The 72089-nt window shown below is 40.4% G+C and overlaps 4 protein-coding genes across 5 annotated transcripts; 2 read left to right on the top strand and 2 right to left on the bottom strand.

The window, feature by feature from the left end:
* Nucleotides 1-10913: 10913 nt before the first annotated feature.
* Nucleotides 10914-18254, bottom strand: LOC310927801 (mitochondrial import inner membrane translocase subunit TIM44-like). Its single transcript, XM_083890199.1, has 13 exons — nt 18211-18254; nt 16804-16908; nt 16068-16232; nt 15884-15964; nt 15539-15688; nt 15032-15165; nt 14851-14936; nt 14519-14611; nt 14186-14310; nt 13502-13552; nt 13181-13270; nt 12864-12974; nt 10914-12119 (listed from the first exon to the last, which is right to left on the bottom strand). Exons 1-13 carry the CDS (start codon nt 18238-18240, stop codon nt 12000-12002), a joined length of 1341 nt encoding a protein of 446 aa, XP_083746325.1. The 5' UTR covers nt 18241-18254; the 3' UTR covers nt 10914-11999.
* Nucleotides 18255-19540: 1286 nt separating this feature from the next.
* On the top strand, nt 19541-25501 carry LOC310928108 (ras-related protein Rab-11B). Its single transcript, XM_083890593.1, has 5 exons — nt 19541-19669; nt 22705-22900; nt 23592-23785; nt 24080-24160; nt 24840-25501. The coding sequence occupies exons 1-5, from the start codon at nt 19630-19632 to the stop codon at nt 24983-24985; spliced, it is 657 nt and encodes a 218-aa protein (XP_083746719.1). The 5' UTR covers nt 19541-19629; the 3' UTR covers nt 24986-25501.
* Nucleotides 25502-25905: 404 nt separating this feature from the next.
* On the bottom strand, nt 25906-30423 carry LOC310928064 (E3 ubiquitin-protein ligase MARCHF2-like). Its single transcript, XM_083890532.1, has 5 exons — nt 30162-30423; nt 28835-29140; nt 28537-28732; nt 28065-28274; nt 25906-27496 (listed from the first exon to the last, which is right to left on the bottom strand). Exons 2-5 carry the CDS (start codon nt 29017-29019, stop codon nt 27341-27343), a joined length of 747 nt encoding a protein of 248 aa, XP_083746658.1. The 5' UTR covers nt 29020-29140; nt 30162-30423; the 3' UTR covers nt 25906-27340.
* A 6159-nt stretch (nt 30424-36582) lies between these two features.
* LOC310926972 (solute carrier family 25 member 36-A) lies at nt 36583-53853 on the top strand. Of its 2 annotated transcripts, XM_083889194.1 has the most exons (7): nt 36583-37023; nt 39188-39352; nt 43105-43182; nt 45325-45425; nt 50551-50617; nt 50710-50999; nt 51103-53853. In XM_083889194.1, the coding sequence occupies exons 1-7, from the start codon at nt 36983-36985 to the stop codon at nt 51294-51296; spliced, it is 936 nt and encodes a 311-aa protein (XP_083745320.1). In that variant the 5' UTR covers nt 36583-36982; the 3' UTR covers nt 51297-53853. The 2 variants fall into 2 exon arrangements, with proteins under 2 accessions (XP_083745320.1, XP_083745321.1); XM_083889195.1 differs by lacking the exons at nt 39188-39352; nt 43105-43182.
* The last annotated feature ends 18236 nt before the right edge of the window (nt 53854-72089 follow it).

Below are 72089 nucleotides of genomic sequence, written 5' to 3' on the forward strand. Positions count from 1 at the left end.
ACTTCCTCAACACAGAGGACTGTATGTATGTATGGTACAGTATGTGAGCATGTAATTCTGCAAGTGTTCAGAAGAGGTCACCTCTAACCACATGGCTGATATAATCATTCATTGGAACTAGAGGGAAACTCACCAGGAAGGAGGAAGCTGATTATTAAGTTTAACTTGGGGGAAAAATCTCAAAAGTCAAACACAGTACATGCAGGAATCGTCATTTAAGACTGTCCAACTGTCCAGTTAACAGAGTCTTTAATAAACTAACAAGGACACCACACTCTTCTTATCACTTATAACACCTTGTATAGTACTTTAGTGAATGTACTCTTATTGTGATCATTGATGTGAGTCTTTGAAGAGAGTACAATATGTCCGTCTGCAGGGATGTATTTTGTGTGTGTGTGTGCGTGTGTGTATCTAGTAGGCTGTGTGTGGATCAATTATCAAACAAACCTATCTTTGTGAGGACTTTTTTGGCTGGCAAGTGTAACAGGCCTTCTTAGGCTTAAAACCTGGTTTTAGGTTAAAATTAGGTTTAGGTTAGGTTTAGGCATTTAGTTGTTAAGAACACAGTATGTGTGTGTTCTTGTATGGATGTCTTTTTGAGGACCAAACACTTATAAGAGTGAGCACATTTTGGCTGCTTCTTCACGTTCTGTCACCACCTTAATTGGCCTTTTCAGGGTTAAGACCTGGTTTTGGGGTTAGAATTAGGTTTAGGTCAGGGTTAGGCATTTAGTTGTGATGGTGAAGGTTAAGGTAAAGGGGCTAGGGAATGCATTATGTCTATGAGTGTCCTTGCTGTGCACACGTGTGTGGTGGGGGTTGTTGATCTGGTGAATTAACTGGCTGTCTCTCTTTACGAGCCTCCGATTGATCATTCTCCCGATTTCATTTGCTCTAAATCTTCCTCATATTGATCTGATGGGCAGCGGTGAGTTTAGTGTAATTATAAGTTTGCACACACACACATATAGGACTTGAAGGTGCAGTGTGAAATAAATTTAACTACATAAAACCATGACCAGACGAAAACTTTTATTTCATTAAAAACTGAATGTCATTTTTTAAATAAATATTGGGGGAGGGGAACTAAAAAAAGATAATAATATCCAGATGAGAGTCTACATTCAGGAGCAGTATTGACTGGTCATCACAGAGGAAACAAACAACTTTTCATCACATCAATAAAAATATCAATACTGCACTTATTCTACAGTGAAATTACAAAATAAATGACATTCAAACACATCATTGGTATGAAATAGATAGTAACTCTTATCGCTACAGGCACTGTTGGACAGAGTCGGCTGGTGCACTGGTCAGGACTTAAAGGCAGAGAAGGTCAGGGGAAGGAAACTGGTGTACATGCATTTCATAATCACACGTTAAGCCTTATAGCCTCTTAAAGGGACGGCAAATTGAAAAAGCAATGCCCCAAATAAAATGTGCTGCTTCCACTGTTAGGAGTTTTAAACGTTAAGTGAAAAAGCTCAAAATGTAGGACACAAAAACTGCAAGAGCAGGAGACAGACGAGTGATTATTTAGCAAATTATAGATGCTTGGGTTCATTTTACCTGAGGATCAGCATAGAGGTGCTTCTACGGCCACACAATAAACAGCATGAGTCACAATAAAGTCAACAAAAACATTGTCACATATAATTATGCTTTGGTTGGGGTTTACCTTCAAAAATGAACATTCCACATCTCAGCAGTAAATCAGGACAGAAAGTCTTGGCTGTGTCTGCTTTAATAAACGTCTGCCCTAAACTCATTTCATTTCTCTTTATTCAATCAGGATGTCTGCTGCTGCAGCTCTGCCCTCTGTTTATAATCCAGTCCTGGGACTTGTAAAAACATTATAGAAATACAAAATGACATGATAAACAGGAGACATATTATAATGCTGCCAAACAGACTGCAGTTTGTCACTCTGAAAGCTGCAGTGGAACAATGTCACTCACTCTATTTACGCCGCTCATTATACAATAATTGCTGTAAACGGAGCTGGAAGCGGTGCTTGTGTTGTTGTCGTTCCTTCTCCATGAACTTGATAGTGTTTTTCTCATAGAAGACAACAGTTTCCATGACGTCTAACAAAATCATTTTTGATATTCAGCTTTGAAACACCGTCACACAAACAAAACTCCCTCTGCAGAACCATCAACACGTTTTTAGATTCCTTCCTTTACACCACCGCATAATCAAACTGTCCTCTGTCCAGTCCCTCCTTATGGTCCGTCCACGAGGAAGCCGGCATGCTGCTGTAAGGGTCTAACAAGATACGGACGCAGCGTACGACGAGAAAGAGCAGCAGAAGCACGAGGAGGCCCACGAAACACAGGGCCGTTCCCTGCTCCGGGTGCTCCGCCGTGGGCTGCAGCACCGTCGGGCCCCTGGGGAACCCAGGCGGAGCGGCAGAGGAGAGCTCGTAGTCCACCACCCAGTAGTTAGTGTCACTCATTTTGGAGAAGATGCACAGTGTTTGAGGTTGAAACTGTCAGAACATAATCTGCACTGGCATAACTATGCAGGGCCGGCTTTTGTGAAATCACTCAAGCTTTGAAGCGTGGAAACAACACGGGGTAAAAAAAAAAACAGTCGTACAAATGCATGTTCAGTGAGGTTTGAAGATGCTGATGTGGCCTGTATTCATGTAGCCCTCCCTCCCTCCCTCTCACTCCTTTTTCCTCTAACTTTTACACATAAACTTCTAGGAAAAACCAATGTCACCAATCCAACTTAAAATCAACAGCACAGTCCTCTGTCAATATTCAAAGTGTCATCCAATCGCAGCCTAGATGGGGCTTTACTGTGATTATAAAGTGAGGTATAAATCTCAGTCGAGTAGCTCCATAGATCAATCAGAGAGCTTGCTGTGTGTGTGTGTGTGTGTGTGTGTGTGTGTGTGTGTGTGTGTGTGTGTGTGTGTGTGTGTGTGTGTGTGTGTGTGTGTGTGTGTGTGTGTGTGTGTGTGTGTGTGTGTGTGTGTGTGTGTGTGTGTGTGCCTCACAGCACTGTTTGTTCACACATCACCAGAGTGGTTTGCTCATGTCGCCCACAGTTGATTTACTGGGGGGGGAAAAAAACAAAACTGAATTTAATGTCTTTATCTTAAAAGACACCGGGAGAGTCTTTGTCTGCAGGAATCTCTCACTGGAGGAACCTAAGAAAAAGAAGAAGAGAAAGCAACGATGAGTGAGGGAGTTTCTGAGGTGCTGAATGGAGGAAAAAGTGATTGCGTCAGGGGGTTAGGAGCTGGACAGGGTCACTGCAACACGTCATGGATTATAAATTTTGACTGTTTCAGGGTCTCGAGTGAGGTGTTTTTCAGGGTCTCCACGTGCAGGATACGCCCGAGCACACACAGACACACACACAAACACACAAACACACACACACACACACACACACACACACACACACACACACACACACACACACACTGCACGTGAAAAACCTGGTATGAATCTATTATTTTCCTTTTTTGCATTTTACAAAAATTCTTCTTACACCAATGAATACAGATTTACACAACCTAAAGCTGCAGTAGATAACTTTTGGTGTTTTTTTTGTAGAGCTGCAACTAACTATTATTTTTCGTAATCGATTAATCTGTCGATTATTTTCTCGATTAATCGTTTGGTCCATCAACACGTTGATCAGTGTTTGTCAAACCTGGAAATGACGATGTTCTCGAATGTCTTGTCTTTTTTTTATCCACAAACAAAAGTGATTCAGTTTTAATGATTATTTTGTTATGTGGAGCAAAGAAACAAAGAAAATATTCACATTTAAGAAGCTAAAACAATCATGAAAAAAAACTTCAAACCGATTAACCGATTATCAAAGTTGACGATTAATTTAGTAGTCGATTAATAACCGATGAATTGTTTCAGCTCTAATTATTTTGTTATCATGTCATCATCATTATTTTTCTGCTTCAAGCAATACTATCAGACCTGACTGAGGGAGCGTTTGTGTGTATACACCAGCAGTGCAGGACAAGAAAAATGTATCTCATCAAATTACTAAATAACAGTGTTTTTTTTTTTAGCAGTAGAATTCACTTCAGTCATATTACAACCCTGGTTGCAGCCGTCTCACTTTACTAGCGCCATGTTGTTGTTGCCCTGTCTCCCTTGAAATAAAACGAATCACTTCCTGTGTGCAGCGCAGGAATGTCACCAGGCTACATGAGATCTAAATACTGCGAGAGAGAGTTGTGTGAAGCTGACAGCGGGCTGAATGTAGCAGACATTTGTTTGTGTTTAAAAGTAAACCTTATTTAAATTAATAATTTAAAGATTAAATGGTATGGTTGTCAATTTGTAATTGCACAGCCTTTTCTGATCTTCCCTGAGACGAGACAGGAGCAGCTCTCTCTCTTCATCTCAGGTGCAGCACAGAACAAGATAAATAAATCAGACACTGATGATGGAGGAGGAAAATGTGGAGGGAACCCTCAGAGAGAGAGAGAGAGAGAGAGACGCTGCTGCACTCTTGCACCGAAACACTCTCTGTAGCCTCTTTAATGGGCCGTGGCGTGGAGAGACATTTCCTGCGGTAGGTGCACTCCCAAGTCAGCAGATTCTATTCCAGGATGTCTCATCTCCCTCACAGTCACCGTGCACGTCTCTGCCTGCAGAGACACGTTGATAGCTCCGCTGCTCTCCAGATGATGGGACTACAGGGCCAAGTGAAGCTTTAATAGAGGCCTTAAAGACCTAATGAAAGAAACTGCCTTCCTCAGTATCAATTATCAAATGGCCTGTGGTTACATCAGGCCGGACAGATCGGGCAGCTGCATGTGTACAGCAGAGGGGAAGCTGAATAAACGAGACGGACTCTTAGTCGATAGAGAGCTGTGAAGTATAGGCATGAAGTTTATGCAACAGAATAAAACACAGAAGCACAAGTTAGTAAATATAAACCATTTACAGCCACATACAAAGACAACACTGTTTATTAACTAAAAATATTACTGATTATGCTTCAACCCTCACTCATTGTCTAGCACTTTATCCTCCACATGGAGGAGGAGCCAGGTGCATCCTGGACAGGTCACAAAACAACCATTCACAACCAGTCAGTGTCCCTCAGTCCAACCAGTGAACTATTTGCTGTGAGGCAACAATGCTAGACACCGAACCACCGTATGAACCCTATGCTACATCATGCACTTTGTATTCCTACACTGTTTGGAGTCAAGTGAAGCGTAGAAACTGTCGTCTTTCAGGTTGGTTAGAGAAGTTACTAGGGATGTCACGATACCACTTTGCCGTTTCCCATACCGAGATCAAAAACTCAAGTATCTACTGATACCGATATCAGCCCGATACAGTCGTTTTAGACCTTTTGCAACACATTTGTGCCGTTTCAAGCTTTTTCAAAAACATAATTCTCCAACTGTGTAACAAATATTCATACATGACATGATTTTTACAGCCTGTGCATAGTTAGGTATGTCATATATAGGACTTCTGGGTTGTAACGGATTTTACATGGACCGATGACAATACTCAGTTTCAGCTCATCCCTAACAAAAAATAATCAAACCAACAAAAAGATGTTTTATTATTGACATGGCCTTTCTTTATATAATATGCGTAATAATGCTCCAAAATAGCATTTGTTTGTTCATTTCTTTGAGATATGAGCAATGTTTACGCACAAGTGTACGAAGTGTGTGTATTGAAGTACATAAATGAGTGCAGTGAGTGCAGGGGTGCAGTTTTTTATTTGAGCCTCCTGAGATGATTACTGTCCAAGTGAAGCTCTTCTTCATACAGGTCAGACGTGGGCTTGAAATGTCACCTGGTCACTGATTAAGAGTTTTCTCTTTTTTGGGGGGGACAGCTGTTTGTTTCCAGGCCGTTAAATCTCTCAAAGGTTACCCAAGGTCATAAGGATGTTCAGAGCAAAGCACTGAGGTACGGTTACATTTTCGAGGCAATCAGCATCGATCTTCAGTGAGAGAGCTGCTGTGGTTCCTGAGCAGCAGATGAATCATGTTACCACATCTCTAAACGGAGAATCAGTTTTCAATTTTCAAACAGCAAAATAGATTTACAGAAGAAAGTGTGGATGAAAACAGACGGCAGAGCATACATATATGCTCTGTATATACATTTAAATAACCTTAAATGAACAATAAACTCCTGCACCATAAGATGAAAAATGCAGTGACAGCAATGAAGAGAAGGACCTTTATCTTGTAAAAGCTGGCACTAAATGTATTTAAATGAGTTTGTGAGTTTAATGTGTAGTGGCCGTTAAACTTGCAAAATCAGACTAAACTTAATCAAAATATGACTAATGCACTGTGGACATGTAACCTGCAAGCAGAACAAACATAATGCACATTATTGTCCAGAAAGTAAGCAAAGAAAAAAGAAGAAAGAAACATAAACTCACCCACGTCCATTCTGGTCCCTTGTGTCCATGCTGTGGACAAACCAAAACATATTAAATAACAAAACTTCTTCTAAGTTAAATAAAAACAAAAATATGGATAACAACAAACAACAAATAACAACACTAACAAAAAGCTCATAATGTTTAGAGTGTGAAACAATGAAGTGCCTTTGTACACATATTATATTATTATATAAAGGTTTTTATTTAACTTTATATATTTTCCTTTTTGAAACAGTGTTGATATATTTTGTTTTTTGGAAAAGTGCATGAACACAGACGCACAAAGTTACGCACAGCAACAGGAGAACTCGTGAACGTGCCACACAACTGCACACATGCAGGGCAACAATCATCATCATCATCATCTTCACATCAGCCCAGCAATGAACACAGAAGTAGAAGAAGAACTTACCTCAGAGGACATGTGGCCACAAACACAGAGTAATGATGATGATGATGATGATGATGGTCTGGCAGCAGCAGCTGCAGGTGTTCAGCACCATGGACAGCTCCTCTGTCTCAGCAGCATCAGCAGCTCTTCTCCTCTGCTCTGCTCTGACAGGAGCTTTAAACTCTGCTGCTTTTGAAGGATCCGCCCCACTCTTCACTCCTCCCTCCCTCCCCGTCTGTCTATCTGTCTGTCTCTGTCTGTCTGTCCACACTCACGACAGGCCCTGCGTGGACTGCACATACAGTACAGTACAATCTTTTTGTTTGGATGAGTGAAGCGCTGAGAGCAGGAAGAAGAAAAGTGAATGATCCGTGTAATGTTTTGGCCAAAGTTTTTGTGGACTATGTGAACTTTGCATATTCTCCCACAATAAGAGTCAATTGCTGTTTGTTGTTCACTGTCTTTTTTAAATAAAAATGTTTCTTAAAACCCATTTTTACTCTTTGGCTTTCGACCCAGTATTCAACCCATTTTTCTTGTTTTTTTATTTTATTTAGTTTTCGGTTTGTTTTGTTGTCTTTATCTCTCTGATAAACAGATATTGTTTTGTTTTTTAAAGTGCGTTATAAATAAAGTTTGATTAGATTAAGTAGTATATTGGTCCCTGTGAAGGACTGGCAGCCTATCCAGTGTGTTTCCTGCCTTTCGCCCCTCTTTAGCTGTGTAATTTATCTTTAACACGTGTTTTTATAATGTTGTGAGTTTGCATTTTCCTGTTAGAATGACAGGTTTGTAAGAGTGAGTGTACGTACGTCTGAACGGCAAGTGATGACATAATCAAGATGTAAAAACTAGACAGCGTGACTGCACACTGCGAGGAGTAATTAACAGACACAAATAAAGCTGTGCAAACACTGCAAACAGATTGCAGTCCACGCTCACACTCACACCTCCCCTGCCTGAAGCTGGCCTCTCCCTCCATAGCTTTAATTAATCACAGGTGGATTGTAACACTGTACCGATGGGGATCCTGATCACGTCACTGTGATGGAGCACACCTCCCACTGTGCTCATAACTGATATAAGGTTATGAAATTCAACATTTCCGCGACTTTTCTCAGTGGAACAGATGATTCGCCGGGAGGCCGAGCTGTTGTCAGGTCAGCAGAAATACAGCAGGTGAACACTGCAGGACACATGGCAGCAGGTGAATCCGGTAGGAATAACAGTTCTCGTGCTTTCTTAAATCTGTGTGTTAAATAAACAGCAGGAGCCATAAGGAGGGAAACGGGAAACATGAGGCTGTCACTTCATCAGAAAAATAACAATAATGATAAATAAAATGATATCTTTTTAGCAAATAAGAAACATTCACTTTAGTCAAATCACTCACAGAGTTCTTACGTATGATTCTTCTTTTCAAAACATTCTGAAAGACAGTCACAGCCACAAAGACAGAATCCAAACAAGTAATGAGCTTCAGGGCAGACACTACAGTCTATAATGTACTGCTGTTGCTGCATGCGCTACACAAAAGACTTTCCATGTGTAGCCTGAAGCACAGCTTGGTGCTTATTGCTGTCATATACTGTGTACAGTGGTATGATGTGCCACCAAGAACACGCTGTAAGCAGATAAATCACTCAGACGCGAGAAAACCTGTAACAAGGCTGCTCAGTGTTCCTTGGTGTCAATCATACACTCGCCTATCTTAGGATAATCATTAAATGATTATCCTAAGATAGATAAAATATTATCTAAAAAAATAACTGAATCAGGATCTAAATCACAAGCAAACTCATATCCCTGCAAGTCTCCTTTAAATTTTGACAAACACAACATTTTTTTATGGATTTTTTATGGATTTTATGCTGCAACAAAACGACATTATATTCAGCTGCATAAAGACAATAAACACAGCTGTTCTATTTTTTTTCCTTGGGCCGCAAAAAAATTATTTTATATTTTTAGTTATGACATTCATAACCTTAATCTGGTGAAAGTAATCTAGAGTACAGGATAAAGCAAAGACCAGCACAGCCTCTAAGGCTTTTTTTTCCTGCTCTCAGACTTCTGTAGGTGCATTCAACCAAGTCACTGATGTCCAGCAGTACACTCTGTCCACAATCTGGGATGTAAAGTGCTGTTCATGTTCTACACACTGAATACACTGTTGATGTTGTTAAAAAGCTACAGAACGTTGGTAACAAACGACTGAGAGATCAACAAAGACGTACATGAGTTTACAGTCGTGTTCTCTCAGGAGGCTTCAGTGAGACTTAAAGAGGATGGAGTAGACTTTGAAGGAGGTTAGTTAGTGCGAGCATGTCCCCAGTCATTTATCACACGAGACAGCTGTGAGATGAGGTCCCACATATATATATCGGCAGTGTGTGTGTGTGTGTGAATCTACAGACGTGTTATTGAAAGCCTGATCTATCATCCCTATACTGCTAAATCCATAGGATTATCAACCAAAGTCTACGGCCAGATCCATGGACATCTATCAGAGCATGTCAATTTTCAAGTTAGGAAACAAAGCGCGCGTGCACATACACACACACACACACACACACACTGGGTGGAGAGTTTAATTATTCTCTTGCGAGCACAACACAAATCTGCCGACTCCTGAAGTAAAACATAAAGCAGCGCATTTTATTTTGCAGATGCATAAATAGAACACTTGTGAACATATTTTTGAACTCAAAGAGAAAAGTATGAATGTTGACCCCCCCCCCCCCACACACACACACCAGGGGGCCACGGTGGGCTGTGAGAAGGCATACAATCAAAATGTAATTCATTTTTGCAAATTGTTACATTTATTTTATCATGATGATTTACAGGAGACGTATATAAATTTAAACTCAAAATTGTTTATAGCATCTTTAAGTTTAAACTTAAACGTCTCCTTGTCTGCACTTCAGAACAGATGTGTCAGTCACAGTGATATGATGTTGTGATGGTTGTGCTACATACACTTTTTTAGAGTTTATGTCTGCGTTAAACACTATTATTGATTTCTCTTAACCATGAGAAAGAGGAAATTTGTTTTCCACTCATTGTCATGTTAAGAAATTATGAAACTGAATCTGCTGAATACCAATCTAGCCATGATAATCATAGTCATGATAATTATTGATAACTATTGATAATTATTGGCATCAGCATCAACTCCAGTAAACTAAGTCTTAGTTTTGTGACAGGAGTCTATTTTTTGTCTTATTCTAATATAACAATTGACGCTGTAATGGTCACAGTCATCCAGTGATGTGCCTTGAAGATTAGACCCAAGAAAGTTGCCAGATGATACATCTGTAAAGAAAACACCATGAAATGAACCGTTTGATGACCAAAAATATCTATACTGCAACATTTACAGCGTATTTGTCTAGATTTCATGAAATAACACAACCATGACGATGAGACCATCAAAGATGCTGATTAATAGAAGATTTTCTGGACGTAAACAAAGACAGATTAATCACAATGAGGTCAAACTATGAGTAAAAACCCAGAGAAAACAGTCGACAACAGTGAAGTCAAGTTCTAATTCACTAATGTTCAGGAGAAGTCACACACACACACACACAATGACAGTAAACCAAACAGCTGAAATGTGCACCATAAGATGGCAAATTCATTCACAAACAATGACGTGGTCCCAACCCGAGCTCACAAAGAAGCTCGTCTGACTTCATATACAGTACGTACAAAATGGCAAGAGCTCATTAATATGTGGAGAAAGGACATTTCTTCTTCATGTGTTCCAATATGTATCTCTGCTCACACACACCAAGGCTGTGTTTTCTGCAGTTACTTCAGATTGAAACGCCTGGAGCTGTATTACATGTGAGGGGATTGACCCAGACTATCATTACATCCTACATCGTCTTCATTTTGGAATGTTGTTGTTTTTTTGGGTTCATTTCTGATGTACACGCTGGAGGAAACCAGCGCTGGGCAATATAGACAAAATTATTACCACAATAAAATATGTCAAATTAGACGATAGTTATCATGACAAATATTGGATGGATTTCAACAGTTCAATTTAGTTTCATTAACGTCACGTGATAATTTTCTTTATTGCCCAGCGTTTGCAGGAACCACGCAGCAGTCATCACAGCATCTTATCTTTATATATAAAAAAAGGAAAAGTAAATTATTTTCTCCACATCAGCCTCTAAATAGTTCATATACCGTTTACTTCTCAGTGTTTGTAGGCGCTTTAGACAAACATAAACCAGGAATTATTTGAAATATTCACTGACTGTGCTATGGTTGTTTAATATTACCATGAAGTTAAAAACAGAAATGTTTAAATGAAAGCTTATATTACGGGGTCAAACTCTGGGTGCTTTCCTTTCAAGTGTCATGCCTCAAGCATATAAAACAGCCTTTTCAGTCTCACGTTCAAACCAAGGTAACTCTATTAACAAGATATGGATGATTTTATCTCATTTAGGAAGATTCCTTTAGATCCACATCCATTATGCAAACGTTTTCCAATGCTGGGTCCACTCCTTGCGGCAAGTAAACTAGTCTACGTTAATACAATTAGTGAAGCGCCCGTTTAACTTGAAGCATGGGACGTGGTTTGTCTTGATGAATGAGGTATTTCATGCCGTCTCCCTCAGGAAAGCTGTTGAAACGAGGCTCTGCACCAGCAGACCGTATTGTGATGTTCTGCCGACAAACACCTGGTTTTGGCATCAAACGTGTGAAGATGTCGCAGAAACAAAGCCAGCAGCCCGTTATGAATGCACTGTACCACCAGGTGACACGACAGCTGAGGCTCCTCCAGATGACGGAATTGGTTCCAGCCACTCAAATATGAATGTAGAATTGTTTTTAAATAGTGTGCAACTCAAACACTGAGCTAACTCGTGCAAGAGATGACACAAACATGTTGGTGAACGTGCACTTTCTATTGATGTGTCTTATATCGGTAGTTTTATCTCCGTGTTCGGGAATATTTTTGCACCTTACAGTGAGTAACGACATACACTGGGTGCAGCAATAGTCTCTGACACAACGCAGCAGCATTTTCTGCCCTCAGGTCTTAAATGTACAAATATACGAGTCAGTGTGTCTAGGGTAGTCCAGGCACATCCTTGTATCCTCTGCCCTTGTTCTCAGTCCATGTGTCCCAGAAGGACCTTTTCACCTGCGTTCCTCCTTCCTAGAGGACCTGCTCAGTGCTAGAGGCCGAGATGTCCAGGAGTCTCCAGGCTGCGTTGGGGTTCAGCTCCTCTTGGTCACGACACAATGCCCAAACATGCATCATCCTCATCACCTTATCCTGTGGAGGAAGGAAGGAAGGAGAACAGAGGGTCAAAGCAGAGGAGGGTGGAGGGTTACTCTGGTGTTAAAGGTTCAGACAGGTGTGTGACATTTAGGAGGGGTTTTATTGGAAGAAACTGAATATACTCCCCATATATACTGTCCATGTGAGAAGTGCATATCATTCGAGTCAACAGCGCGGTTCCTTATGGAAATAGACCACGCACCAATGTTTCTAATGATCTTTCTTCAGTTTTTGTGAAGGTATCTGTAGCATATGTCGGTAACAAAGCACCTCTTATTCCAGTTTCAAAATAAGAGCACCCACAGAGTATTCAGATTCTGAAAGTACTGAAAGCATTGTTTTATGATTTTTAAAGGCAAACTAGGCAAAACATACTGAAGCTGCACAGCAAAAACACTTCCTGTGTGAACCACAGAGCATGTTCAAAGTCTGATTTGAGTCAGACTAAGACAATAATTTAGTTTTCTCAATATCATATAAGCACGTTAATCCAACTAAAATCAAGCCAGTCTTAGTCAGACTAACGTACCGATTATGCTACCATAATTGATTTTCTCCTCCGCATTTACACTCCAAAAGTTGTCCGATTGCCTGTCTTAGTCGGACTACGGCCTAAGCTACTTCTAAAACCTGTGAAATTTGGAGTAATACAGGTGGACATTTAATAATTGTATGTAACCCATGCTGATCTCATTTCAGCCTTCAATATCTGTAGCAACAACTGATAAGATGACTGACCGGATCTCCCTCCACGACGTCTCCTTTGGGGCTGCGGATCACCATGACGACCTGAGCCTGGAAGGTGATGATCAGCACCGGACCCTGGTCCATTATCTTACCCATCGCTAACTATTAAACAAGAAGAGATGAGGGACAAATACAATGAGAAGAACACACACACACACACACACACACACACACACACACACACAACAAGGGTTATCATTAGTGCAATGACAGCATGTGAACAGTTATGTCAGCGAGACAGCAGGAGAATAAGTCAATAGTAAAAAATGAAGGGACAAAACAGGCGTTATTTTAATAAAAACACTTACATCTATGTTGTCAATATCCAGGATTTTGGAATGGAAGAGCAGCCCCAGTGCTCGGGCCTGTTGGATGGGGTGAGCCAGCTGACTGTATGTCTGAGCAAAAAAAAGACCTGGCATGAAAAATTACTCATACACACAGTTTTATACAATCTGACAGAGAAGGACCAACATATTAGCTCTTTGTGAATTGCCATTCATAAAAAAAATATGTGATTATCCCCATTTGTAAAGACAATAAAACTTTGAAAAACAGAGGCATCATTCACCCTCTATTTAGTCTGATGTATTTAGACACAACTACAAGAGAAGATATTGATCACTTACAGCTTCATAGCACCAGTCTTTTAGGACATCCAGCTCCCCACGGATCATGGCCTGCAGAAGGGACAATGACAAAGCATTATGACATGAAGTATAAATCAATTCTGGGGGGTTTGTATTTCATTTAAATTCATTTCTTTTGATTAGGACAAAGCACATTGATCAACATATCAGCAATCTAATATGTATCAATGTAAATATGCCAGTTAGCACATTTGCTACTTTTCAGCCATTGTCAGTATGAGGTATCATAAAAAATATATTCATATACAGACAATACACCATGACAACTGTGTAGAAACGCACAAGACAGAAAAAACAAAGAGGAAAACACAAACTGTCATGTTTTTAACCGAGTAACATTAATCATTTGGTTAGAGCAGATAAGGAGACATTTTCAACAGTGGCAGAACTAATTTGAATTCCATTAAATCACATTTTCTTCACTTTTAAAGACATGGACCACTGGCCTTGTGGAGTTTTCTTGATCCATCATTATTTTGTCTTTTTTTGTTCTGTGACTCTGAGGCACAACACACTTTGTTCAAAGAGGGTTTCCGTCCTCTGACAAGTTGAAATATCTTTAGCGGTTTTCCTTTTAATGTTTACTACAGATCTCCTGACTGAAATGAAAAAGCAGGTGATACACAGAGAGGGAGAGCAACAACTGTGACGGAGTCTGTTTACCTCCAGGATGTTAGGGATGATGTCTTTCTCACACTGTTTCAGAAATGAGTCTTTGTCGAAGCTGGGGTCTGCTTTCACGATCTCTGTCAGCACCTCAGACATTTCTGTCTTGGAGAACAGACCACCTGGAAAAACAAAGGAACTTTTCTTATTTTTTTCAATTCTGTAGCCTATTCCAATTCCTGTCACTGAGAGTGCTTCCCATTTCAACTCTGGCTGACATAAAATATGTTATTAAATACAGTTTAGTTTTATGTCCACTTTTATCTAAAAGTATTCTGGAATAGTCACATCTCATATTATGACAATGTCAAGCTGACGGAGGAGCATTACCGAGGAAACCAGTGACACTGTCGGTTACAGCTCTGGAGGCTCTAATAAGAGCGTTGTCACTTTCATCATATTTCATCTTCATCTCAAAGAATCCTGCAGAAAACAGAGAGCGAACAATAAAGTAAGGACACACACAATAGCATTTATTAAATACCATATACCACATTCTTTGTAGCATAATTGATTAGACTACGTTATGTGTTATGGTAAATTAGTAGACATCTACGGCAAATAATATACTGCCACCTGCTGTTTCTAAAGGAAATTACACAAAGTGATTCATTATGAAACACTAATTCCACTAAACAAATAAATCTGAGGGATTTTCTTACTGTTAAAAACAACATTATTGTCCTTGAAGTCCCTCCACTGCTGGTACCACTTTGAATCTTTGTGGAGAACCACGCCCATAGCCTCCCTGTATCACACAAACACACATTATAAGAGTTGTTTCTGACAATGTGGTGTTATTATGTATTGTTGCATCATGATATACAGTAAGTTTGGACTCACTCATTGGCCTCAAACACTCTGGAGTCACTTTCTCCTGCTTTAGAGGAGAAATCACTTCTTTTTCTGAGTTGAGGGGGAGCTCTGTACAGTCCTGCATCGCCAACGTCTATCTCCTTCTTCATGGTTTCCACGCCCTTCAGAGAGGACATCCACACACATGTAATCACTGTATTCAGTTATTCAGAGTGTACAGATCTGGGCTTTGCACTACGTATTCAGTTTAGTTCGTAAAATTCAGCAGTTAAAAATTGGATTGATAAAGATTTTCTGATGTTGCCATCAGAGACCTCCTACATTTTGACTATCCTACAAAAAGATTATTGCAAATTGCAGTACATAACAAAAATACGAAAGAGGATTTGGGCAACGTAAAAAAATATTTATGCAATAATTCAGGCTGTTTTATTATATTTCTTACATGTGGCGCTAATACTCTTCCTTACAAAACACAGGACTGAATGAGGATGTTGACATAAGAGGCTTTAGCATTAATGCTTCATATCTAACCTGTGAGATGGCCCTGAATGCAGAGGTCTTGCCCAGTTTCTCTCCACCTTTGGAGACACTCTCAGCAGAGTGCATGGCCGTCTTGGCTGCCTCCTCCACACCTTCCTTGATCTTCTTCCCAATGTCCGTGCGAGTCACCTCCTCGAGACCCTGCGCTCACAAAGAAAAGAGTTCTTCCAATGACAAAAAAGTCATCGATGGCACAACCACCACAGGAAAAGCAGAGCAATTTCCTCCACTTAAATAATAAACACAGTATATAATGATTTTGTACCATGCATTGTAGATGTTTACACATTCATGGTGTAAGTGTATTTATTGTTAAAGAGGAGGTGATGTTCTTACTTCTTTGACAGTTTCTGACAGCGAGCCAAACGTCTTCTTAAAAACCTCTGAAGTCTTCACTGTCTCAGCTTCAATAGATTTCTTATGAAACAAAGAAAATGTAAAGCAAATCTAGTTACTTACAATCTCAATATTAAACACAATATTAAACATATTGACACATGATAAAAAACTATGTGCATACAAATTTCCTGCGGGCCTGCTGCAGAGCATCGGACTCTTCGAGCCTCTTGGCTTCTTCTCTGAACTTCTTGATGTTCTCCTTCATCTCCTGATTCTTACCGAACTCCTGACGAAGGTTGTCCACAAACTCCCCCAGAAAACCTTTCCGCCCTGAAGCATGTCGCACCTGACGGGACAAGCACAAAGTTTCATTTGAAAATGATTAAAATAAATAATAAAGTCACAGAAAGGACTGATCTTTTCTTATAAATCAGGGGCCTCAAACTCAAAATGACCTGGGGGCCAGTGAACTTCTAGTCTGGTGAGGAGAGGCCGGGTCAAGTGAAAAAAGCGCAACAATTGGGGAGAAATGAACGGTTTTGTGCTGAGAAACTAAGATTATATCTTGATAATGCATCAGACTGCAATCATAAATATTGAGGATGACATTGCACACCATGTCAAAGTAAAAGTGTTTGTTTTGATATACTGTATAAGCTCACAACAACAACAAACATATTTACGACACAAAATGAATCTGTAAATAGCAAAAACAGACAGAAATAAAACAGAATTAAAACATGAAACCAACATAGATTGACAATTGTAATTAAAACACTAGACAAGCTTATATATAATTAAATGTTGAATTGAATCATTTCAAAATAAGTCTAGGGCCGCAGGACAACGACTGGCGGGAGACCGCTGTTATAAATGTACAATAGTGTTACAGGTAAATGGGAGTTGTTGGTGTGTACCTGCACTGCTGCTGCAGGACTCTGATGTAACCTGTACACATCTTCTCTCCAACGCGTGGACACCAGAGAGCGGGAGCAGAAGGTCAGGGCACGTCTGCCGACCAGCTGCAATGAAGACAAAGTCACTGTGTCAAATATCAGCACAGCAGGACGCGGACAATCAATGAAAAGTAGTACATGAACTACTCATGACAGCAAAGTCCCCAGAATGTCAGAGACACTTCCATATTTTATACATACACATCTCCTGTAGAGTGGTCTGAAGTTATGTCAGTTTGTCATGATTTCTGATAAATTATTGCAGCACGTCTGCAAGTTGCATCATGAAGCATCTAATATTTGTGACGCTTTTCACAGATAAAGTGCATAAAAAAGGGCATTAAATAGACACAGTTTTGCAAACAGCAAATAAAACAATTAAAACAGGTAAAATTAAATGAAAAGATAACAACACAAGTTTACCCAAAACAAGGAAAAAGTGAGTCTTTACACTGTCAACAGATCTAATGACAGAAGTAGAAGCAAAACCTAAGTGAATACAAAGAGGTGTGGGAGAGAATTAGATCTGTCAGGGACGCAGGTGCCCGTCCGTGTAGGGCCCTGTATGTAATGTAAGGTATTTTTAATTGTTTTCATGTTAATTTGTTGTCCTGTCCTTTGCTAACTCTGGCGTATTTACATTGTTACATTCACCAATATGCATTGTCCCTTTTAAAACATTTCAAAATGAATACTAAAGGTCACATAAAGCCAGTGTAGGAAGCAGCACATGTAACCAAGTGTTCAGAGTCCATAGTCCTGCTTTGTTACTGCTATCATTTTGTTAACATGATCACATTCCCTACTTTGATACACCTTTATGTACTCAAACGTTACATCAAAGCCCCTCCCCCTCCAGTTCGTTTGTCCTGAGGTCCACAAACGCCTCTGCTTGTGTACTGTAGGTCGATAAAACAGCCTCAGTGAGGTCACAGTATATATATACTGTCTGTGGCTCTAATATGATGTGTCACTTCTCTCATGACTGAAGCAACACAGAACGGATCATAAACCAGTCACACCTGATGTGTTGGTCGCTGACACCGTGTTCCAAACTCGAAAACACGCCTGAGTGATGTAATATTGATGTAATAGGGTTTTTTACTCGTTAAAACAGACATATATATGCAAATAAACCTGAAAGAAAACGTTAATAGCAGACTTTATTTTAGCTCAAGACGAATCGTCTGATGAAACCGGGCCTTTGCTAAAGGACACCCGGCTCTCTGTTTATCCGCGTTAAATACAAACACCCAACAAAAACCACCTCCACACAACTGGAGGAGACGACGAAGCCCTGTGTGTGTTTCATTCGCTCATACTGTCTAACACGCGAGCTGAGATAAAGGACGTGGGTCACAGACTCACCTCGTAACACCGACACACGGAGGCTGCCATCTTGATCCTGACGAGGCGCACGCACGCACCGGAGCTGAGCTGCACGTGCTTCCTGGCTGCAGCTGCTGATCTGCGGCCTGGCCAATAGGAGGAGAGCTGGGCGGAGGGGGCGGGGCCTGCTGTCAGCACGACTTTCAATGGGATAAATAAATAAATAGTTTTATAGACAGGAAACCAAGTAATTTAAAACTAGTGATACATACTACTCTACACAAGTCCTGTTCTGGCTTTTTAACTGAAAAGTTTTTTTAGTTTTTTTTTTTAATTTTAATGTATTTATTTATTTTTATAACTGACAGACTAGCACATCCTATATTGCCTGAAAATATTTAAATGATGTCAGTTGCAATCAACAGGGGGAACTACACAAACAAAAGCAACAAATAAAGGGAACAACAAATAAAAAATACAATATATATACACAATAACCAAAGGTGGCCGAAGATATTTGCACAGTACTCTATGTGCTTTTGACTCCCAAATAACATTGTCTTTATCACACACACGCGCACACACACACATATGTAGAAATCTTTTCTTTTTTTTAAACTGTTATTGTTATTTGGTAAATAATAAAGTGAATTTGCCTGTTTATACCCACATTTTAGCCAGCTCACGGGCTTCTCTGAGAACATTCAACCACTAAAACTAATTTTACTGTTCAGGAATGCATGAAAATAACTATTATATGACCGAGACTTGATCGAGAAATAATAATGTGCTTTACTATTTTTTTCAGGGTTTTTTTTATGAAACACTTAATTTGAAAATGCATGCATAACAATAATCATTTTATTTTAGCATTAAAAATATAATTTTACAGTTAAAGAGCTCCTACATACTGATATATTAGCCATTACAGAAACTATAGATCTATATATCTATATATAATATAATACATATACGGTATACTGTGTGTATACATCCATACATACACAGTATGTGTATATAATGTGTGCAATGGTGTGTAATGGAGGAAACATGTCTAATTAATACTACCATGTATATGCAAATGAGAAGTGAACCTAAATGATGTGAGCATCCTGTGTGACCTGACCTTTTCCTTGCCATTGAGCATCAGTGTGTCAGTGTGAAGGCCTCGGCTGAATGAATGCTGGTTGCCTGGTGGCATGCATGTCAGTAAAGCGTGCCCCCTGGTGGACGGTATGCGCGGCGCAGGGACTCCTCCCCTCCCTCTGCAGAGTTGAGAGCTCTCCCTCTCTGCGGCCAGCTCGCCCTGACAGCAGCCAACACTGGCGCAGAGTCTCCGCACAAACATTTGAACCGTATATGTTTTTTTTTTGTGGGGGGACAATATAACGATCATTCACGGCCGAACTTTCTACACATCCTCTTCAGGAGAGCAGCGTTGGAGCGGCCTCGTCTAGAATGGGGAACCGAGACGATGAATACGATTTCTTGTTCAAAGGTAAAAAAAAAAAAAAAAAAAAAAGAAAGAAAGAAAAAAAAGAAAAGATGACTGCATTCCCCTCTTTTACACAGTCTCACATCGACAAACCTTTGCTCTGTGAATGCCTATAAATGTGCTGTTGTGCCTCGACCACATGTGTGCTTTTTCTAAGGACTCTTTATTTTGTCAGGAACTGAGCAGGATGATAGTCGGTTGGTGTTATTATTATTACTATTATTACTATTATTACAACATGATGCTGTCAGTGTTTATAGGTACAGGATGCAGCAACACCCTGTACGTGCTCAGGCTTTTATTTGTATTCTTGTTAAACTACCATCAGCTCGTGCAGCAGTGCTGTTTGCTGTTTACTGTTTTAATTTCTATAGACATCTTTCACTCTATCCTCTGATCTAAGGCCTGTTAGCTGATCATCCTCAGAACACAGTGGTCCTCATCCTCCTGAGTCAGTACATAAATGTGTTGTGTTGTTATTATAAGTGAGCCTGACTGATGATGATTGATTCCTCAGATCAGAGCTGGACCGAGACATTAGAGTGGCTGTTTAGGGCCAGTGTGGCCACAGAAGTGGCCCCAATGAGAACTTCATGTCTCACAAGAGAGCGTTTAGTCAAATATTTCATTATGCCAAAACTGTAATCTCATAAATATTAGCAGTTCGTTAAATTCCTGCTGCCCTCACTGTGTGAAGGATCAAACATGGACTAATAGTCCAAGTGTTGGTGTCAATTCAAATTGTGCTTTAGTATCCAGTAAAAGGTCTGGGCTCTGTGACTGAGAATGAAGAGGTATCAGACTCGGGTCCACGTTCGTCAGTTTGGACTCAGAAAGCTTTCTTTGATGGTGATATCAGCTCCTGTGGCACATTAACATCCTGGGCCTGTAGGAGCCAGAAGACCATTTAGATGTAACAAAGTATCCTCTGTGGGATGAATAGGGCATCTGCCGGAGGCTCTCTCTCTCTCTCTCTCTCTCTTTCTCTCTCTGTCTCTCCGTGTCTCTCCTTCTCTCTACCCGAGCCCTGCTCTGTGAACCCGGGTGAAACAGGAAGGGCAAGGCAGCTTGAAACTGTCGATTCAGGTTTTGATGAAGCCTGTTATCAGCTTCCTGCAGCCCGCACCAGGGACAAAGTTTGGCTCTGTTTCCTTTTTTGTCCGAGGGGGGGAGAAAACAATAAAAAAAAAAAAAAAAAAAGAAAGACAAAGGCTGCACCTCTTGGTGCTGCAGCCTCTTCAGCCTGGTCCTGACACCAGCATGACCTCAGTCCAAGAGTAAGTCAATAATAGCACTATTCACGGAGAAATCCGAGATATATCAAGGATCTTGACCGTTTAAGGCTCTAAAAGTTAGAATCCATCCATCTTCGACCGATTTATCCTCCACATGAGGGTCGCGGGGGTTGCTGGTGCCAATCCCAGCTGATATAGGGTGAAAGGCCGGGTACACATGGAGACAAACAATCATCCACTTTCACACCTGCAGTCAATTTAGAGTGTCCAATTTGCCTAATTTTGCCCAGAATCTACATTTTAAAATGAATTCTAAAATGAACTGGTAGCCAGCGAAGAGATGACGGGAGGAAAATAAAATAATAATTTCCAATTCTGCCATTCTGACTCAAGAGATCTACGTTTGGCAATGTTTCCGTAACAGTTAGTAATGAACTCTTTTGAGTGATGCTTTAAAAACATTCTTGGATCAAAAACAACAACAACACGCAGGTTTCTGAGATGAGCTTAACCCTTTAAGGTACGCACCAAGAAAAAAAATATTTCTTTGCATTTTTTATTATTTTATTATTTTATTTACTTTTGTTAACAATAACGACAATCAATATATATATATTATTTTTGTATTAAATTAGACCCTACAGTATTCAGATACAGGCCTCTACCAAACGGTTGAGACGTCTGTTCATAATAAACCTGGTTTGCATAACTCATGAAGTACAACATTCAGAACACGTGACATTAAGTGTTAGTGAGTTCAGCTTGATGCATTTTTCAATGAGATATAGTGACTTAAAGTGTGGTCGACCAAATGGTTGAGTAGTACCTTAAAGGGTTAAAGGATTGATCAGAGGGATTTTTACCATCGGGGTCAATGATTAGAGAGAATTTTGTTTGTCTGATGCTCTTCAAGCAGTCGGTTGAGGAAGAAAGTTGATGGAACTCGTTGGGTTTGAACGAAACAGTAGAGCCGAAGGTCATCTGCAGTATATAGAAACACACATTCATACTTCGGAGAGAGAGAGAGAGGGAAAAGAAATGTGGTTATCATAGCTTCACTCTGTGGTTTTCATCACTGCTCTCGGGGCGTCTGGGTCAGGCGTACCTCTTCATTAATGAAAGGTCAGGCTCAGACAGTAAAGATGCAGCAGGAGACGGGAGATGATAAAACCATTCCAGCTTATTCTGTTCTGTGAAAACAAATGTATTAATAATAATAAAAAACAGCCCTCCCCCTCCTCCTACTTTATTATGCAACCGTTTTCTAGTTTGCAGAGAGCCAAAACTAAAGTGCCCCCTTTATTTAGTTGATAATCCTTTAGGCTTTACATGATCTGCCTATTTCTGAACAGTTACAGGCTGAATACGCAGAAAACGCAACCACAAAGCGTGGTTTCATGAATACGCAGATTTTATATGATGTTAGAGCCTCAGCTTTCAGGTAAAAACCCAGGGGGAGGAAGGTTTTTACCAATCTCATATATTTCATTACAGCACACGTCATTTATCCGTCTATAGTTATGTCATTTTAATATGTGAGATAATAAAACAATTTGTATCTGCCCTTTGTTGTCTTAGTAGTGGTCTTTTTATATTATCCTATAAATCATCTGACACACAAACAATAAGTCCCGAGGTTGCATTTTGAGACTTTATGCAATATCAACATTTTTAGTCTCTCTCTCCATATATACATGGATGTATATATACATATGGCCCATCCCCCCTTTCCCCACCCATCCTACAAAACAGCATCCACACACTCTTGTGTCATCTCTCCCCTCCCTTCCCTTCTCTCCACAGTTGTGTTAATCGGAGATTCGGGCGTGGGGAAGAGCAACCTGCTCTCCAGATTCACGCGGAACGAGTTCAACCTCGAGAGCAAGAGCACCATCGGCGTGGAGTTTGCCACGCGCAGCATTCAGGTGGACGGCAAGACGATAAAGGCCCAGATCTGGGATACAGCGGGACAGGAGCGCTACAGAGCCATCACCTCTGCGTGAGTCCTCTGCGTGCGGAGCGGATAGTTCCGCCTGTCACCTAACACCCACGTCTGTGTGAGGAAACGCTTCAGCACTGCAGTCACAGTTGACACTCTATACTGTAGTCTAGGTCACTTCATATGTGGCTTGACTTTCGGGGCTGGGCTCTACAGCAGACACAAACAGAGGGAGATGATCAGAGGCACCATAGTGGGGGGCCATAAAATTGTAATTAATCACAAGTTGAACTGAGATTAATCAGGATTGAGGGGGAAAAGCCATAATAATAATAATACAATTACTTTATTAGAATAATAGTATCATACATCTTTCACTAAACTGTAAGGCTATTATTTTCACCCCCTGAGCTAACGGAATGGTTCAGTCTGTGTTATGCATGAAGAAGAAAATAACACAAACTATACATTAGCTATGTCATTAAGTTGAGGTACCAAAAAGAGAAGTGTGATAAGAATAGCTGGAGACGAAGAGTAATACTTACCCATAGTGCTACCTGTCTTCCTGTCAATGGTCACCGGTGTAAAGCAACATTCCTCTGGTGGTTCTTGGAGGAAAATCAGTCTAGATGGATAGACAGACAGACATATAGATAGGGATTTAATAAAAAGTCAAATGAAATGTTAGAATAACTGTGTTTTTTTCTGTTTGAATGAGCTGTTGCCCCCGGTTTCCCCGCTCTCGTCACAGGTACTACAGAGGGGCCGTGGGGGCGCTCTTAGTCTATGACATAGCGAAACACTTGACCTATGAGAATGTGGAGCGCTGGCTGAAGGAGCTGAGGGACCACGCCGACAACAACATCGTCATCATGCTCGTCGGCAACAAAAGCGACCTGCGCCACCTCAGGGCCGTGCCCACAGACGAGGCCCGGGCCTTCGCAGGTACAAGAAATAAAGTTTGTGTTTGTTGACTTTGAGGCTACTTGGTGAAGTTTTTTTCTGTTCTGCTACAACAACTCATGTTCATCAGAAGCCAAACAATCAATATTTTACATCACTTTTCCAACATCTGACTTTCTTGTCAATTAGAAGACACCATCACATCACCCTTGTTTTTCTAAAGGTTGTAAAACTGTTAAAATGTGTCTACTCATACTCCTGCTGTTCTGAACTTATTTGTTCGTTTGTAAATCGTTCACGCTGAAAAAAATGTCTGTCTTCTTTCCCACACCATAGAAAAAAACAATCTGTCGTTCATAGAAACGTCAGCCTTGGACTCAACAAATGTTGAAGAAGCCTTCAAGAATATCCTAACAGGTAAGTTCGTGAACAGAGGTACAACATCGGAGCTAATTAACATAATTATTTGTTCAATAACACACCTTTGGAAAGTAAGTTGATGTAGTGTTTCTCAAGGCTCAATATGTAAGATTACTGTAAGTGACATCTAATGATGAGAGTGCAGAGTGCAAAAAAAGGAGGATTCTTACCCCTGTTTCCAAAGCGCATCAGGGAACTACGGTGGCCTTCAGACACCACAACTCTTTAATTTCCACCTTCTGCCAATCTTCAGGTTTATGTGGTTGGAGCTTCATGTGCCTAATAAGATTCCGTTTTAAAACATGAAATGCACCTTTCAGGCTGCTGCAGAAAGATATGGTGACACAAAATGGTGGCCATGAGCAAGACCCTTGCCTAAAAGACATATTCTAAAAGTACTTATTCTGAGACTATGAAAACCAAACTATTAACATGTTTAAATGATTATATACAATTTACAGTTATGGTTAGTATATTACATTTCAGCAAACACATTACACACTGTGTGTGAACTTTTGTAACTGTAGATGTCTTTGACGCAGCTTTGTTGTCAACACTGGTTTTTGGCGTCGTTGGCGTCTAGCACTGCTAAACCACGTCAACTAGTGTCATACGCTTAGGAAGCATGTGAAGGACTAACAGCTGATTTCTTTGCATTCCACTCTTTCACAAACAGAAATCTACCGGATCGTGTCGCAGAAACAGATCGCAGAGCGGTCTGCACACGACGAGTCCCCGGGAAACAACGTGGTGGACATCAGTGTGCCACCGACCACAGATGGCCAGAGGGGGAGCAAACTGCAGTGCTGTCAGAACCTGTAACCCATGGCAACAGTCTCTCCTTCCCTGGGTCGATTATTAATTGAAATCCACAGTGCTGGTGTGCGTCCATCCCCGTGGGTTGCAATATCACGTGAATCTGCACTTTTTTTTTCCTTTTCTTTTTTTTTTTAGATCAGTGGAGTCAGTTCAATTCTGTCATGCCATTAAAGATGAATCTCAAATGAAGTGTTCTTTTGATTTCAACTTGTAATCTGACCCAGGTACAGTCTGCTACATTCTAGTGCAAAAACAGGACTGGTGGTACGCAGCTACCAGAGTCTCACATGATTAGCAGAATAGCTTTGCCTGTGACCTTGTAAGCCTGGACATCTCCCTGATAGATGGTTATTGCCACATGCTGGAGGCCTGGGTTTGAATCCTGCTCGTTTTAGTCGTACTAGCAGTTCTGTTTTTGGACTCCCCTTCTCCTCCTTCTCATTCAGTCATCATCTCAAAAGTGGGTGTGATGCTACTAAGCTTATTTCATTTTGTGTAAAATATGTTATTTTTATTTTGATAGCTTGTCTGCTCACATTCATTATATAAATGTCATGAAAATAAATTTTACTATATTATGGTTTTGTGTTTTTTTTTTCCCACTTTCTTTTGCAGCAGATTGTTGATGGGTTTAGCACACACAGGTGTCATGCCATCCTTTTGCCTGGGCATGGTTACATTTAAAGGAAGTGAAATATGGTGGTTCTTAACCTCAGGGTGAGGCCTACTTAAAGAGACAGATAATGTATCTGGTTACAATAGAGATTATTGGGCTTAAAATGAATGTTTGGAATGTAAAGATCTGGTTTACCCACTGAAAATATCAGGTTTTACTGTAATGGTAGGTAATAATTCATATCAAGTCACAGTGGCATACTTTCTTTAAAAACTGGGTCCCAGTGTAAAACGTTCAGGAAACTATCTAATCTATTGGATAATTTATCCGTTTCAGCCAATTTGACATACTGCATTATTTGTAAAGGAAACAAGCCCCACCATCATATCATAAGTTCTGCTATAGCGTGTGAAATACTATGTATGGATGTTTGAATATGTTAAGTAACATCAAATTACTCTAGTGTTAAGTTAGATAATCTGTTATATTCCACTGCAGTCGATCACAAAAAAGTAATTCCAAAGATTAAGAATGTGGAAAAAGTGACAGTTCACACTGACTGAATCCAGGAGTCCCTCTTGTTTTATTGCACAATAACCCAACGTTCCAGGGGTATGCAGCAGGAAGACTACAATAACACAAAATACTTGTTTAGCATTTGCTGCACACATTGATTGACGTCTCTGAAACATATTTATCTTTTGCACCTCTGCTGAGTAGCAGTTCGCCGTGATACATTGTCGTGTTTTATATAGGACTAAAGGCTTTATTGTCACTATTCAGAACACTGTTGCTCTTCTATTTTAAACTGCATCTCGTGTGATGAAGGATGTTACTTCTGGTCTCAGCTAGGTGGTTCAATTTATGAATGGTGCATTTACAAGTGGAGCAGGGCTGTTTGCTTATGCACTTTTATGACAATAATAGAATCCCAATCCAATTGGAATGTAAACACTTTTCCACTATTTCCTTAAACGTCCCCACGCTGCTGTTAAGCAGACAGAGTCAGTTTTGTCTCATATGTTGCGATGTTATCGAGCCTGTGACGTTTGATATTTGTGCACTGCCGCCGTCTAAAAACAAAAATGATTCAAATGTTGTCGTCTAGACAGCAATGATAAAGCTTGACCTGGAAACTTTAAAAGAGTTCAGATTATAGACAAGAACATTTGTATGCGTGACTGTCGCCCTCTACTTGTCAAGAAAGAATATTCACAGATAGTCGATCATGATTTTAGATTATCGTCCTCTGCTGGGCTATCGGCTACCCATTGTTCAAAAAACAGCTAAATACATTGTGAAGGGGCATGGGGGAATTATAGGTAGTGTGAATATGTTTCATATTATACTGTAGTAGCATGCTGATTCAGTTATATCCTGCTACATTAGCTTGTGTCTTAGTATTTCCTATGTTTGTGTCACAGAGGTACAGTCGTGCTGGTTAGTCCATCGTCCATGTGATCACTTGTCCACCTGCCAGCACGGGCTGTCCAATGACAACTCAACATCGACTATGACTCCGGAATAAGTTCCTTCCCAAAAACCACTTTTGTGGTCAGTCAATACCGTAGTAGTTTACATCAAGTGCTTCAACAAAAGAAATCGGAGGATAAGAGTAGCTCTCGCCTCCTTAGAATGGTCCATCGAAGTGCAAAAGTTTTTTTCATATGATTCATTTTGTATTTAGAGAGCACATCACAGGGCATTATTTTTTAAATATTCCTCTTGCCGCTGCTCTGCACTCATACGATGGTCTCATCAGTCATTTTCTTGGTCAGCTTGGTTGGCACTGAACGCTGGGTGGTGTGTGCCCCCTTCATGTCAGGCATGAGCAGACGCACTTTCTGATTGGTCCTCCTCCACTCCGAGTACAACTGACAGTGATACCGAAATGACACCTGGAGTTGGACGGAAGCAGAGTGGGAGGGCGGGAGGTAATTGAGGAGGAAAAGACAGTCATCAAATAAAACTGACACTATGATATTCAAGATGAGTCGTACAGACGCAGGGTGAGAATTATATGCAGAAGCTGCCACTGCTGCACTACAAGCATTAAACAGAGAGGCTAACCTTTCACAATTTTATGACTAAAAGGACTGGGGTTTCAGAATAAGGTTCCAGTTTGACTGTACATCCTATTTTTTTAATAATGTTTTAAAAATGCAATGCAAATCTAAGGGAAAACATATCAATCATAGAGGGACCAGAACACATTAACCCAACTTGAACAATAAGAATATAAATCTGATAAAAATGGAAATCTGAAGGGCTGGTGTTCTTTGCAGTAAGCAGTAAGTTTATCCATGATGTTGTTCCCACTACATCAATTCAATTGAAATTACAGGTAATGTTTTGACTAATTTGAAGGTGTGAAAATGCCTGAGAGTGTAAACATACAGCAAATCATGTATGAAAAGGTGTTTTTCCCCATGTTATGGAGAAATAACTTGGTGATGTGTTGTTTACCAGAGTCCAGAGGATGTAGATGGTGAAGAGGGCGATGGTGAGGGCGATGAGGCCAACAGCCTCGAGTCTGCTCTTCAGTTGCAGGTGATCCTGGGCTCCTCTCAGACACAGCCAGCCGGAGATGGCTGCAAGAGGTGTGATGAGAAGGAAGCAGGCCATGTCGCACAGCAGCGTGCGCTTCTCACTGCGGGGGCCAGGGTCCTTCAGCCACTGAACATGAGCAGAATATACATCAATGGTCCAAATTATCTTTCTATGATAATGACACCTGGATTGATGTATCTTGCACTTCAACCTATCAACTAAGTGTTATTTGTTTGAAGATAATCATTGATGTGCTGTGCCATGATTTTTTTCCCCTAATTTTGAACCAGATTACTCTTGTTGTGTGTGTATTCTGTTTGGTTCTGTTCCTTAGAATAAATAAAAAACACAAAATCACATCAATACTGCAAAGGTAAAGCTCTGTTACCTGTGTGAGCGGTTGTGGTCGCCGTTCAATAGTGAACTCTGTGTGACAGAGTTCACAGTAGCTGGTGTTGGAGGAGGACAGCCACTTCTCCAAGCAGCTCTTGTGCACTTTACCCAGTGTCCCAGTGCAGTCACAGGGTGAGAGCAGCGTCTCTCCTCCAGATCCCTCATGACAGATCCGACACATACCCACATCACTGTTCAGAAAAACAGCGAAGCAGGAAAAGAGACGTGATGATTAAGCAATACACAAACTACAGAATACTGTACATCCCTCTGAGAGTTCCTCTTTCTCTTACCTCTGCAAGCTCACTGCTTTGACAACAGTGGAGAGGGGGCGGCCATCTTTGGCTGTAACCTTGGCAATGTACTGGGCCTGGGCAGTAGAATCAGACTCCTCCGAATCCTTGGAGGCCTCTGATTCTGCGTTCCCAGAGTAATCACAAAGAGAGCCAGGTAGGTGGCAGCACCCTGGTGAAGACATGTCTCAGCTCACGGTGACAGTGATGAAGATGTGGAGGCTATTCTCAACAAACAGCTCTGATCCAAAATGCCGATGTGCCACTCCTTTCTTCTCCTCCTCTGTCCACCCACAGAGAAAACACCTGGTGGAGGTAGAAACAAATTAGACACAAAGTGTGAGTGACTCGATTTAACTACATCATTTCAACTGTGTGAGTCTATCATAAGAATCAATGATGACTCAATGTAATAGCACTGCACGGAAAAAAAACAAAAAAACATTTGCAAATGTTCTAATCCTTTTTGCATCTTATCTGTCATTTTGATGAGAAATGGAGTCTGGAGGAAATGGAGTCTGTTAAGAAACAAAACATATTTACTCATCTAAAGATAAAGGTTTTTGAATGTGTGCCTGCAGCACAACATCTTTTCACCATAATCCTGTTTGTTACACATTTTTTTTATCTTCAATCAAATCATTTCAGACAGTGTCTATAGCACTTTTTCTCTCAAAGTCTGACAAAAGACGTACAAATGTGTGTAGTAAATTAAAAAGATACACGACCTAAAGGAGGACAAATTCCTTGGTTAGAGATTGGTTGATTTGTTTTGATTTGCCAAATGGATCTTTCAATAAAATAATATTATATTGATATAAGTCCCACAAAATAATGTTACAAAACTGTAATAACATGTCATTGCATCCTCATATAGTAATAGGTTAAAAGAATGATAACCTTAAGTAATAAACACATGCAAAAAGGCAACGTATTGTGCTTTACACAAACAATAAAACAGAAATAAAATCTACTGAAAATTAAATGGTATTAAAAAGTGCTAACTGAAAGACAAAAAGGTACCATCACCAAAATGTACATTTAATAAATAAAAACATCGCACAAGCAGGCGGTATAATCACTATTAAGCTAAAATTCATATCTTCATTTGATTATAAGCGGGCATTTTGGCCGATACGTAAATGACTGGTGTACCGTTAGTTTAGTGGATGTGCCACCGCAGGCAAAAACAGAATTTACCATAATTCTATACAAAACAAGTCAGACACTCTAACAATTGTCAACCCACCAATTGAAACGTGACACTGGTCCCGACACAAGCTTGTAAACAGCGTGAAATACAGATGTTATGGGGACATTTACTCACCCGACGGCCTCCCCTTCTCGCTTGGCCTTGGCCCTGTGCTAACTATACACAGGCTAGCTGTGCTAACCAGACAGTTTTAGCTACGAATTATGACATTGACATTTAGCCAAAAGCGGCCGATACGAGGGGATATAGAGCACGCCCGCGTGGTCTGTGTCCGCTCCATGGCTGGTGGTACATGTCGCGCCGGGAAATTTGGTTGAAACGGGCGACGAGAAGCAGCAGCAGCAGCTCTGCCAGGATTACTAGACACAACAGCTAACGCAGCTAACTGGATAGCAACGGGCAAGCCTACCCCAGCACCCGTCAGCTGTGCAGTGGTCACGTGACACGCGCTGCCTTCACGGTTATTGGTCATAGGTCACATAGGAGACTCACAACAACATTCCAAAGTGGCAAACATGCTTGACAAGACATTACAGGGAATTATTTATTGAAATGTGTGATGTTAAGGAGATCAGTAAAATAAGTGTGCGTATAATCCACAAAGCAACCATTAAAACAGCCTTTTCTGTGCAAATGTTTTAGGTTTATGACCTTAGACCGCTTGCAACGGCAGTTTACGACAAGACGCGAATGCAGCGCACAGTACTCAAAGCCGCGACCATGTTTGTTTTGATAAACTGCAGTTTTTCCGTCAATAGTACATTTTGGGGCGAATGTTGTCAAAACACCCCGCCAGGTGGCAGTATTTAGTCAACCATATTTGTGTTTCTGAGTCCACAAAGGACAGTTGAGTTAAGACTGTTGAAACCTTGACACAAACATGTGAGGGCCACAGACAGGTGAGGTCCTCGAAAATGGGTTCAACCACAAAAACAGGTGAGGGCCACAAAGCAGCTGAGGACTGTGTAAACAGATGACCATGACATGGTTTTATCACTGTTCATTTTATTCAGTTTCACCCTCTGAGGTTTTTATATTTAGGATTGTCTCATGCTCATCCACCATGCTGCTGGTAATTTAACATTCATATTCAACCGTTTTATCCTGTTAGGAGTCACAAGGTGAGCATAAGCCAATCCAAGTTGACACAGGGCTAAAGGAAGGGAACATGTCATTGAGCCTATATGCAAACATCCATTATCATTCACTTTCACATTTAAAGTCAACACGGAGTCTCCAATTGGCCTAATCCCTAATCTACATACTTTTGGACTATGGAAGAAGGACAGATTACCCAGAGAGAATCCATATACACACGGGGAGAACATGCAAACTGCACACAATTGAATAACCCACAGGTGATAAGGTGCCGTATCAATTTCAGTTTGGTGGTTTTTCCTGATTTCAGACCAGTGACCTACTTGATCTGAGACAACAACATCATGCTACTATGTGGCCAAGCACGACCATATATCATGTAGAGTAGTACCTATAACTTGGTGGAAAATGGCAAAAACTAGGTGCTGTCTGTTTGGCCACCATACATATAGATCTGTAATAACCTCTGACTCGAGTCAAAACAATATTCAGAACTGCATACTTCTGTATATTCGGTAAGCTGCATCATTGCCTGTGCATATATATATATATATTTGTGCATATATTTTATTTTTTACATCTTGAATTCAGATCTAGATCCCCAGAAAATACCAGAAATAATATATATTTGAAATATTTTGCTCACAAACACACAGGCAGCCAAACAAACATAGCAGAGGCGGTTCTCCAGACAGCGTCAACATCTGAAAAACAACCTGTTTCTCACAGGAATGTGCAAGTGCAAACATTGTGGAAAAAACCCATCTGACCTAGATCGTGACCAACTATCACTGAAATAGAGTTTGCCCTATTTCAGGGTAGCCCCTTCTCATAACTGTTCTGGACCAAAAGTGAGGATAACTATAGCAGCAAAAATGAATATCCCACCTAAAATAGTAACCTGTCATTGTTAATCATTAGTGCAATATCTATTTTTGTCATAATGCCCTATCTACCTGCCCTCTCTCTCCCTGCCCCCTCTTCATTCCCTTTGAACCCAAACACTGATAAAGAACTATTCCACTCGTGGTGAGTGTGATCACTGCTTATTACCGAGAATACACACACACACACACACACACACACACACACACACACACACACACACACACACACACACACACACACACACACACACACACACACACACACACACACACACACACACACACACACACACACACAAACACACACACACACACAAACATTAGACCACCTCTCTCATTAGCTTCCCCATCCGTCTGTTTGGGCAAAGTCCAGCAGAAATCACGAGAGACACCACCTCTTGCATGTGCGTGATATCATGAGACATGTGTTAGTAGATTGTAACCTGTAACGTCTACAGTGAACGCAATGGCCAACTGCACACATGGAGTATTGACCATTTAAAATGTAGGTTGATGATAACCCTCAGGGTATAATATTTCTGAAATATTTAGTAGTAAATTTCAGGCAGTAAATTGTGCATTTACTTTGTGTCTCACTTCTCTTATTCATATACACGTGTGACTGCATCAGTTTAATGTGTCATTTACATTTAAGAATTTAGCAGACGCTTTTACCCAAAGCGACTTATAAAAAAGGAAATGTTAAGTATCTTTGGTGATACCTACCGTTACATTTTTGTTGTATTATTTTAACGTTTAATTTTAAATTAATTTCGAGACAGACATCATTGCATAATTTATTCTCGGCGTTTTGCTTTCAATAACAGTATAATTCAGTCAGCTGCGATTCTGTCTCGTGATCCTTTAAACTGTCAGCAGGAGTCCTCATGAGCAGGAAGGCAGTAATTTGGTTTCTCTCATTTTCCCCCGACGCAGTCGTGACCTTGTGAGAAGGACACGAACTTGACCGTGCTGCCTTTTCTCACACTGCAAACACAAAACACAAACTCAATGCACAACTGTACAGTGGCTGCCATCACACTCCTCGATTTATTTATTACAATTTCAGCATAACTCCAAAAGTTTTTTTCTGGGGTCGCAGGTTATCGCCTATGAAAGATATGTATCGATTTTGGTGCCATGTTTCAGATACGGTCACCTTTTGAGTGTATCGACTATCTGAGAAACTGAGAGGCCGAAGTTTACACTTTCTCCCTCTGAGTGCTTTTTGATTTGCTTGTTTTTATCTTCCCCGTCTTCTGCTTTCTGATTGGTTTAACTATCTCCACGATTAGATTTATTCATTTATCATAAATATTTTTCCACAAAAGTTATAATTCTCATTTTATTTGTGTTAGTTGAAATAACATCAGTGAGCTCTTGTGCTCAACGTTAGATAGTGTTGGAACGCACAAAGATCACGTCGTTTCTAAAAAATTATGTTACAATGTATTATTTTAAATTTACTTGGTACATTTTACATCGAATATGTTAATATTCAATGCCTTAAAAAAGTGCACACACACACACACACACACAAATATCACACAATAATTACTTAAAATATATAATTCAAATGAAAATGAAAAATTATATAAAAATTACTATCCCCTAAAAGATTGCAAATTATACCACAATCACAATTTCATTTATTCAAAATAGTTCAGCCCTAGATTAAAGGCACCATATGTAATTCAAAATACTGCGGTCTTTTAGGTTTGGTTTACTCCGCCATTGTAGCTCAGACGTAACTGGCAGCCCGCTCGGCAGCTGAGACTCTACTGACTGCAATGATTGACAGCGGTAGGTGGCGCCACATGCCAAAACATTATTTCAAAACATAAACATGATTGCAGTCTGCAAAATATATTTTTTATGCAAATATTTTGGCTGTACTGTTGTTGTTGGTGAGTTCAGTTTGTTATATGAACATTATTCCTGAGTCTCTGTGACATATTAGGAGGATTTTATGGCCAGTTGCTTTAGATTTATTACATAATGCACCTTTAAGTATAGAGATTCTCATCAAAGCTTGAAAATGGGAAATTTCAAAGAATTGAATTCATAAGCATCTTGTGCTAATTGTTTGATGTTTTGGACTTTAAACATGTATTGATTTAAAGATATATAGTCCTGAAATCATGAAGCTAATAATAGCGAGCACAGTTAAACCACAAATGTATTTCTAACAGTAAAAGTAATCAAAATTAGACCAATGTAAACAACACACAAGGAGCTGTTAGGATTATTGTTTCTTTAAACTTGATTAAAAAATAAAATTCTGCATTTGTGTGCACCCCACTTATTTATATGGCTCAGTTGTGGCACGCCATCCTCTTTCATCTCAAACTCATCGACTCCCTCAGCATCACCTTTGTGTCATGAGACCTACACAAGCTCTTTAATGCAGGACACAACATTTTTGGTTTTGACTTTACAAATGTGGAAAGTGGACCCATGACTCCAACTTGTCATACTGTGCTCCCAATTACAAAAGTGCATGCATTCCTTCAGCTCCATAATCAAATCTCCCAGCTCACTCTTCCGAACGCTGTCAGCTGATTGTGGCGATCGCGGTAATTGAATGAACCAGCGTGCGCTGGATTTGAAGTGCTGACTAATCTGTCACTACGTTAAAGAGTTAACTTTCATCTTTAACAGCATCGTGTAGGGATTTGCATTACTGTACAATTATCTACACATGCAAGGAACATCTGTTTGTAACCCTAACCCTACTGTAAACGGCACAACTGTCAAACCGCTGGACAAGCTTCAAACTTGGCAGGTGACAAGATATTTCATCATCACACAAATGCCAAAAATCCAGTTCATCTATATATATATAGCTTCAGAGCATCAGCTGTATAGTAAAACATCTTAATTTATAGATGCCATGGCATAGGATATACTGTATATAACCAACATTGCACATTCAATTATTTGTTCTTATCTGTATATTGCACAGACCTCCTATTGAACTAGACATTGTTTACAAAAATTCAACAGCACTTTTATTATTATGAATTTTACATTATTTAGGTTGCAGATAAATGACAAAGCCTGTCCCAAATTGTGGGCTCCAAAAATGTTGAAATTTCCCCTGCCATTGAGGCTACATTTGATGGAACCCTGACAGCTCAACATATCCCAACATTGTAGTTGTTTTGCTATCTGCAGCTCTGTAGCTACAAACAGCTGTTGAGTCAGTTCTCCGTAGGTCAGACTGTGACTGTCCCACTTAACAAATTCGTGCCTTCCAATCCCCGCAGAGTTGCGACACACCTTCTGTCTCCCACCACAGGTTAAAAGCTTGTACTCACAGTGAGCAACAAGGCTACAACTTTGCTGTTCATTTTGAATTGAATTGAATTGAATTGAATTGAATTGAATTGAATGACTTTATTCCTCCCCTAGGATAAAATAAAATACAATATGGTAAAAAAAAAAAAAAAATCACACTCTAAATATAAGTAAGACTAGAATAAAATAAAATACAATATGGTAAAAATTACACTCTAAGTATAAGTAAAAAGAAATAAAATGTAAGATAAGAGTAAAAATAGAATAAAATAAAATACAATATGGTAAAACATTAAACTAAATTACACTCTAATGTAGAGTAAGTAATAAGTAGAGATAAGAATAAAGATAAGATAAGAATGCAAAATAACCCAAAAATTAACACACAGTGTAGAAAAGGACTAAACCCGAGATGTGAACTCAGAAGTACAGAAGAGAAATCCTGAATACAGAAACTGAAATTTATACCATGATCAGAGGCAAGTAGGTAAGTGAGTGGACATTTAAAACGAGGAGTTAAATATCCTAACAGCATTATTTTAGTGATAAACCATCTCAAATGAATTAGTTATCGTCTCCTCTGCCAAAGAGATTATGATTTTGGTTGGGTTTATCCGAGCAGCATAACTCAAAGGTTAAAGGGAATCATTTTAATGGTCAAGTACCAAAGCAGATAGGATTGGATTTTGATAGTGATCCACATCTGAATTTTGAAAGGATTGTACTGACACTGTAGTGAGCAGAGGTCTTTGCTCTCTGACTGCTTCCTCTAGTTTTAAATGTTAATAGAAGATAAGACAGACTTTGTTGTCCCAGTTGGGAATCTGGCATGGACAACAGAGCACATACTGCTACCATACAGGCAGCTTGTCTCTCATGCAAGGGGCTTCTTCAGTTCATGTTTTTAAATGTTTTTTTCCACATGATCTCAACAAGAAAACCAAAATATCATATACTGTGTGTCAGAATACCTGCAAATGGTGTACAGAAGAGGACTAGGGGCACATGACCTTAATCTGAGGCTGTTTTTTTTTTGTACAATTTTGACACGAAGCCCTTATCCCCTCTGTAACATGAGATAATTGTGTGAGGATGATTTTCCTTAGGCCTCGATAAGAAAGTGCACCTCTGATTCATTCAATGCTGACCATGTGAACAGTGCATGATCAGGGCGGGGACGAGCTGACGTCACGCGACAGGCTGACCAATGGCAGTGCGTGTTTTCCAGACTATGATTGTACAGTAAATACTATGAGCGTTGCCTCCTTCGTTCTCACTGCAGCGATGCAATCAGGTGAAAAAAAGGAGACAAACCCGAGGGTTGAGCTATAAAACCGTTTGTGCGAGACATTTTCTTCTGTCGGGGACTAACCTGCCGAGGACGAAGCTCTCTGCGGGTTTTAGTAGGAGATACCAGTGTGCAAGCGGGGAACAAGCTAGGAGAGCTCCAGGGGGGTTTGTTGGCCCTGTGCAGTCAGATTCACCGGAGACTCGCCCCACACCGCTGCCTCATCATCGACGTCGTTTGCCCGTCGACATTCACATCTTCACGGAGGCAGAAAGCCACGGGAAGGGACGGGACGTCAGCCCGTGTTTGGCCCTCCACCGCCGCAGCCCCGAGGTGCGCTGCCTGGCAGAGCATGTTAAATAATGAGCCAAAGGGACACGCTGGTTCATTTGTTCGCTGGAGGGTAAGTTATGCAACCAATGTCATGTATGTGTTATTGTTTCTGTTGAATACAGCCACACGTTTGACACCGATAAACAGTCGTTAGGCTATCTTTTGCTGTTAAGCTAGCATTTAACGTTTTTCACCCAGCGCGTGCACGACACAACACACACACTAGCAGCGGAATGCACGTCAGTGTCAAAAACGACACTTCCTGTGGGCACTTCAAAATAAAACATTCTGAACTGGATATCTGAACAGAATATGTTGAGGTAAAGGTTTAACATTTGAACTGGAGAATTTGTTAAACGAAATTGGATTAAGAGACAATAGTTTACCCCCTTTGACATTTTCAGTCACAGTGTTGTGCTAATTTAACATTTCAAAAATCAAAAATGTTAATAAGATGAATGAATGCATCTGTATGGAGCAATGCGGTGAGTTTTAAAAGTTTTAAAACATTTTTTTTTATTGTTTACATTCCAACTACTGTATTGATTCTTATGGTTATGTAGAACAACCCACATCATTTCCACATTTTCAAGGACCCCCAGGTACTGCAGATGATACAGCAGCATTACCCTGCAGTCTCCTGTTTATAAATACATTTTTAAACCACCAAAAACGACACAAAGTGAGGAGAACACAGATGTAGGTCAAAGCTGCACCCCATACAATTGTGAAGCAGAGCTTCTCATTCACGATTAACAGTAAAAAGGCCTAAGAGCTTTGTCCTCAAAGTAATTGTTAACAAAAACCTAAAGTGTATTGACACATCTCTCTTATTTTCAGTCTTCTGTTCTCAGTTTCGCTGTGTCTCTCACCACTCCTTTTATCTTTGACCTTTGATATTCAAATATGGTTATCTCCTCGCACCACAATTCTAAACTCCATTGTCAGGGAGTCAAAATCCTCAAACCACTAACAGCAAGTTGCTGTCTTGAGTGACCTGACCTGCTTTCCCAAAATCTGAGCTGGGGGCCTTGGCGCTGTGCTTCCTCTGACAGCCCCTGTGCAGCAGACAGAATAACCCTGAAAGTAGGCCAGAGGTCACTGCTGCCTGGAAGCATGAAAGTCCATACACTGAAGGAGTGCAGCTAGAGGAATTTGCTGCTTGTCAGCAAACACAACTGTATAAATTAAACTAGTATACACTTAACCGAACATATAATGCATTTGTTAACCTCTGAGTGATTTAATCAACAATGAATTAACAACTTTCTCATGTTTTTACTGTGAAGCCATGAAGCCATACATGTCTTATTCTGGAAAGCATTTGGTGTCTACAGAGTGGGGACACAACATTGTTTTGGGATGGCATCTACAGGCCCTGAACTAAGAAATATGCTTTGTTGTAAATTGTTGTGTTTTTAATCAGACGAATCGGATAAGCTTTGGTTGATTCACATGTTGTTGACGGCGTCTGTTGTGTGGAGGTCAAAGTCTAAGCAACATGATCACAAGATCCTTGGTTACACTTTGTTTTGATACACTTTGAGTTTTGGTTGTTTTCACTTCTCCGGTCTGTTTAAAATGGTGTAATGCTTAACCGGTGTTCAAAATTATATATTTAAAAGTTCACGTCCCAGTTTTAATGGTTAGGATAAAGTTTAGCCAAACAGTGGAGTCGAATACAGTGGTGATTCAAATGCAGTGAAAAGTTCAATAGGTTCAATTGCGAGTCATGATTTTATTTATGCTGCCGCGAGTATATGAGTGTGTATGCGTGCGACAGCTAAACAACAATTAGATATATTCCTAACATTTTTCAAATAAAACAAGTCAGCAAAGTTGCTACAAGTACACCACTGTGCATCTTTACCCATTGCAGTATCACAACAACACGAGGTCATGGCGTTTGCATGTGTAACATAAGAGCTGGATGGAATAACAGATTGTGTTACCAATATTTGGAGAGACCAGTTTATATATTATTTATATATATGTGTATGTATAAATATTTATAAAACTGTGTTACTGAGAGTATTTTTTATTGTCTGTTCTTTTCACGGTTACAATTAAGGATATGCTAGAGTAATAAAACCCATTGTTTCTCTCTGTTCCTTCTCTCTTATGGCTAATGCAAATGCAGTGTTTGCTTTTCCTCATTCTGTCACTTTCTTCCACCATGCCCTTTTGTTTCTGAACCCTTTTCCTCCCAACCACCTTCCCTGTGCCCTTTGCAGATGTGGAGGTACAGTGGGTGCAATTTTGACTTGTCCTCTGGAAGTGGTGAAAACAAGACTACAGTCCTCCTCCATCACTCTTTACATCTCAGAAGTCCAGCTTAGCACTGTCAATGGAGCCAGCGTGGCCCGTGTTTCTCCACCAGGGCCTCTACACTGTCTCAAGTAAGGAAAATGACACTTCATATTCATTTTATGAGCTTTGGACATTGTTGTTGTAACATTGTTAAACCAATCAAAGGGATTTTAGGTTTGATAATATAGAGGATATGGATATAGAGCTCCCAATGTGGGACATAGTATTATTTATTTTACCAGATCAATATGTCGGAACTTGTGCGTGCTGTATTAAATGAGCAGTGAATGTTTACATTAGCATTTCCAGTTCCAACACATATTGCATATGCAGTAGTTGTGTAAGAAACTATTGATGAGCTAATCTATTGTGATATTTTTACTATACAATAATTATCCTTGTTTATAGTGTTCCAATATATGGTTTTATTCTTGCCAATACACAGCCTTAATATTGCCGCCTAAATGCATACATTGTTATCACAAGTTGCAAAATAATGGGTGACGGCAAGTGGATGCAAACAATCAGAGCAATTTGTGGCAATGGCATGACTGAATTTTTTTTTTTGTGAAAATGTCTCAGTCTTCAGGGAATTTTTGCAGTTGCTCTCCATTGTACAACCCCAGCCAGTTAACACAAGGAAAAGAAATACATGAGATTCCACACGTTTTTTTTAAAGTCCGTCAGAGCTGACACACACAATGGACTTTATCTGGAGATTAATCAAGGGATTTGGCAGGAGTATCTCTGGAGAATGACTTCTGTTTTGTGTCTTTTTGCACACATTTGTGTTTTTTTACGGCATAGTTTTTTAAAAGTTAGCTAATAATTATTTGTCTGAAAAGGAGTTATTTGTTGGCAACTGGATTTGCTAGAGTTATACAGGCATTGCTTTAGTTGCTTATTGTCCTTATATATATATATATATATATTCATTAATTATTAGACTATTAATTAACCTGTTTTAGGGACCAGATTTTAAGGTTTTGTTTTGTGCTAGTGAATTATTTTAATGCGAAATAGTAACAACAAAGTCTAACACCAAGACACTAAAGGTTCAAACTTTGCACCCAACAATACAATAATTTTAAGCCTCATTAAAAGCTTTATGGATTATTTGTCTAATTTCTCTAGACCGTTTTCTGGAAACGGTGCAAGAAATCCACAGTGAATATTTGTTCCCTTTATGGTGATATAATGTGTCATTGCTCATCTCCATAAACACAGTGGAACATTACCAGAGAGATAGGAAGTCATGATTTAGATGAATCTGCCAGTACGCTGGTGTTTATCTTGCACCTACTGAAAGAAAAAAAAAAAAAAGTAGCTGGAAAATTACAACGAACATTGGACACTGAGGGCTCAAGGCTAGTAAATAAGTAAATATTCAATGTAGATGTTGTTGTGTGGAAATCTACACTGATATTGTCACACAGCCTGTCACATTGTTTTATTCTGAGACAGAAACTGCCAAATGTATTCATGAATTATTTTTGCAAATTAGAAAGTTTTGACAAATCTTTCAACTGCTTTATTTTACTACATAGCCCAATGGGAATTATGTCAAACTTGTCACTTTAGTCTTTTACCAAAGACATGTTTTCCCTCTGTGAAGAAAACACTGGACTGATGGCCTCTTTTGAGAGACTGCAGTCTAACATGGGCATTGTTTTGGGCTCAACATTGGTCTTGTGCCGATATAAACCAGCTTTGTCGGCTGCCCTTGAGCCACAAGTAGAAGCAGAACACCACTATAACATGATACAGAGCGGGGCAGGGCAGAAGAGGTAACAGTGGTGGAGGGATCAGGAAAAGAAAAAAGTCAAAGTGACTCAACATGCAGCGAGGTGCAGGCCAAGTTCTCTTTTTAGAGCGGGGCATGTTGACTTACAATTTATTTTTATTTTTTTTACTGTGGAGAACACAGTCTCTTTCAGATAGGTGTGCTAACCTAAATTCCACACTGTAAATAAATAATTTCTGACGGAGCGGAGCTTGGTTAGAAGGCACAGTTCATTGAGCCACAAGCAGAACAAAAACAACTTACAGCTGTTCCACGAACAGCCTCGTGCTACTGTATGTGTTGTTTGTTTAAGGGGCAGTGTGGCCATTTATTGTAAGAATATAATCTACCCACGAAAGACCATTTTAGAATCTGGGCCAAAGTGCAATTTTCTTGTTCTGGGTCTTTTAATCTTTCTGAGGTTGTTTGCTTATTTTCTTTGAATGTAACTTGTAAAACACGTCAAGGTGAACTGCAAGACAAGCTCATTTGAACGAGGTAGGGCCCTATGATTTCCGTGTTAACGGAATCGCGGACGGAATCGCGGAATTGGCCAATAAAAACGGAATCTAATGTTAAACGCGGAATATCGCGGAAATTGACATAATGTGACTGAAATGCTGTCATCGTGAGGAGAAAGAACGTTTGTCTGGAGAAATGTTCCGGGGAACGCTCATTCGTGGCACCACCCGTGTATCTCCCCACAAACACTCACCCGGTCAGGGTCTCCCCCAGTGCGTGTTGCTTGTTTATTTACTTTATATACACTTTTTTTTTCTAAACCGCGGAACAAGTGCGCTGCGCTCGCATGTAACCGGCGAGCGTCTCCTTGTCCAGGTGCCGATTGAAACCCAAGTCACACCATCAAATACGCCATTATTACGGTTATATTGTTATTGTCAATAAAGATGTTGTATTTAGGAATGCACCGATAATTCGGCGGCCGAACCACGGCGAGTAAACTGTGGAACATCGCCTGTTAAATGCTGGAAAGTATCTGCGCAAAAGTGAAACTTATGAACTCCCCGCGACTTTCACTTCACAGCAGAGAACATTCTCTCTCTTTGAACAGTTAACTAAAGACATCAGCTCATCTGATGCATCTGTTATTCCCTTAATTACAGCGTTGTAGAGGTAATATTGCGTGTTGAGAAACGATCCAGTCGGATACGGAGAAGCGCACGGCGCAGGAGAGGGAGAACAGTACAGCGCAGGGGCGGTGCGCAGAAATCCGTCTGCACCAGATGAGGGGGCACTACCACTTATTTATTTATGTTTATTATTATTATTTTACTTTTAAATGTGACCAGCATTGCATGGCTTGTTTTAAGATTCACTGGCATTTACTTAATTAGGATTTAACTTAAGTCAAAACAATTGAACAATTGAGAAGTCAGTGGATTCAAGAAGAAAGTTGCATTGACACAAAAAGCACACATTCTATGGTGGTAAAGTAAGTATAAAAGGTAAAAAAAAACAGAATAAAAAATAAATAAAACGGAAAAAATGGAATTCTAAAAAATTAAAACGGAAAAAACGGAATTTGGGAAAAAATAAAACGGAATTTGGAAAAAAATAAAACGGATTTCATAGGGCCCTAACGAGGTCACCACGTTCGAGTTGAGATAGAAGCAAACTTTGAACTCGGGTGACAGAAACCGAAAAACGTGCGCCGTCATGATAAACACCCTCTGAAGCAGGGCACCTGTCATTTCATACTCTGAGTCTTCCAGTATGTTGATGGTGAGCCTGTGTATATTATTAGGCTGAGTGTTATGTTCTGGCAGCATGTGAAATAAATTATTATTTACTGATCAAGTTGCTTCGGGCACCCGCATCAGATTTAAATTTAGCCACAAACACAGATGTGCCAAATGAAATGTCGTCTCTGTGCTTTGATGGACTGTCCAGCTACGTCCTGTAACTCTTTATTCTTTTTTTTTTGATTTCTTTTGGTGAGATTTAAAAAGAAAACTACTTGGATTTACAGTAATTAAAAATGTCTTTAAAAAGTAAATGAAGGAAAGCTTTCGTTGAACTGTTTTCTGTCTTTTGCAGGTTGATTTTAGAGAGAGAAGGGCCCCGTTCACTCTTCAGAGGACTGGGACCCACCCTTGTCGGTGTGGCACCTTCCAGGTATGAGCAGTATTATCTTAGGTATTCTGGGTGTGTTTGGTGCTGTAAATGAGATTTTATATTGAGTGAACTGGCCGTCTCATTGTTGTCATTAAAGCCGGTATTTCTGTGAAAATGCATCTGGTGCTGCTGCTTCTGGACACATCGTCACAATTGGAAACACATGTTTTCTTAATCTCTGATGACGGGGTCATTTGAGGACTTACAACAGTAAGGCCTTAGCCACGTGGAAGTGGAACAAAAACGTAAAAAGTAAATCTTTTTCTTCCTTGTTTTGAAAACATTTTCCATAAACACAACATTGTTTCAGGAAATGTCTTCATCACACGAAAGTTACTTTCTTTTTTAAATAAAGCTTTAGTCGAGCAAGTTTACATTGCGATTTATACAATCGCAGATTTAAAGAATGCAAGCTCAAGAGAGAGGTGGGATTATGATGTCCTTGTTCCCCCAAAATTAGTGTTGCCGATTCCCTAGTTTTTTAAAATGTCATTTATGTGTGGATAAAATGTCGATGCAATGTTTTCATGTGGACAGTCCCTAAATTCAGATCACTGCTAGGTCGATCTGTTATCAGATGTTAAAGGCATATGTTTTAATCTATTACCTCTCGTTTTACATAGTAACTTGGCACACGGATACATTTCTGTCGAGCAATATTTCCCTTCCTTCAAATCCCATTGGAAATGAGCAGGTTCTCTCCTTCTTAGCTGATAGTGTTGCATAACAGCCTGCGGTCTGAGTCTGAATGAATCAGGAGCGGCAGTAGGCCTTGAACAGCTGTGGCACACTCATCATGTGACTGGTGATTTTGGTGTGCATCATCGTAGTGGGTTAGTGCTTTATAGAGGCAGTTTCGTATATTGTGTTGGTGTCTAATCCCTCTCTGTGACCTGTCCAGTTCTCCCGAGCTACTGCTTCATCACATGGCCGTCATCCTCCAACCTGTTGTGGTCTTTTTGTCCGAGCTATCCTCTCTGTAGTTTTATTCTCTGCCTCTCTCACTGTGTTGATCATCCTTATTTGTCTATATTCATTCAGAACTGTGTCCCTCTCTCTGTCACTCTCTGATCGGTGTCCGTGTATTCTGTTCACCATGTTGTTTTGTTGTCCAGCTGTGCAAGTGGAAGCTTATTTCCTGGTACAATAAATAGATTTAGCAAACTGTGACACAGGAAGATATGGTTATATAAGATGTGAACCTGATGAACTTTAAAGATGCAACAATTCCTCTTCATTTCACTTTAACCCAAGCCTTAGTTGCAAAATAACTGAATGAACATACTGATTGGTTACTTTTTTTGTTATCTGTTAGAGAAGTTCTTGGTTGCTGGGCTGCAGAGTTATTCTTTCGGATTATAATTAGGATTCAGCACGATGACGTTGGAGAAGCTAAAAACATTCACTGATACTAATGAGAGCACACAGTCTCCTGGGTATGCTGTTAGCGATCATTAGCATGCAACACTCATACACACGCACATATGTTGGTATTGCATTCATTGTGTGGATACACATTCCTTAAATGCCTAAGCTTTACCCTAACTCTAATCTAAATGTTTATATGAGTGATGATTGCACCAGCAGCATCACTCATTAAGTGAAGGTGACGCACTCACACATTCTCCAGCCAATCACATGATTGATCTGCAGAGCAGCACGGTCATGACAAAAGATGCATGTGTGCTTTCAATTCAGATGGAGGGCGGAGGATTTGAGGTCACTGGATTTAATTATGCTCAGCAGAAACCCCTGACTTAATCCTGTGGTTTTTATTTAGTGAGGAGAAGTGAGAATCGCGTTGAATAAAATGCTTTTAAAGCATGCAGCACGATTCAGTCTCTCACACACCATACGCATATCTTCCACGGCCTGCATTGCGCCACCATTTATAAACCTAAACTTGCTGAAAAGCCAATATTAGCGGTAGCCTCAGCTAACATATCTATTGCTGGCCTTGTCATCATAGCAGGCGTGGTTTGTCCATGAGTATAAACTCAGAGCAAACAAACCAAACAATATGGTTTGTATTGTAGGGCTGCAACTAACTACTATTTTTCATAAAAGTTTAACCTGTGGATTATTTTCTTGATTAATCAATTGTTTCTTATTTCTTATTAAACTCCATCTCCTTTACCACAGGGCGATCTACTTTGCAGCCTATTCAACAGCCAAGGAGAAGCTGAATGGGGTGCTGGAGCCAGACTCTACCCAGGTGCACATGGTGTCAGCTGGGATGGCAGGTAATGAAGGCTCCCTCCCCTCTGCCTTTCTGTCCGTCTGTCTGTCTGTCTGTCTATCAGTCTGCCTGAACAGTGTGACTCAATATTGGGGGTTTATTTAAAAAACATTTCAGTTTGTTTTCATAAGATATATTTCCTTTATCTGCTCATCCTTATTTTTCCTACTTCATTCAGTTTCTCCCATCACCATGTCTTTCTGTCTACATGTGTGGGATGGTGGGGTCTTCACAGAGTTAAAAGCTTGTGAATGAAGTTTGCAAAAGCTAACTACTAATATCTGTGATAAAGGCATTACATTTGCTCTTTCGTGTAAATATTATGTTGTACAGAGTTTAACAGAAAGCACAATTTAAGACTCTTTGGATCAAACTGACATTCATGTCGACTGTATTAAACATGCCCTCACTTTGTTTACTGTGAAACAAAACTGACATTTTTTTCATGTTGTAAACACTATACATTGTGTAGCACTCATCTCCCACCTGGCAATTAAAACAAGCACATTGGAACAATGGCAGTCATACAATGAAATAGTGCATCCTCACCACATACCCTCTGTAAATACACCCATCCGCCCAGTAAGTTGTCTCATTATGGTGGCCTTGATGGCCCACATGTGGTTTAGTAAGCAGAGCATTTAACATTTAACATGTACTGTAGCACTTGTTAAACGTCCGATTTTAGTCAAACTAAAACAAATTTGGTTTTCTTAATGTCATGTAAAACATTAGTCTGACTAAGATCGAGCTAATTTAACATACCTGAATTCATAGTCCGACTACTCCTGCATGACTGGAGTCGGACATGGCGTTCTGCGCATGCAACGACGTTTCCTCCCTGGTTATTGACCTGGAAGTAGAAGGAGACAACATATAAACTGCAGTACTGTTGCTGCAAATCATTTGGCGGGGTCTTTCTTTGGACAACATGGCAACAACAAGAGCCATTAGCATGTTAAGCAGGTACGAAACGGACAGAACCACAGCACGGTCCATCACACCGTCCGCCATTTGCTGTTGGTTATTGGAAACTGATTCGATACGTACTCATTTATAGAGGGATACAGCGCCACCTACAGAGGCAGAGTCAGACGTACATGGCCAATAAATAGATTTTCTCCTCTGCATGCATACTTGGACTCAGCAAGTTGTCCAATTGCCTGTCTTGGTCAGACTATGACCTTAGCTCGATTAAACTGTGCATGTAAACGTGCTGACTGATGGCATTCATCCCCATCGTGACTATGCTGAGGTTACTGTATCAATATCTGACAAAAAACAAGAACTAAACCACATGGTCCTCAAAGTTTAGGTTGTGCTTTCCTCTTATCCAGGCCCTGTTGTCTATCACGTCTTCCATCATTATTATTATTATTTTTTTTAATTATTATTATTATTATTATTATTATTATTATTTCCCTCTCCCCTTTTTCCTATTTTATTCTGTTTTGAGGTCCTCTCCAGAGGACTCTGTAAATGGTTTAACATCCCAGTTGTTACTTAAACAGTGTGGTGTGGGCCCCCGTCTTTGCTCTGTGTGTATAGAGGAGAGAGCACTGTCCCCAAAGGTCAACCGGGGCCCCTGGCACTCGGGCGGACACGTCAGGTAGCACCCCATTTCTTTACACTGGTATGATGAACACCATGTATTTGTAATCAAATTCCATTGCTAATGGCAGTGTGTTTGCTGCTGGTTTGAGTTTAAGGTTGCTCTTACACAGTTTAGGTAATGCTAAGTCTTGATACACACTTTCCCCCCTTTCCTGTAGTCTGCTGTCTCGATATATAGTCAAGGTAAAGTAATGACTAAGTATTTGGATGTGTCTTATTTTTGTCTGCTTAAAAGAAATGCTAACCTTGTCACTGCTACAGAGGTTCTAATCACTATTTTTTGCCTTGTTGTCATCATCCATCTCCATCAACTCCAATTTTTAATGGAGAATTTGTATCACACCATCATTGAGCATGACATCCTCTTTTTGAGTGAGTTGCTCAATGGTACTCTCACTAGTTTGCAAGTCATGAATTAATGAATGTGGTTTAGATACAACTGATGGAAACAGTGGAATTGTTCTTGATGCCATTTACACTTCTTCACCCCAATGGCAGTTGCATACATATGGCAAGGATAGACTACAACATAACCATAGCCCATAACCATCGAGTGCTGGAAACTGTCTTATTGCATCTTGGTAGCTATACAAGTGCGTCAGTGTCTTATGAATTTGAATGGCGTTGTTTTAGCCATTTATAAGATTTTTCTTCCAATTTTAGTTAAGAAACTTTGAGGTGGAATCACCATCACATCTGTGCTGTGATTTATTAGGTTTCATTTTTGCTCCTGGATAGGAGGTTTGGCTCGCCTCGACTTATGTCTCCCCCTCAAAGCAGCCAGCATTGTGACTCACATTTATCCTGAATCATGAAGTCTCCACCCAAGACTTTGAACCAATCAAATTTATGAAAAAAAATAAATAAAAAAAAATAATAATACCTTCGTAAAAAATGGCTTCATGCACTGTCATAAACTTGAAATAAGGGGAAAGAATGCAAATTAAGTGCCAATAAGATAACATTGTCTTTATAAATGTGCTAATCTTTTCTTTAAAAATTGAATTTAATGTAGACCGTATCCTATTTCCCTTTTCCTTACGTTTAAATGCTCGGCTGTGTACAAACATGACAACAGCCGTGAGTGGTTGCCATACACACACACTGGGAAAAGTGCATCCAAAGGGATCTCTAATGTGAAAAGATTGTCTTTCACAACATGCAAACATGTACAGTATCTGCGTCATCATGACTTCAAATTACGTAATATTGTGCCAGTTCATTGATTCTTGTTATTTCAGTGTCATGTTCAGTGACACTGAAGATAATTTGTCGTATAATTCCTGTAGAAGTTATCCGATATGTTTCTCCAGAAACAGACCCGGCTCTCTGGAGACTCATTCCCCTTCTGTACAAGGACGTCTGAAGGTTAATTTTAAATTCACCCCAGTTTTTTTTAGTTTTTTTTTTAATTAGGATTAGCCCAGAGGCGTATTTGGGCCAGACTCAGCTTCACTTTCACCAATATATCATCACATACTCATAAAATGCATTCTCCTCACTTATTTCATCCACCCATTCAAGTCCACAATACACAACGACAAGGTTAGCATTTCCACCTGACTCTCTTTTATTTTCTACCGTATTTTAGGTAGATATCTAATGTTTTCTAGAATATGTAGATTATACTTTCATAATGGTACAATGATTATGAAGAAATACACCTTCTGCTTTTGCATTTGTACTTTGTGTGTCGCCTCGCTTCAGTGAGATGGAGCTGGAGGTTTGGATTGGGTTGGCTTATGTTCAGTCAACATTTACTTTATTCCAGTTTGTTAATGGAAGTAACGGGAGGGGATAAATTGTGGTAATTTGAAAATGAAAGACATGTAAAACCATTTCCTTCAAGGAATTAAAAGTACATTTTCATGGCAGGGGGGGATAAAAGTTGGGATCACAGTATGGAGAAAGATGGGGGAGGCCAGTCCATCACCTCCCATCTCTTCTCTGTCTGCTTGTACTGTATCAGTGGGTTGGGGTGGTTGGTGGGGTTGACGGGGGGGTAGATGTGACTGCTGCTTGTGTGTGACTGTGGTACAGAAAAGCCTGTGTCTATTTTAGGGCTTTACTGTAAAGCTTTCACCCCTGCGTGATTGGGTGGGAGATCCCCGCCAACTGTGCCCCCCATATCTGCAGGCTACTAGCTGCAGCGGGGAGGAGCTGGAGGAGCTTTGCCCCTCCCTCGTGAGTACACTCCATAGACGCTACTTCCTTCTACTTCCCTCTTTTTCCTTCTTCCTCTTTGTTTTGTTCTCTTCTTCTTCTTTTCAACAGATGAGTGTCATCTTCTCTTCTTCACGCAGTTGCTTTAGCGTAGGGTTCTGTTGCGCTGATAGACTAGACGCACTCAGACTTGTGCTGCTGTTTTCTGCAAGGAGCCATGTTGGATTTCTCTGTCTTATATCATCTTTTCCCAGACACTTTGGGGTTATTTCATAATGACTCAAAGTAATACTTATTTTCTACAAATCAAACTTTACATACTGTAGATTTGCCTGCTTTACAAATAGACATTTGGTTCAAAGTAATATCTCATGTATACAAACACATGCCTGCTCTGTACTGCCCATGCACATTAGAGCCTTCTTACTTCGTCTTTATCATTGACCGGCCTCTTGTTTCAATATAAACTAACACTGAGTTTGCCTGTGAACAAGGTCGGCCACCATCCTTAGGACGTTAAAAGGCCACAGTAAAGTCCAGAGACTTTCCACTTTAGTCTTACTGAATAATTGAACAATCTCCTCAATACACCATCTTGTTTCTCCCTGCTTTTTCCACTTGAGCATGCCGTGTGAGTATCAGGCCAGTAACCTGTCTGTAGGACCTCATATATAATGCAAGACTTCTTGCAGTCCTTGACAAATTTGTGGAAACATTATTCACATAATTCACATGAATGTCATAGTTAAGCAACACGAAATGATGTGTTGCTTAACTATGACATTCATAGAAAAAAAACTGACTGTAAAAACCAATGTGTTGTGTAATAATATATCTGAAAACTGACAAGGATGAGTTTATGTTATTCATTAGAACCAAAAAAGGTCTCATTATTATCACCATTCTCAAAAGAAATGTATCAGACTAGTTTGCTGCTTAACCTCATTTGTTTCTGTAAAATCCCTTTAAAAACAACAAATAGAAAACATTAACGCCTGCACAGTTTAAAGTTGCTACCTTCATTAAGTTAAGAAACTTAACTTCAGGAAGAGTTTCATATTCACATGCACCAGAGTAATATTTCACATGAAGAGTAATGTGTATTTTCCTGTCTCTCACAATTACTGAGGATTTTCCTTTGATAAAGTTCATCAATACAGTAACTCCATTTGAATACTTGAATGAAATGGCTCACTGAAAAAGTTAAAAAGAGAAACCCGTAGATGATGATTAGTAAAGTGTTTTCCTCATCGTCTTTGACAGTATAGACTATTTAGTACACTAGGTTAGATTGTGATCCTCCAAGTGTCTCTGCATCTGTCTGATCCTCTCACTTCCTCTGAATTCTCCAGGGTTTACAGCCATCACCGCCACCAATCCCATCTGGCTGATTAAGACCCGTCTGCAGCTGGACGCCAGGTGAGCCTCAAACCATAATACTGTAATAACTTCGGGTGACAATTATATTAATTGAACTCCGGAATTAAAAAAAGCTTTCTTTGTGATTACAGAAACCGCGGTGAGCGGCAGATGAATGCTTTCGAGTGCGTGCGGCGGGTGTACCAGATGGACGGCCTGCGTGGTTTTTACCGGGGTATGTCGGCCTCATACGCCGGCATCTCTGAGACTGTTATCCACTTTGTCATATACGAGAGCATCAAGCGTAAACTGCTCGAGTACAAGGCCCACTCGAGCATGGACGAAGAGGAAGAGTCGGCCAAAGACGCCTCAGACTTTGTGGGCATGATGCTTGCAGCGGCCACCTCCAAGACCTGTGCCACCTCAATAGCCTATCCTCATGGTATGTTTGTCTCACACACACACTGTATCTAAGATTAGATCAAGACAATAACTACTCGTGGCCTGTATTGTATTTATCACCATTTTCTTTTTTACAATTGCAGAAGTGATTCGAACACGGCTACGAGAAGAGGGCAGCAAGTATCGCTCCTTCTTCCAAACTCTGCTAACAGTACCCAGAGAGGAGGGATACCGGGCGCTGTACCGCGGCCTGATCACCCACCTCGTCAGACAAATCCCCAACACCGCCATTATGATGTGCACCTATGAAGTGGTGGTCTACCTGCTTGGCCGTTAACCACCCCCCCCCCCCCCCCCCAGCCACACATTCTTCCTATAATTAAAGGAGGATGCATTGAGCAAAATGACTGAGAAAGTTGCTCTTTTTTTGCAAGTGGGTGTGAAATGTCAAAATTAAGACCAAAGGAAAACTGAAGATGCTCTTGTGGACCAGATACAAGGACAAGTGGAAATCACATGAAGTAAAGAAGAAGAAAAAAAAGTTAACATATTAGCATCACCAGCCCCAGTTCCCTTTGATTAACCTGACTGAACACATGGAGGGCGCCGTAGGTCACACATGATGATTATTGGTATCGTGGGTGGTACAAGAGAATAGTGATGACAGGAAAGACGATGACAACACAAAGGTACCTCTGAAGGAAACTATTGAAGCACATTTCAGTGGCCTTAGCAGAAAGGTTTAACTTGCATCATTGTCTTTAAATAAAGAGTAACAGTCACTTTCATGTAGAGGATAGTGCAAAGGTGGAAAGACGGTAACTAAATGCAGGTCAGGCTCAATTACAAAAGAATCCCCACTTAGCACTATTTGTCTGCACCAGTCTGCCCTCGCCTCATTGCTGTGCAACTACTGTATGACTAGGCAGTTAAGGAATGTTTGATTTAAGGTTGAATGTGGCGTCTTAAACTCACCCATCCATGTAGGATTATTGCAGAAAAACTGGGGCTTCAAACATTCCCCCCCTCCCCAGATCACTAAAGCCACCCTCCTCCTCCTCCGTGTTAAGTCCCGTCACACAAGCTGACCTTCATTCAGTGTTTGATTCCTGCGCAGCTCAATGTCCGGCAGTGGTGACGCGAAGAGGCTGAAGTTGGCCCTGGACTTTGACCGTTTTGTTAAAACTGAAAGGTCAAAGCTGAAAGGTCAAATTCTTTCTCAACACAGTCACAGCTCAGGACGTCTGTGAAAGCAGGAGACCTATGTGTCCTTACTGAGTTAAGAGGTGTGTGTGTGTGTGTGTGACTTCCAGAATATACTAAGATTTAAGTAACTTGTATTATTGTGCCGCTACTTGAAAGATAATGTGACGGTGTGTGTGTGGGGGGGCTGGGAGTGGGTGGGTGTGTGGGTTTTACATGTTGGTCACTTTCATCATAATAGTCTATGTTCAAGAATGTGTGATGTGTGGCTGCAGTCATGTGTGCCTGCATGTATAATAAATATCTGCTCCAGATTTCCCTTCTCCAACTATTAATCTTGCAGGACACGGAGAGTGTGGAACAGCTACTGTGAGCGTTTGGTTTCCCACTCTCACGGCGGTCCTTTCTTCCAGTGGCTTCCATCTGAACCCGATAACATGCACTTTTGTGGCCTTTTAGGGCTTGTGCTTAGCATTTTGTTGTGTGGACAGTGCAAACTTTTACATTGTGAAAGGAAAAAAAGTATTACTGTATGTTGAAAATGGTATTTTGCGCCACTGTTCTTACAGCAGATATATTTTACAGTTCTCAGTTTGTGAAGGATGTCCAAATGTGTTTATATAATATGTATATGCATATCATTATTATTTTTTCTTCTTCTTCCAAAGGCCCACGTATGATCATCAAGTTTGCGCTCGCAAATTATTTTTCTTCGTTTCTCTTTCTTTTTTTCTTTTTTTGTGCAATTTAACCTTGTTCTGACATGGACAAGTTGCATGAGTGATTAAGTTAAAATAAAAAAATAAAAATGTTTTGCATTTGTATGATGCTGTATGACGTAAGCTGCCATGCAAACATGTGTGCATTAAAGGCTGCAGAACAAATACTTTGATCGAAGCATTTGTACTGGAGCACTGGGTGTTTTTCAGCGTTCATTAAGTGTTACATTTTGCAATGTTTTGGATGTTTCTGCCATTTTTGATGTTTACATTGTTTTAAGTGTCTGTCCGATTGTGGTTTTTTTTTTGGTTATTTTTTGGCCTTTGTCTGGAATATCTGGTTGGAAGTGTTTTAATGTGAGAGTTCAAGAACTGGAATCTAATCAGATTACCAGTGACTCAGAATTTACAAAACTTATGTTACCGAAGAGATATTCACATTTGCAAAAACAAACAAACTTGTATAACTGCGAATACTCATCCTTGATGGTGATTGGCTGAGACATGTTTGAAGTTTGACGTCTGTTGTGAATTGATCAATTGTGTGTTCAATGACAGGTTCCATGTTTAAAAAAAAAAAAAGAAGGTGATTGTATTGACTTAAACGATTACAGAAAACATGATGTTCTTGAACGCTCTCATTACCCCCCAGAGGTGCTGTAACGTGTAATAATTGATTTTCTGTCTCCTCTGACATGTTTCTTGCCCTTAGTTGATGATAGTGCTTTAAAAAAAAAAGAATAATTGTGCTGAATCATTTTTAACATCTCAGTTTTCCTTGAAAACACTAATAGCTTTCATGTGTTTGGGGCCCCATCGCAGTGACACTTGAGGTTGACAACAGACAACTGGACAAACGGTGCAAACCTTTCATTTCAACGTTTTTAAATCTCTCAGTTCAGCTTCTACCTGTGTGTGTAGGAAGCAGGGCCTCAAGCAGGGCAGAGAATGAAACCTGAAAGATATGATTTTGCCAGCTTAGTTGTTGATGTGTTTTCGTTTTGTTTGTTTGTTTTTAAAAACAAAAGTCAATAAAAATCAAATTCAACAGTAGATACAAGCGTTTCGTTGTATTTTTTACTTATTGATATGCAACTTGGGAGTTCTGTAACAGTGATACACTGTGTTATAATAGGAATAATGATAATGTAGTCAGTCAGAAGAAACTTTGACAACTAAGTCTATTGTATTCATCCCGAAGGAAACAGCGAAAGCGAAAGATCCTCAGGATACAAATTAAACATAGTACATACACTCAATGTATGGCAAGATATGGTAAAGATAAATATACATATATATACATATATATACATATATACGTATATACATATACACATATTATATATATATATATATATACATACATGTATATATATATATATATATATATATACGTAAATATATATATATATATTCACTATAATCACATGTAGAAACTCAAATTAAGTGCAATATGGTTACATGTTTCCATTTCTTTAAAAAAAAGAGGAAGCATTTAAGTAATGAAAGACGTGTGTTATCAAGCTGAAATATTTATTTACATATATATATTTATATGGAAATTGTGGTATTAAAGAGTTGATGGAAGAAATTCCATCAACTGATTGTATTTACTTCCAAGAACCAGAGGGAGGAGCCAAATAGCTCCTGATAGAGCTCATGTGTGCAAGGGTTCAGTTTACTGGAGTCGCTGATTGCATTTTAATGTATTATATAAAGACACACCTCTTGATTTTAGAGGCCAATAAAATGAATGATTTGTGTTTAACTCTCTGTAATGGATGTGCAGTCACTACAGCAGAACGTGGCTCGATGGGAAAAATTGGAATAATCTCTCATCATACATGTCACGGTTTGACTGAGTGACTTTAAAAAAAGGGCTGCAGGATATTAATTTGGTTGTTGAGGTTGTCCTGAATGTTAGATTACTTTTTTTTCCCCCGCAGACCAGTCAAATTATTTTGTGGTTACCTCATCCGACTTCCACTTAACAGCCCACTGACTTGTTTAGTGATAAAGATTAAGTTGTAAACCACAATCTGGCATAATGCATGAGAATTATGTTGACTCCAAGTATTTCAAGTATAATTCAAGTATCTCTTGCTATATGTGGACTATGCAAATGCATAGGGCCCCCCAAGCCACCAGGGGGCCACAAAGCTGCATGTTCAGCTTCATCTGAGGAGAGTTAAAATTACCTTTCTTATTTATTTATTAAATCCCTCAGATGCTTAAAAAATAAATGTAGGATATGAATAAAATAAGCTGTAATGAAAAGCTGTGGCTTGTGTTTTCATTACATATTTTATTGATCAATTTTTTAATTGTATTATTTTTGGGGGGGTTGTGAGAATCTGTGTTGTGTTCTTGCTTCCAAGTAAAAACACTCAATAATCTGTCAATATAATCTGTATCAATAAAGAAGCTTAATTTGAATATTGAATAAAACTTGAATAAAAGGTTATCATGACTATAGCCTGTTTTGCCCATGAAGTGTAACAGATCAGGAATTCAGAGACGCAGAGGTGTCAAACTGGCGGCCCACGGGCCACATGTGCTCATTAGCCCTCGGGTCATTTGAGTTTGACACCCCTGATCTGAAGGATTAGGAATCTCTACATTTTAGTTCTTCAAACGAGGGGCCCCCCCAAACAGCATCTTGCCACAAGATCCCCCCACAAAGCTAGAAACGACCCTGGTAAAAAATATAAATAAACAACGAAAACATTCAAATATGGCTAATTCCTTCAATGAAGAAGTAGTAAGTTAGTGTATTAATATTAACAGTGTTGTAATGTAACAAAGTACAAATACTTTTTTCATGTATTTGTACTTAACGTTGCTATTTATATTCTAGCAACTTTGACTTTTACTCCACGACATTTCCTCTAACTATCTTTGTTACTCGTTAACTACCAAATACAATCAGAAGAAGAAGAAGAGTTGGTAATGATCTGTATTTATATAGAGCTTTTCTAGTCTTGATGAGCTGCTTTACATGACAGTTTTGACATTCAGCCATTCACACATCGTTCATAAACATTAATAGCTTCAAGTGTCTTGCTCAAGGACACATATAGACTAGCAGAGCCAGGAATTGAACCCACAACCTTCCAGTTGAAAGACAACCCACCCTATCAATCCTAACTTCTCACTTTTAAAACTTAAATACATTTTATATCAGAAAATTACTCTTGATACTAAAGTACAGTAAATGTCATATAGTGTAAGACTTTCACTCCATTCATATTATAATGAAAAGTGGCTTCAACTTCTACCAAAGTCATTTTCTGGTAAGATACTTGTACTTTTTACTCACGTATCCCTTTAAGGTACTTTATACAAGACTGACTGTGTGTATTAAAACATGTCAAGACATGGCATCAGTGGGGCTGCAACTTATGATTATTTTCATCATCGAAAAGTGTCAGAAAATGTTGAAACATGATGATCAGTGTTTCCCAAACCTCGACACAATGATGTTCTCGAATGAATTATTCAGTTATAATGATTTATTTGTTATAAGGAGTATAGAAACCGTAAAAATATTACAATAATATTATAAAAAGTGACTTCAACCAAATTAATTTTCTGGTAACATACTTGTACTTTTACTCAAGTATCCATTTAAGGTACTTTTCAAAAGTCTGAATATTAGTACCAGTAACAGTGTTTATCTCCGGGACGTGTTCCATTTCTGGTAATTGACTTGCAGATCAAGCGAGAATCCTTGCACGCACCATCACGTCCTCAGCCAATAGCGTCAGAGCGTGACGCTGTGTTGTGGTGGAAGTGACCAATCAGCGCTCGCTGCGCGGAGTAAACGGACACTGAGTGTCGGGTTCTGAGCCACAGTACCTGCCTGTGTTGTGTTGTGTCGAGCTGCTGCTGCTGCCGCCGCTCACTTTAACAAAGAAGCCGTCACTACATGGCGGATACAGATGTTTGGACGCTGGGAAAACAGCAGCGGTGACGAGGACTGAACCCGGAGCTGCTGACTAACAAGTGTCGGGTGTGGACGAGTGGAATCTGTGTTCGGTAAGTGAGAGAGTGAGAGAGTGAGTGTGTTTACATCGGATGAACAGGATGTGGAGGACTTCCCTCTATGATGTGTGTGTGGTTACTTTAGTATCGAGGCGAGAGGAACATCCCATGTTCTCCTTCTTTAAGTGTCTTCACTTCACTGTTACTTACAGTGAGACTTTATTTCTCTTTATACGCTCACTGTGTGCCGCCGTGTAGATAACCACAGCAGAGATGACTCATTATCAGGATGACACCTATATACTCTAACGCCTGTGTGTTTACATTGTTACTCACCGTCACCTCCTCTGTTGTTTGACACAGTGCTCATGCATGTTGCTTTCAGCAGGTACAATTATGTAATAATACACTAAAAGTGCAATATTTAAGTTTAAAGATAATTGACAATTAACATTTATAATATAATATAACATAACACTTTTTATTATAATAATATCATAATAAAAAGGTGACTTTGGTAATATACTTGTACTTTTACGCAAGTATCCCTTTAAGGTACTTTACAAAAAACTGAATATTAGTACCCAGTATCTCTGGGACGTGTTCCATTTCTGGTAATTGACTTGCAGATTGAACCCACAACCTTCCAGTTGAAAGACAACCCACCCTATCAATCCTAACTTCTCACTTTTAAAACTTAAAATACATTTTATATCAGAAAATTACTCTCAGTCAAATGTAAAAAAGTTAGAATTTTTTTTTCCTGTATTATGGTATTGTTTGGTTTGAAGTGGATTTAAAGCGGACCTAGACCGGAAGTTCCAATTAACACTGTTTTTAGTGTGTATCTGCGTCATTACCTCGTTTACGAAGCCCTGAAGTTTAGAAACAAACAGTTCAGCCATTGCTGAGAATGCTGTGTTTTATTGTAATCTCAATAGAGATGAGATCTCTGAAAAAACCCGGTCCGGTTACATAAAACAGCGGTTCTCCGGAACAGCAGATCGTCCTGCTCCAGGCACTAGTCCGGGCACATCCGGTTGCGTACATTGAACCGCAGAAGAAGAATAACGTCCGTTGTGGAGGTGTTTCACGAGCGACAGTGTCTTCTGACTCTGGGTCTGACTCCAGGTCAAAGTCATAAAAAGGACTGCGGCGGGGAGTCGTGACAAAACTATTTTTTAAACACTGTTAAGACCATGTTTTGATAATGAGTAGCAGTGCATCCACTCTTCCAGAGGGGGGAGCTGCGCTTCTGAGAGCGGGTGTGCTGAATATGTCACTTCCGGATATTGGCCAATCACAAGACGGGAAGGCGCTACTCTACGCTGGCTGGCCAATCACACAAACAAACTCTGTCTTCTGGGGGTGAAATTTCAGTCTGAAATATCACGGCTGAGGACAGCGTCAGTAAGGAGAGATTTCTTTCGGCTCGTTTACAGCAACTAGGAGGACCATAAAACAAGTTAATGTATGTAAGTAGACCTCCATAACTAACATTTATGTGCAACAGGACCACTCTACGTGAGCTTGTGCTGTACTGTGCACATTACGAACATTGTATAAACAAAATACTGTAAATATGTCAATATTTAGTGATGGGATAAAGTAGCCTTTTCAAACATCTATCACTCAAACCTGATGATTTCTAGTTATGTGACACTAATAAGAGGCAGAGATTTGGAGCCCTGAAGTTATAAAACGACTTAATATTTCACAACAAAAGTGCAAGGTTGAGTTTAAAATGACTAATGAATAATCATTAAACCAGACAAACTAACAAATGCAAAAAAGTTGGAACTCATGGAATGGAACTCCCAGTCATTAAAATGTCTTATATTTAGTGACATTAGATAATCCACATAACGACTCATTGCACTTTGATTGATTAATCCTGAAAAAAAAAATCGGCTCTAAGAGATGATTCTTTGTAGTGAACAGGAAGAGCCGAATCTTCTGCTGACAGGCAAGGATCGTACCATTATAATAATATAATAATAATAATAATAATAATAATAATACATTTAATTTATACAGCGCTTTTAAAGCTCTCAAAGACGCTTTACAATTAAAACCAAAGAAAAAGAGTACAGTGCAAAAGAAGGTATGTAAAAGAAGGAAGGGGGCCGACACTGTGGTACAGGCCAGGTTCACACAGAGAGACGGGGGATCCAGATTTAAATGCAAGCTGATCGGGAAAAATTGAAGAAATGAGTGAAAACCGCAGAAGAAGCAGCATGTGGCTGCATTTCGAAAAAACTGTATTTATTTGTAATGGGGGAAAAAAGGCATAAAGATAAGGCTTTTATGAAAACACTGATTAAAAACCACTTAACAACATACAAACCATTCATAATTAGGCTATAATAGAACTCTCTGAGTTAGACTAAGTGAAGATCTGTTTGGCAGCTCTTCTCAGGGAGCCGAGCCAAAAAGAACCAAATCTTTGAAAAGAGCTGGACTTCCCATCACTAGTTTTCACCCCACCACTGGAAACCGTAGAGTTACAGCAAACGCAGAAAGAACATTGTTTTGAACTTATTGTTCTCCAACAAACAAAACCTGAAGATACTTTTTTCCGCAGTTGTTATTAATTAATGTGCTGAAGTGGACGGCCCTTCCACACATCGGTCTGCGAGCGATCACTCTGTGTGTGTTTGTGCGGCTACGCCTTGACATTCGCTCGGCTAAGACAGGTCAGGTGACAAGGACACGGAAAATGGATAACAGATGGTAAGAGCAGGGAGGGGATGAGAGGACACCGAGAGAGAATAGAAGAGGAAACGGAGATGGAGTTGAAAAAAGGAGGCTTGAGAGAGAGAGAGAGAGAGGAATGGACAGGATGAGTGTGACAAAAGGAAAAGTGACATGTGCCTCCTCTCATCTGCCAGGTGCTGCATCGCTTCATTTGGTCCACTAACAATTAGCTGGCAAAGGAGTGTGTGTGTGTGTGTGTGTGTGTGTGTGTGTGGAGTCTGCTAGTTGATGGATGACCTGTCGTAGTAGGGTGGGTGAGTGTCTGGGTGGGTGAGTGTCTGGGGGGTTGCTTGTGGAGGGGGAGAGATGGAGGAGGAGGACGGGATGGAGCGTTGTAAAGTTGACAGGGTTTTTTTTTTTTTTTAATCTGTCTGCTGGATCAGACCAGCTGGGCACTATGGGAGGTGGAGCTCCTCATCACCGTCTCCCCTCCTCACCCTCCTCACCCCCCCCCCCCCATGTCTCTTTCATCCTCTCTCCTTACATCTCCATTTCTCCATCTCCTCTTCTCGTTTCCACATCACTTCCCCTGCAACTCTCGTTCTCCATCTGTGTTTCACCACAGGTCTTTGGTATCCTGCCTCCACACTTACTGTGGCTTTTCCCCCCCTTCCTGGAAGTTTGAGCTGTTTATTTTAGAGATGTTTATTCAATGGTTTTCATGTTTACAACTGGTGATGGGCCTTTAAAACAGTAGTGTGTAACTTTTAATTACAAACACAGTGCATTACTTGAACCAATGAGTTTGCACAATGCCACTATCAAATCCACACGACTCGTTCTGCAGTGTTTAGATCTGCACACAGGAAGTGATTTGTTTTATGTTGAGACAGACGAAAGCAACGGCAACAAGCTCTAGCTAAAAACAACCAACGTTATTTAGCAGTTTGACGGGGGTGAACACCTCTTGTGCTGCCGCTGTATACACACAAATGCTCCCTCAGTCAGCTCTGATAGTTTTGCTTCTGAGCCTGTCAAACAATAAATAAATATTATTATATAGATTCTATTTAATACCAAAGGAAACATTTTGCACTGCAGGTTTAAGTTGAAATTAAAAGTTTGGATTTTAACTGTAAATACTCTTTAAATGACACATTTCTACCTGCAGCTTTGAGCACGCTGCCTCACTGAAAAAGGAGCCCCTTCTTAGTCTGAGTGAATATCCTGCGCATTCTTCGCTCTCCTCCTTCACCCATTCAGCCTCCTCCCTCCTAATCTGTTTTCTTTCTGGCTTTATTTTCCACGTTTCCTTCCTCCTTTTAAAAGTCTCCCCTTCTCCCCTTTTATCCCTCCAGAGGGACTAATAAGCAGCATTCTGAGTCAGTGCGAGCAGAGAGGCAGATGGGATTCAGCTCGTCAGCCAGATAAGGTCATTTAACTCAGCTGCGTCTTATCTGTTTCTGCCTGATACAGCTACTTTAACTGAACACAAAGTGCCTGGCATTCAGTGCGAGTTGGTGAAAATCCTCAAATTGAAGTAAGGTGGAAGTGAGGTTTAAAGCATAATGATGTAATTCCTGTGCAGAAGTGTGCCAGCGATGTCTGTGTTCCTCTTTAAATGCAGCGAAGGGTACGATTCACTGATGAAACCCAGTCAGCGCGTTTACAGGGATGTGAAAAGTCCAGTTTTAGTCGGACTAAGACAATAATTTGGTTTTCTTAATGCAGTGTAAACACAAAAAAATCGAGCTTTTCTTAACCGACGACGCTTTGGTGTTGGCAAAGGCAAAAGCTACAAAGAAGACACACTTTTGGACTGATGAAACATACAGAACACACAGCACAACTCTGCAAGCTGTCCCAGTCTCATCTTAGTCGGACTATGGCCTTAGCTTGATTAAACTGTCTCTGTGCATCAGTTAATGAGCATCTTTGCCCCTGAAAATAGTTTTTCACTAGGATTTCCGTTCTCTTCTCGCCAGTTACCAGGATTATTTCTCATCTGCATTCGCCCTAGCACCACGTGCGTCACCGCGCTCGTAGCTGCAACGACAGACCGTATGCTGCTGCTGCTGCTGCTCTCCATCAGCCGTCATTATTTTTAATTACTTTTCCTCTCCCCTCGCCTTCACTGCTGGGTCGGTTGGTTGTGTGCCACAGCGTATCACAGTTAGATGGCGGCTCTTATAGGAAGCAGGTCTCAGAACATGTGAACCTGTGAAACCTCGCATCCGACAAAATCAAGGCCATAAAATAGATCAGAGTGCTGCGATTCCATTGGTGAGAGTCACATTTTAACGAGCATTAGGCAAGTGTTAAATTCGTGAATTGATTTCAGGAATATCAGTCTTATCCTCTTAAGGATGCTCTGTTATACATTTTGGTCCTTTCCTTCCAACTTTTTCACATAAATCATCACCTAAATCATAGGGTGAATTCCAATTCCTTGCTTAATTCTCAATCTTAACCCTCAATCTCAAAAATGCGCGCTCCCGCTAGTGAAAGTGCTGTCCCGATTCTCTGAAAAATTAAGTTGAGGGGCGAGTTTAAGGGCTGTATCGACCTCAATATTGAGATTTTCCGAGACCACTCTTGGGAGCAAGGGCTACCCAGAATGCATTGCGTGTTTTGACATAACAAAGATGGCGGCGAAAGCAGCGAAACGAGGACGCTACAAATGAAGTATTTTCTTTGTTAATAGAGATATAATAATTATGAAAACCATTGTATTATCTTAGTTTAGTCATTGTTGCGTAACGTTTATTTTTATTTTACGATCTTTTGTCAATATCCGGCCGGTGCGGACAAGCGATCGTTTGCTATGGTTTACTTTTCAATAAGCCGTGGTGTGTGGTAACTGTCAGCTGAATATGTCCGTGGTTGTGGTATTTGTATGAGTATCATCTTATAACTAACTGACAACCTAATAACTTGACTGACAAACGGATCGTAATAAATAATCGTGACGTAAATGTGTTCTTCTTTTTTGGAGTTGACAGACTGGACGCAGCTTTCGCGTTATTCTGCCCCCAACAGTCTGAAGACGTATCTGCATTTAAGGGGTGTCCCATTTCTAAGTGACAAAATAACAGTTTTGAGGGCCAGTTAGGATTAAGGGTTGAGCTTGAGGGTTACGATTGGAATTGGCCCTTATTCAACTGATCCATGTCGTGTTTTTGCACATTCAGGCTGAACTGCCGTGTCCTTAAGCCTTAAGTTTCCTTCATAACAACAGCAAAGTTTTAAGTTCCCTAAAAGGGCGTTGTGTTTCGTGCTAATCAGCAGACATTAGTATGTTATCCATCTGCCTATTTCTTTGTTTCACCATTATCTTAGTCAGATATCTCTCTCTCTCTGTCCTTGGACAGTCATGTATATGTAATGTGTGCATCTTACCCTGGCAGATGGAATGGGAATATATTGATATTCAGCAGCGCTGTTAAGTCAGTCAGACTGCTGAGCTCACAAAATTGCACACATACACCCACACAACTACACACTCAGGGAAAATAGCTCTGTGATGATGCATATTGCTCTCAAGTCAATGAAATCAAGTGCTGATGGAGACAAAATGAGGAGCTAATGTGTTGCTCCTGCAGGTGCTTAGGGTTAAAGTACAGCGCACAACCTCTGTTTTTAAGTGTACTTACTAGTGATGTGTGTGATGTGCGCTGGTGACTCATAGAGGCCATTAAAATGACAGGAAAAGGGTGATAAATGAGAGGAGTGATTCAGTGAAATGGGCCGATCTGCTCAGAGTCCCCGAGTGATGGATGAATTCACATAGTTAACATCGTTCCCGGTGCTCCGCCTTGTGTTTTCGCTCACTCAACGGCGAGGATGATGCTGCTCGTCATCCTGTCGTCACCGCGCTTGCCATGCGTCATCCTTGTTTAGAAGATTGCAGCAGGGAGCTGTTAATCAAAGTCGCCGTGGATGAGAGTACACAGCCTGACAAACCAACAGTGTGGAGTTGGAGTCGTTGGACGCACACGACAAGGAGCATGAAACATTAATGATGTGATAAATAGACTGTAGTTCTCTGTTTAGCCTCATTATCTGAGCTCATTTCACTCCTTTGTATCCTGTCCTGTCACAAATGGTGTGGCTTCCTGTCGTTCTCAATCATCTTGTTTGATCCGATCCCATGTGCCCATTTTTTTTTCGAGACAGTAAAGTGGGCTGCACACAGGAGAGACAGCCTTGTTCTCATTTACATATAAATTGTGTCGTGTTCTTGGTCATTTGTCTTTTTGTGGTGATTCCGTGTCCTTGTGCCTGTTCCATGCTTGTGTGTGTGTGTGCATTTCTTCAATACTTTGCTCATACCGTGCGTGTCAGTGCAGCGTCATCGTGTCTCTGTGCTGGGACAGTCAGCTCTGAGTCAGCTTTCCCACACTGTAGTCTGCCTGTGGATTCTCTGATGGCATTTCCAGTTGACTCAAATCAACGGACTCCTCCTGGACTGTAAATCAAGCCTGTGATAGTTTTGACTAGGAGAAAAACTTAATTGTGCAATGGAATAAAAGCTAAAAATGTGTAGGCTACTGACAGCTCTCATGTGCTCTCCGAGTATAAGTGTCGGGTGGGAGACGAAAGGTATTTCCTGCCAGAGTCTCTCTTTGAAATCCCAGAACCAGTGCATCATTGTGTTTTTTTTTTTTTCTGTAATAACAATCCTCACTAGTTTTTCCATCTAAAGCCAAAAATATACCAGCAGCACTCCACACTCCACAGTTACCACAAATTATATTCACACCAATATTACAAATTATATTATGGTTTTTCCATTATACAGTTCTTGCACTACTCTGCTCTACTCGGTTTGGGTGTCAAGTTGTTTTCCATTACTTCTTCATAGTAGTAGTACCTCCTCAACGTGAGCGGGGGTTGTCATAGCACGTCGTTGTTTGAAATGCGACACAAACAGGCTTCACGCACAGCTTTCTCTAGATCCTCCAGTCAGCCTACAAACACAGGAGCTTCTGCACCTCGTTGACGGAACACGGTGTATTTTTGCAAAAAGCAGCAAACGTGTATGCTCGCTGTTCTTTTTGTTAAATGACGGGTTTGATTCTTGTGTCGGACGTCGTGCTCATGACTCTTCCAGTGACTGTCGACATCACATTTTAGTATCAGCTTACAAAGGCTGCTTTCACACCTACAGCATTTGGTGCGCACCAACTGTGTTTGGTCCCTTGGTTCGGTTTGTTTTTGCGTAGGTGTGAATGTAATCCCGGTACGTTGGTGCGCACCAAATCAACCGCTTTATCTGCCCTGCTTTGGTATGGTTCCTCTGGTGTGAAAGCATCCAAACCAAATGGGACGAAACGGTACACTTTAATGCATTATGGGTATGAGATGAGATACGGTATTACCCCGAATTTCCACCGGGCGCATCGGTTTCGCCCAAGCATCACTACTTGATGTCTCCTCCCGGTGGCGCTGCCCAAATAACCGAAGGAAACTTGGGTTGAAGTTACCTGGTCAAAGAAGAGGGAGTTTACTGTGGGATAATGACGGTTAAGAGATTCTCCATCCACGTTCAATACATAGGTTTATGCACTTTGTTCTCTATGTTGAGAATAAATAGAGAAATCCCGCACTTTAACATTTTTCACGGACATTACGTTTTTTTTTGTGTTCAGGTTGACAGATATTGCAATGTATCGATCTATGATTGTCTTGCAATATGTTGATTATCACAGAATGGTTGTATCGTGGACCATGCATCGCGTATCATCACCCTGTGATTCTCACCCCAGGTACCAGGTACGAGTTGAGCCGAGTAGTTTTTAGAACTGTATAATGGAAAAGCCCCATTAGATTTGTCACAAGGCTTTAAAGTAAATAAATTCAGTTATTGCGACTATTGACTATTGAGTATGTGTGTTTTGAGTGATGACATTTCCGAAGTCTCTTGAATGCATCTAATTAGCTGCTACTCTTTTCCCAACACACTGTGCACTCTGCATTGTACTGATTTGATTTTTTTTTTACACTAGAGTTAGTTTCATTTTCACTCTGACAAAATGTGTAGAGTCTGATGTGGAGATGTAATTTGACTTGAATGGCAGAACTGGAGAACGGTGTTCATGCCCATGTTGTTGCCCAAAAAGTGAGGGCTTTTCCCACTCTCTCGCTCTCTGTTTTTCTCCCTTTGTCTCGCTTGTATATTTTCCAACCATAATTATAGACCTCATGAAAGCATTTAGAGGCTCATGAATATTTAGAGCTCGGAGGAGAAGTGTCAGGGGAAACCCGCATGCGGCTGGTCAGGCCCAATTATGGAGATGGGCCTACACACACACACACACACACACACTCACAAGAGGAGGGAGGATGGCAGGGAAATGATCAAACGCTCCTAATTTGAAAAAAAGTTAATATAGATGTAGACAAGGGTCTATTTATTCCAAATAACTGGCCCATGCACACATGCATTCACACACATACATACACACAGATCCAGCTGGGTGATAATAATTACACAGCTGGTTGTGGCTTGCAGCTGCTTCTTTCTGCTCCCTAATGATTAATAGTGAGGTTATGATGGACATGATCCTGGCAGACACAATGTGTGTGTGTGTGAGAGAGGGTTTTGATGTCATGTCGTGCCAAGTCAAGGCAGATATGACCGTAAGCGGAAGTGTGACTCATTGAGTCTGTGATGGACACCACTGAGACAGAAAGAGGGAGTCATGGCATTTTGGCTGGAGAAAGCTCAAGAGAGAAAGGAAGGAAGGAAGGAAGGAAGGACTGCATGATCAGAGGGCATGGAAAAAACAACGACATGAATCAGAGCTACATTAAGGGTGGAAGCAGGATGGAGTGAGTGACGGGCATTAAGGGTGAATGAGACAGGTGTGCTTCATGGAAGAGTGGAGGGAGTGATGCGAGGCAGAAACGGGAAAGAGGAAGTGGAGATGAGCAAGTGTGTGCGCGACACAGAAGAGAACAAAACGTGAGGAAGCAAAGGCAAGAGTGATAGTGAGGTGAGAGGGAAAAAAAGGGTGTGCATTTTGATGAAGACTCGGGTTGTAATGAGTCATTTCAGGCTGGCAAGGGATGCAGGTGAGTGGTGAGAAGAGAGGCGTAAAGGCAGTGTGGGTGAAATATGGGGGAACTAAGCGGCCTATAAAGAGGTTATAGAAGACGGGAGAGTGTAGTGCAGATGGTGATGTCTCAGTAAAGGTGAGGAGCGAGGGTGGTGAATTAAACACAACACGTTTAGTCCCGGAATTGAAAATAGGATGATAAATGATTCACTGCTGCTGTCAGATTTGTCTGTGTTTGTGTGTGTGTGTACTTGTATTTGTTATCTCTTTAGAACTTATTCTGGCATAAATGCTGATCTTTTCAGGACCAGTAGTCCTCATGGGAACCAATACCTGGTCCTATTGAGGCAGGGCATCATTACTGAGGAACTGGTGTTGAAACTTGGACTTTGTAAAGTATTATTACAGATTCAAACACCTGATATCAATTGATATTTATATTGTCTTTTAGTGGTTATTTAAGTAGCTAGCCATGAGGGATTCAACATGGTATTTCAATGTCAGTATCTTGAGCGGACAACAGCAGAGCTCTGGCACATCCCTCTGTGCACACCCTATGCTAAATTCTATAATTTGGCACTAAAGCCGTGTTTCCACTTCATGGGCTTAGCTCGCCTTGCCTCACCTCTACACAGTTTGGTTGGTTTTTCATTACAATATAGTACCGCCTCAATATTGTACCTCCGTGCCATCACTGCACGGCTGCATGAAACTGCGGTGACTTCGTTTTTTCACACGTCACACACAAACGAGTAGTAGTCTTGTAAAGCAGTTATTTTCAATATATTGAATCATTAGGATGAGTTAATGAAAAAGATTTGTTCTGTACTTCCTCCATGACTAGACTCACTGAACTGAAATACAACGGTAGGGGTTGTGATGAGGCTCGCTGGTCGCGATCGCAAGCTTTCAGACTCCTCTGTTAAAGACATTTCCTTGGTAATTGTTGGCGATTAAACCACGTTTATAGGATTGTTAAGTCTTTTAACTGATCTGACGACCTCACGCACAGTTTGCTTGGAACCTCGCTAGAGCAGGTACTAAAAAACACTACCAGGTACTATCGCTAATGGAAAAGCAAAATAACCGTGTCGTGCCGAGGCGGAGCGTGCCGCACGAGTGGACTGAAATGGGGCTGAAATAACTTCTGCAGACATTAACTGCAGAACCTCTTCTACATGTCTGGCTGACAGCTTGCCAGAAATAGACAGGCTGGCATATTGAAAACCAGGAAGTGAACATGCAAATATTTAGCTGCAAGTACAAAAACGTCATGCAGCCGGTGAAACTCTGTGATCCCGGTAGGCGTTCGGGGCTCATCTCACCGTCATCATATGGGGGCGTTCATCCAAACACTTCACAGCCCCCAAATGGTAACCAGACCACCGGCCACATGCTGTGCAGTCATGCTCCTGCCACACAGCCGGTGACATACACACACACACTGCTATGATTATGGACACAGACAGACACTCCACGCATACAAAGGCACGTGTCAGCGCCACTTAGAAGAGACCGCAATTTGATGAGGTGTGTCACCGGTCTGAGAGGAGTGGAGCCCACTTGTATGTCTGTGTGTGTGCTTCTCTTTGAGACTTTTTCTGGCATAAGCAGTGACCTTGTGAGGACCAGTCATCCAGATGGAGGCAAAAACCTGGTCCTTATAAGGCATTTGTGAGGAACTTTTTAAGTTTAGGGCTAAGATTTTGATTGGGTTTGGTAGAATGCACAAATGAAAGGATGTCAATGCAGTGTCCTACAAAGAAAAGCTGCACAAACCCGTGCGCATGCACATAATGTGTGTGTGATTGGATTTGTTAGCCTTAATCACATAATATCAATCCCTCTTCAGCAACCACATGCACTGGTCCTGCTAATGTTGTAATTAAGCCGCTGTGTTGATGAATCATGTAAAATCACTCAGGCAGGAAGAGGTGGTGGGCACATTGAATGTATTTACAGTATATGTGCTGCATATCCCGCAGTGTGTTTGTGTGTGGGCTTGTGTCACATTTATTTGTGGATATTGTGTAACCTACGGAGGGGGGAAATGTCAAGCAGCATATGGCCAATATTCACATCCCATGTCTGTCTTTCACATGGAGCAAAAACATAAAAACTAGCAGTGCAATTACAAGGACATAGCTGCACACTCACAGCCAGTGGAGTTGGGAAAACAAACCCAGCAGATAATATTGTTTGCTTCAGTGTGTGTGTGTGTTTAGGACTCCTGTCAATGTTAACTTGAGTTACGTGTGCAGTATGTAAAGCTGTATGTGAATTCAGAGGGGGTGGTGTCCTCTCTGGAGAGTGCATCTGAAAGTAGATCACTCCATTCTGAAGGCTCATTTAAATGCAGCCAACAAATTAATCTGTCCATCTTCAAGCAATGGCAGGATTCAATGAGTGGATCCAGTCTGTCCCAGGATTACGGTGAGCACCAGAGATGAAAAGTGCTATGAAAGGAGATGTAGAACCTAACAATGGCATTGCTTAAATACGCTGCTGGCTCTGTTTTGCTTTAGATCTTTGGGAATGAAGCAGTCACTCGCATCCCCTTCCTGATTGGTTCATATCAGCTTCTCATCAGTGAAGCTCTCTGAAACTAACAATCAGCTGCAGGGGAGATTACATTTCCACATCACACATAATTTAGCTAAACGCTCGCCTGGATGCTAATCATTTTAATATGAAAACGCTGTTTTTAGATGGATGTAGCCGGAGGAGGCAGCTTCTGAACTAAGATGCAGCTGAAGAAACCAACTTCAACATGTGATGAAGAGCATTGTCTAATATCTAGGATGGAATCTTCTTCCTTAGTTTAATTTAGTAGCAACATGCAATTTCCTTGTCTCCTAAATGGCCTTAGAACTGTTTCTAAATCATCTTCTTTGTCCTGTATTATTATCTGTGACGCGCAGCACAGCCAGCGCTCGTGTTTGCTTTGTTTAGCGGCTTGCCTTCAGGACTATTTCCAGTGTCATTTCATCTTCCCATTGTGGAGGAAAAGGACCTCCGATGTGATGTTTGCACTCAGCTATGCACCAACAACATTTGAGAACATGTCAACATGAGTGTCCGAATGAGCACTTTGTGCTTTAAAGGAGTCATATTAATCCCTATTTCTCCAAGTTAACCTAGTTCCCTAATGAACATGTCTGTGACATGCTTTGGTCAAAATACCATAAGGATGAAGCACCACAGCAGTTCAATCACCCTGCCAAAACAGCCCTGTTCAGAACGCTCTGTTTAGTAGTTACTCTTTAAAAATATATAAATCAATAAATAAATAAAAAACACAACTTAAGGGACAGGAAATGACATCAGCCAGAGAGGCTACTGGGAGCTAACATAAGTTAGCATTTGAAAAAGGGATCATTTGCAGGCTCTAGCGTCATATATAACATGTATCCACTGGACAGATAAATCCTCTGAGGCTGGAAGTTTGTGTAGAACTCTGTGCTGCACAGTTGAGCCAATAATAGAACTTTTCGCGGACTTTGGCGTTTTCGGATACCGTTGCGCTCGCCAGCACTCTCGCGTGTTTTTACGGACAAAGTGAATAATTCCAGGAATTTAGCGCATTGTGACGTCCCAGTGAGTGCGGAAGTCAACATTGCGTGTTTTATCTCCTGTACTTAGACTGAGGAGGACCACAAAAACATGAGTGAGGGCTCTTTTTTCACACCTTGCTCACTGATCCCAAATAAAAAAAAGGATTTAAATGATTGAAAAGTTGATTTTGCATAATATGGGACCATTTACACTGATTAAAAGATATTCTGTATGAGGCACATAACTTTGCTAATTCAACTGGAATGGAAACCTATGGAGAAATGTCTACACTTTTAATGTTAGTAAACTTTTTCCTGAGGAGTAAATGGTCTCAATCACTATATTTATGTCTTCTTCAATAGTACATGAGGTTCATTTTGTAAATTATGTTTAGAGGAAAGAAGATGATAAGACCATGAGATGTTCTTGCATATCCGGTTTTTAAAACCTCACAATGGCGCTGGCAAAATCTCTTCAAAAGTCTTCAAAATGAGAGTTGTTCTTCTCACGACCGGTTTTTCAGACCTGTACTTTAGATCTGAACACTTTTTGATCAGGTCACTCAGGACAAATGCTAGTACTAGGTCTGAAAAGGGTCATGGAAAGATTATCAGGTCCATGCGACATGGAGCGCACACACACACACACACTGCACTTTGTAATGCTAATGATTTATTTATTTATTCTGTTTTATTTTTCATAAGCAGAGATGTGGGTCAGTCTCAGGTTAAGTGTTTGTGAGAGGGGGAAGAATATGTTTCCGAGTACAGTCAGCCAGCTCCTTTCAGACAAACAAATCCTCCTTTTTCCAAAGTCCTTTGGTAGGAAAACACAGGTGTTTGTGTTCAAATGTCAGATGCTAGTAATTTATGTAAACATGTTGTGTTGCTCCTTGATGAGAACAGCATTAGTTTGATTCAGGGCTGTTTTTTTGTGGATCTGTAAGAAATCTGAGCAATCATCCTGGCTTAGTCAGTGAAATAGAATGTGGCATTTTTAAATCTTAGCATAATTTAAGAGTCTGCCAGCATTGGATGTAGGTCTATCCGTCGCTTACAGAGGCATTTTCGCCTACACTATGTCTGTTGGTCATGCCTCTTGAACGTGGGATGTGATTACATCCTTTCCAGACTCATATTGAGTCTCATTCTCAGTTGTGGTACAGCCTGGTGTGTATTATTTTAGACATAATAGGGATACAATTCAGGTTGTGTTTGTGTGTCAAATATTTTCTCAAACATGTACTATATGTGCTGCAGTTTTCTATTTTACATGACAATGTCATGTCATTCAAGAAGTCGTACGATCTTTATACGACCTAGATACTTGGATTGCCCCTCTGGTGTCAGTCAGAATTGAAGAAGTTCCTACAAACTTTGGCTCCGTCCCAATATCTCCCCCTTTAAAATTTCCCCTTGGTTTTTGAGTGCCCTCAACCGTAAATTGCCCTCGTAGAGGGAAGTGGTATTGGGACACCACTACATGAAAATTAGCGTAGTGAACGTAACGAACGTGCTAACCTACGTCACATGTTGACAATTCTACTGGTGGAGCGTGCTACTATTATCATTAAGGAAAAACACCGGTGGATCCAGCTGTTGTGTTGCCTGTTGCGTTGGCTGTGTTTGTTTTTCCCTCAACACCGTTTTTTCTCCGTCCTCGTAAACGCTATATCACGAATGTGATTGAAATCTGACACGTCCAGGGTATTCGTGTTCAAGTGAACGCCGGTACACACATCCAAAACACTGACAAAACTACCCAGATGTAGCAGAGCAAGCCAGCGGCTTTTTGCCGAGTGATTCGAGAGTGTTTGGGTAAATGTTCCTAGGCAGATGTGGCCGCTATCTTTGTTGAAAAATATCAGCCGGCTCGCGTAATTCGCAAAGCATCATGGGTAATTTCATCTTC

Source organism: Microchirus variegatus, assembly GCF_963457635.1.
Source record: "Microchirus variegatus genome assembly, chromosome: 5".
NCBI classification, from domain to species: Eukaryota; Metazoa; Chordata; class Actinopteri; order Pleuronectiformes; family Soleidae; genus Microchirus; species Microchirus variegatus.

Coding starts and splice junctions, on each gene's coding strand:
- LOC310927801 (XM_083890199.1), bottom strand. CDS start 18,240: ATGGCAGCCTCCGTGTGTCGGTGTTACGAG. Junction 16,233..16,803: donor GTCCTGCAGCAGCAGTGCAG/GTACACACCAAC, acceptor TTGTCCCGTCAG/GTGCGACATGCTTCAGGGCG. Junction 14,937..15,031: donor AGAGTGTTTGAGGCCAATGA/GTGAGTCCAAAC, acceptor TGTGTGATACAG/GGAGGCTATGGGCGTGGTTC.
- LOC310928108 (XM_083890593.1), top strand. CDS start 19,630: ATGGGGAACCGAGACGATGAATACGATTTCTTGTTCAAAG. Junction 22,901..23,591: donor TACAGAGCCATCACCTCTGC/GTGAGTCCTCTG, acceptor CTCTCGTCACAG/GTACTACAGAGGGGCCGTGG. Junction 23,786..24,079: donor CGAGGCCCGGGCCTTCGCAG/GTACAAGAAATA, acceptor CCCACACCATAG/AAAAAAACAATCTGTCGTTC.
- LOC310928064 (XM_083890532.1), bottom strand. CDS start 29,019: ATGTCTTCACCAGGGTGCTGCCACCTACCTGGCTCTCTTTGTGATTAC. Junction 28,733..28,834: donor AAAGCAGTGAGCTTGCAGAG/GTAAGAGAAAGA, acceptor TTTTCTGAACAG/TGATGTGGGTATGTGTCGGA. Junction 27,497..28,064: donor TCTACATCCTCTGGACTCTG/GTAAACAACACA, acceptor GTCCAACTCCAG/GTGTCATTTCGGTATCACTG.
- LOC310926972 (XM_083889194.1), top strand. CDS start 36,983: ATGAGCCAAAGGGACACGCTGGTTCATTTGTTCGCTGGAGG. Junction 37,024..39,187: donor GTTCATTTGTTCGCTGGAGG/GTAAGTTATGCA, acceptor TGCCCTTTGCAG/ATGTGGAGGTACAGTGGGTG. Junction 51,000..51,102: donor CTCAATAGCCTATCCTCATG/GTATGTTTGTCT, acceptor TTACAATTGCAG/AAGTGATTCGAACACGGCTA.